The sequence below is a fragment of the Chinchilla lanigera genome, unplaced genomic scaffold (genome assembly GCF_000276665.1).
Source record: "Chinchilla lanigera isolate Chin_1 unplaced genomic scaffold, ChiLan1.0 scaffold00004, whole genome shotgun sequence".
In the NCBI taxonomy this organism is placed as follows: domain Eukaryota; kingdom Metazoa; phylum Chordata; class Mammalia; order Rodentia; family Chinchillidae; genus Chinchilla; species Chinchilla lanigera.
Window position 1 is genome coordinate 9,341,078 of NW_004955405.1, and position 50,903 is coordinate 9,391,980.

General features: G+C 36.2%; 1 protein-coding gene across 1 annotated transcript; it reads right to left on the reverse strand.

Moving 5' to 3' along the window:
• Positions 1-16,180: 16,180 nt before the first annotated feature.
• LOC102021937 (alcohol dehydrogenase 4) lies at positions 16,181-36,247 on the reverse strand. Its single transcript, XM_005374294.1, has 9 exons — positions 36,141-36,247; positions 34,531-34,632; positions 33,282-33,423; positions 32,012-32,099; positions 30,013-30,244; positions 24,215-24,475; positions 19,884-20,019; positions 19,301-19,439; positions 16,181-16,736 (listed from the first exon to the last, which is right to left on the reverse strand). The coding sequence occupies exons 1-9, from the start codon at positions 36,156-36,158 to the stop codon at positions 16,712-16,714; spliced, it is 1,143 nt and encodes a 380-aa protein (XP_005374351.2). The 5' UTR covers positions 36,159-36,247; the 3' UTR covers positions 16,181-16,711.
• Positions 36,248-50,903: the final 14,656 nt, after the last annotated feature.

The following is a 50,903-nucleotide window of genomic DNA, read 5'->3' on the forward strand; positions in this document are numbered from 1 at the left end:
CTCAAATTACTAATGATGTTGAACATTTTTTCATGTATTTATTTGCCATTAGTATTTCTTCATTTGAGAAGTGTATATTCAATCTCAGATACCCATTTTTGGATTGGGTCTTTGAATTTAGGGGGCCTGATTTTTTTTAATTCTTTATATGTCCTCAATAGAAGTCCTTTGTCTGAGGGGCTGTTGGCTAAAACTTTTTCCTAATTCATGGATTTTCTTTTTACTCTATCAGTGATTTCTTTTTGATATGCAAAAACTTTTCAATAAGATGAGATATCAGTTGTTGATTCTTTGAAGTGTTTCCAATGCAGTTTGGTTTTTGTTCATAAACTGTCTGCCTACTTCTGTGTCTTCAAATTTTTTACCTGCTTTCTCTTCTAATAAATTTAGTGTTTCTGCTTTAATATTTAGATCTTTGATCCATTTTGGCTTTAGTGCACAGTGAAAGACATGGGTCTAGTTTTATTCTTTGGCCTGTGGTAAGCCAGTTTTTCCAGCACCATTTATTAAAGAGGCTATCTTTCTTCCAGTGAATATTTTTGGCCCATTTGTCAAAGATAAGGTCACTGAGTGTGTTTGTAGTTGTGTCTACTTTCTAATCTGTCCCGTTGATCTTCAGGTCTATTTTTGTGCCACTACCACGTTGATTTTATCATAATACCTTTGTAATATAATTTCAAGTCAGGAATTGTGATGCCGCCTGCCCTTCCTTTGTTTTCCAGGATTGCTTTTGCTATTCTAGGGCTCTTCTGGTTCCAGATAAACTTTAAGATTGTTTTTGCTGGATCTGTGAGGTATACTGATGGTATTTTAATTGGAATTGCATGGAATCTGTTCAACAATTTGGGGACTATGGCCATTTTCACAATGTTAGTTCTTCTTATCCATCAGCCAGGAATACCTTTCCATTTTCTGATATCCTCTTTGATCTCTTTTTTCAGAGCACTATAATTTTCACTGTATAGATCTTTTACTTCTTTTGTTAGATTGATTCCTAAGTATTTCATCTTTTTATTTTTATTTTTTTATTTTTTATTTTTCTTTTATTTTATTCCTTGTACTGGGAATCAAACTCAGGACCTTGAACTTGCCAGGCAGGCACTTGTGCCACTGAACCATATCCCCGGCCTATTTGGTCTTTTTAGATGCTATTGTGAAAGGTGTGGTTTCCCTAATTTCTTTCTCAGTCTGTTGTTTGTGTAGAGGAATGCTATTGATTTTTGAGTGTTGACTTCATATCCAGCTAACTACTGAATTTGGTTATTAAATGCATAAGCCTTTTGGTGGAGTTTTGAGAGTCTTCTATGTAGAGTATCATGTCATCTGCAAATAATGATAATTTCACTTCTTCCTTTCCTATCCTTATTCCTTTTATTTCTCTCTCTTGTTTAATTGCTTGAACTAATATTTCCAGAACTATGTTGAATAGAAGTGGTGATAGTAGACATCCTTGTCTTGTTCTTGATTTTAAAGTAAAAGCTTTCAATTTTTGACATTTAGTATGATGTTAGCCGTTGGTTTATCATAGATGGCTTTGATTAGCTTGAGGTAAAAGCCATCTCTTCCTATTTTTTGTAGGGTTTTTATCATGAATGAGTGTTGGACTTTATCAAAGGTTTTTTCTGCATCCATAGAGATGATCATGTGATTTTTGTCTTTGGCTCCATTGACATGGTGTATTATGTTAATTGATTTGTGCATATTGAACCATCCCTGCATTCTGGGATGAATCCCACTTCGTCTTAGTGTATAATCTTCCTGATGAATTGTTGTATTCTCCTTCCTAGTATTTTATTGATAATTTTTGCATCTATATTTATTAGGGAGTTTGGCCTGTAGTTCTCTTTTCTAGTTGAGTCTTTCTCTGATTTTGGTATCAGGATAATACTTGCCTCTAGCAATGAGTTGGGGAGAATTCCTTCCAGTTTCATTAAAGAGTTTGAGAAGAATTGGTGTTAAATCTTCTGTAAATTTCTTGTAGAATTCAGCTGTGAATCCATCAGGCCCTGGGGTTTTTCTTCATTGGCAAGTTTTTTTTTTTATTATTACATTCTCAATTTCACTGGCTGATATTGAGTTTTCAGAGTTTTTATTTTCTCCATTCAGCTTTAGTAATTCATATGTATCTAGAAATCTGTCCATTTCTTCTGTGTTTTCCATCCTATGAGAGTAAGATTGTCAAAGTAGGAATTGATGATCTTCTGAATTTCTACAGCATCTGTAGTTATTTCACCCCTTTCATTCCTTATTGTGTGTATTTCAGTTTTTTCTTTTCTTTTTTTGATAAGATTGGCTAGGGGTTTATGTATTTTATTTATTCTTTCAAAGAACCAATTCTTTGATTCATTAATTCTTTGTATTTTTTTTTAGTGTCCATTGTGTTAATTTCTGTCCTGAGCTTTATAATCTCCTGTCTTTGGGCTTTGGGTCTGACTTGTTCTTGTTTTTCTAGGAGTTTGAGGTGCAACATAAGATTGTTTATTTGTGCTCATTCTATTTTCCTGACATGGGAATTCACCGCTATAAATTTCCCTTTGAGGACTCATTGCATCCCATAGGTTCCTGTAAGTTGTATCCACATTTTTGTTTGATTGTAAATAGTGTTTAATTTCTACTTTGATTTCATCTGTGACCCATTGGTTGTTCAGGAGGATGTTATTTAATTTCCAACTGTTTATGGAGTTTTTCTGATTTCTTTTGTCCTTAATTTCCAATTTCATTGCACTGTGGTCCAATAGGATAGATGGATAATTTCAATTCCTTTGCATTTACTTAAACATGTTCTATGTGCTAGCATATGGTCTATTTTAGAGACCATCCCATGTGCAGCTGAGAAGAATGTGTATTCTGATGCTGTTGGATGGAATACTCTGTAAAGGTCTACTAAACCCACATATTCACAAGTTTGGTTAAGTTCTGTTATTGCTTTGCTGATTTTTCTGTCTAATTGAGCTATCTTTGTGACAGTGGTGTGTTAAAGTCCCCTGTTATGATTGCATTGCTGCTTATTTCATTTTTCATGTCTGTTAAAATTTATCTTATATAGTTGGGTGCTCCTGTATTTGGTGCATAGATGTTTATGATTGTTAATCACTTCCTCTTGAAGTTTTCCCTTCACAAGTATGCAATGACCTTCTTTATCTCTTTTGATTGTTCTTGGTTTGAAGTTCAGGTTGTCTGCAAACAGAAGAGCTACCCCCACTTTTTTCTGGATTCCTATCACGTGGAGTATTATTTTCCATCCTTTAATTTCCAGTCTATGAATTTCCTTTTGAGTTAAGTGTGTTTCTTGTATACAGCATGTAGTTTGATTTTGTTTCTTGATTCACACTGTTGGTTGGTGCATTGAGACCATTTACATTGATGGTTATAACTGATATATACTGGCTTATCTTTGTCATGTTATTTTCCTGCTGTGGATCCTCCTTTTTTCCTCTGTTTAATTGCTTGCTGTGCTTGGTGGTTACTTTCTGTTGTTGTTCTTGAGGTTGTGGTTTGTTTTATCTCTGTCTAGAATATCTTTTAGTACTCTTTGTAGGATTGGTTTGGTGCTTATGAAGTTCTTCAGTTGTTTTTTATCATGAAAATACTTTATTTCTCCATTATATTTGAAGGATAGTTTTGCAGGGCACATCAGTCTGGGTTGGAAGTTGTTCTCTTTCAGTACCTGAAATACTTCCCTCCAAGCTCTTCTTGACTTGATGGTTTGTGTTGAGAAATCTGCTTGTGATTTCCTTTATTGGTGATCTGTTTCTTTTCTCTAACAGCTTTTAGTGTTTTTATCTTTTGTTGAGTTTCCGAGATCTTGATCACTATAAGTCTGGGTGTGGATTTATTTTAGTTATGATTAACTGGAGTTCTATGTGCTTTACTTATCTGTATGTCCAGTTCTTTTTCCATTCCTGGGAAATTTCCTTCTACTATTTCTGCAAATAGTCTTTTGTGGTCACTTGTGTTGACAACTGCTGTTTTGTTGATACCTTTTTATCTGACTTTGTTTTTCTTTGCTTCATCTTGCAGTTGTTGAATTGTTATTTCCTGGTTCCTGGTTGTTTTTAAGAGATCCTTCCTTTCACATTTTTTAGTGGCAATGCTGTCTTCAAGGTCTGAACGTCTATCTTCAGCTTTGTTCAGGCCATTTGCCAGCTTTCGATGGAATTTTTAATTTCCTGGATATCTGTTTGAATCTGTTTCATGCATTCTAGTTCTTTTCTATATTGTTCACTCACGGTTTCCATGAGTTGTCTGTGCTCTTCTATTTTCTTATTAATGTTATCTTTGGATATGTTGAACAATGCTTTCAATATTGTTCTCATTTCTTTTTTTACCTGAGACATTATTTCTGGTCTGATGTCTTCTATGGCCTGATGGAGTTGTTTCTTTACTTCAGTTGCTATCATTTCAGAAATTTCAGGTGTATGTCTTCCAGGCTCTTCTGTGTTGATGTCTCCTGGACTTGTTCAGGGTGGATGGAGAGCTGAGTTTGCTCCTTTATTTTGCTCCTTTATTTTGTCATCGTTCAAGATGCAGAGGTTCCCTGGAGTGCAGCCTCACTGTCCTGATTGTGAGTGCCGGACCAGTGTCCGAAGGTCCCCAGTGGTCAGTGCAGCTCCCCTGCTGGTGAGTGGTGGTGAGGTGGTGTCCCAGATGCTCCCAAAACTTTCTTGCATTCACTTGGGTCCCAGGCATGTGGGGGAGCACTGGGGGAGACTCGCTGGCTCTCCTGAGACTGTCTGGAGCTCGGCTCATCTTCCACAACAGTAGGGCTGATGCAGGTTGTCTTTACTGAGGCTTCAGATATTGCCAAGAACAGAGCCTGCTTCCCACACTGGCAAGGGAGGGATGAGGGTGGAGTCCCCGAGGCCACTGATTCTGTCAGGTTTCAGCTGGACTCCCAGGGGGGTGCGGGTTGTTCTGACAGTGAACCCTGAGGCCCCAGAAGTTGTCCAGGGCTCCATGGGCCACACACACTATGGGGGATGTGCAACAGCCGCTCACCTGGGTTCCTGAAGATGTCTGGATTTCAGCCCAGCATGCACAGACACACTGGGGGTGTGGGAAGTAGCCACCAGGGCCTCAGAGGGTACCCAGGGCTCCGCCTGCCTCGCATGTTGGTCAGCGAGGCACAGCAGCACCTCACTGGGATTCCTGAAGATGTTTGGGGTGCAACCCAGCACTCTGAAAAACTGAGCTTTAATTTCTGTCTTTTCTCATTTCTGAGACAAAATACCCAACTCTCATGGTTAAGGGAGGAGAAGTGTATTTTGGCTCACAGTTCATGGCAGTTTCAGTCTATAGTCATCTGGCTCCAAGGCACAGGCACATCACAGGTGAAACAGTCCATGGCAAAGCAGTGCAGGCAAAAGGCAGCAAAGCAGTGAAGTAGTGAAGCAGAAGAAGCAGTGGTCACCTGCCTTTATATTTCATCCAGGTTACCTGCCTCTTAGGCAGTGCCATCCACACCCAGGGTGGGGTACCCTTAAGCCCTATAATTTACCCTAAGCCATCCACCTCCAGAAAGCCCCACCTATGACCATATGAGGCTTTGGGGGGCATCTAGATATAAACCATAATAATTTCCTATTTAACCATAAAAGGTATACTAGTGTATCTGCAGACTGTCAATTTCTGTAGTACCAAGGATCTTTCCCTGCCAATGAAAACATTTTCTCTTGTTTATCTGATGAAAATATCATTTCTTGACTTGAAAAGCATTTGAAGACCTTGCCTGAGTAGCAATCCTATAAGACAAATCCATTTTCCTCATATTCACCACTATCCTTCATTTTCTTCAGGCTTGTTATTACTGTTAGACCAAGCAGTGAGGAGCAGTTACCAGGTTAAATGTGGAAGAAGGATTAAATGCCAGTGTAATTAGTATTATATTTTGAAAATGTATGTTGATAAAAATTTGATAAATTTTTGTGGTAATGAATTCTGTGGATGTAAGGGAAGCAGAGAAGAATGTAATTTTAGATAAGGCTGAATTTATCACTGTGAGTAGCCTTATTGGAAATTTTTTATTTGTTGTACTCTAATAGAAATGAATACCTAAGATTGTTTGTAGCTAGAATCTCAAGCTAAAAAATGATCCATATTAAACAAAGTTCAAATGCCAGATAGTTCCTTAGACAATGCAATGAAAGGAATACAAACAGTGAGATGTTGGAGAATGGCTTCCCTAACACATGTCTGGCATTTTATAAGAGACCTCACAAAGTAAACTTTTTGCTAAATATTGGGAAATCCATTGTGGAAGGGGAGGATTGTAGGTTGGTAGGGAATGCAGTATTCAAGAAGGGCTTTCTGCTTTCAGCCAGAATGCAAGATGCTAGGGTGGTAGAGATCATTGAGGCAAGAAAGGCAGGGTAGGCACAAGCACAATGATAGGCAGTAGGGTCAGTCTGGCAAATAGTGTCTGACCCATCATGATTTTTGGAATCAGCAAAGCAGATACTATATGTATCAGTCTGTTTTGCCTGAAAATAATAAAATATTTGAGTACAAGAGGCTTGAAAATAAAGGTTTATTATCTCACATAACCAAGTCTAGAACAGTTGGAAGTTCTGGTTGGTGATTCCAGCTTCTTTGCCATTTTCTTGTCTTTACTGTCATGGTTGTAACATGGCTCTTGCCATTCCAACCTCTCACATCTTTTCATGATAATATCTAAAAGTAAGAAGAAAAGGGTGTTATCTTCACCCTTCTATCTTTTGATTTTATCAAGAGATAAATTACTCCCAAAAGTGCTGAAGCACACTTCTCCTTATACTTCATTTACCAGAAGTAGATCACATGTTCATCCCAAATCAGGCACTAGCAAAGGAAAATTGGAATTAGAACAACCATGGATTATCTCTGGAAGTGGAGGGAGAGTTTCACCTTCCCTAAGCTTATTGAAGTGAATTGGGGCTCTGTTTTGAAGGGAGAATTGAGGGCTGATTGATAAATAGGCAGCCAGTGTAGTCAACACATATTTGGGAAGTTGTCGCCAATGGTGTGACTTAAAGGACTCTTAGTTTTGAGTATAGTTAACTTTAGAGCAAGAGAAGTCTCTCCGTCAAGTATAGACTGCCATGATAATAACTCTTGTACTTTCCTTTTATGGGCTGAATGGTTTTTAGATATCTGCAGCAGGATATTATAAGGAGACTGTGGCAAGCTTCAATAGTAGAGTGATGGACAATGTAAAAATTTAGAGCGAAGTCATGTTCTCTGCAGCTCTGGTTATGATTAGATGCCTGACTCTAGGTACTGATAAGGTACTCTAGGTAGTTGTGTTTTATGAGCTCACTATGAACTCAGTGCTATCTGCAGAATTATAAGACGACCTGCCCAAGAAGACGTCTTTATCAACTGGAAGTGATACATATGTAGCTGGGATCAGAAGAATCTGAAGGCACAGATTATTGTTTGAGCAATTTTCTCACTCTCCTTTGGAGATATTTCCCAGTTTACAAGTGCTCTGTAAAGTCTTATGGTAGTTGGTATTGGTAGACTTGGGAAATCTTACTAGGATATAGAACTTTCAAGTAGTATATCTCTGCAGGTTCTCTTAAAAGGAATGAAATGGCCTGAAGTGAGGATGTCTATTGATTAATGGGTCTAAATTTGATCAGGTGATCAGGGACTTTGAAGGAACAAGATTGTAAATTAGGTAATAAAGATATGTGGATGAACCTTTCATAATAGGCATATAGTGTGAGGAAATTTATGTCCCATGTGATTCTCACTCAAAGGTCTGCTTTTGTATGGCATTATTGATAGGTGAGCAAGATGATACACCTTGGGGATATTCTAAAGGCCATCCAGGTGCTTGCTTGGTGGACTGTAATGTTATAACAATGAAGATGAACATAGGCCCACAGCATAGACATATCCTAACCAAGGTGCTCTAGCTGCTGAATACCCAGAGTGATAAATACCACTACCAACCGGGCATAGTGGCCCACACCTATAATCCCAGCACTCTGGAGGCTGAGGCAAGAGGATCATTGCGAATTCAAGACCAGCCTGGATTACAAAGTAAGCTCAAGACCAGCCTGAACTGCATAGGAAGACCCTGTCTCAAAAAGACAAAATAAAAAATAAATAAGTAAATACCACTGCTAGTATGGCACAGGGTCCCAGTATGACACAGTACCTCAAGGAGACTGTTGTTCTGTTTCAAGATGATTGTACTGGATCCCTTGTATCACGGAGGAGGCAAAAATTAGCTCTCATTGGAATCAACACTTATTCTAGATACAGAATTGTTTCATGCTCTTTCATGTTTCTGCTTGTATCATTGTAGTGGATTGACAACTGGTGGTCAACTTATAACCCCCATCTGAACTGAGTAAGCATGGTGCTGGGTGTGGGAGGCCCACCTGAAGATTGTTGCCAGCAGCATAAAAGGCAGAACTGGAGAAGAAGTTAGGCTACCGGGAGCTGAAAGAGGCTGTTGGGAGCTGGTAGAAACTGTAAGGAGCTGTTTGTTGTTTGGAGGAGGTCATCATGCTGGCTTTCCTGATGAACTTGGCTGTTTTCATCCTCCAAGGAGCTCGGGCCTTTGTTGGCACTGAGAATAGCTTCAGTTCACTTTGGGGGAGCTCTGGTCCTCACTCTAAGCATTGCTTCCTGGATCCGGAGTGGAAGAGGATGCACAGCTCAGTCTTCTGAAGAAGCTTGCTGCATTGGCTTTCCTGATGAGAACTCAGCTGTCTTCACCATTGGAGGAGTGTGGGACCTCACTGTTGCTGAGGATGGCTGTGATACCTTCCAGGGGAGCTCTGGTTCTTACTTTGAGCATCACTTCCTGGCTCCAGTGTAGATCCCTCAGCCTGCTGGCATGGATCCTTCATCCTACTGGCACAGACTTCCTAGATTCCACCACTTGTCTTTGGGCCTTCACAGTGCAGATCCATGAAACAGGCCTGAATAAGATATTGTTATGGGCTCTGGGCCTCCAGTTGGATTCGTGAGCTCTAGGTCTTCAGCTGGACTCATGCAGGACATTTCCGTGGGATCCAGGTCCTTGGCTAGTTTCTTTGGTCTTAGTATATGGACAGATTTCCTGCACTCTTTTGTATATCATTCTTTGAGTGACTATTATAACTAATCTTATAAAATATGTGTCTTGTATTATATTGTTCTCCCTTGCAGAGTATCCCCCAAACTGACACAATCATCATCATGGATTTTTTTTTCCTGAGATATGGTCTTCCTTTGTAATTCATATTGGCCTTAAAATCACTATGGAGCCAAGACTGGCCCTGAATTTGCAGCAATCCTCCTGCCTCAGCCTCCCAGTCAGGGATTATAGGTGTGTGCCACCATGCCGGGCTGGATTTGTTAGTATAAACCTCAGACTCAGATTTGGAAAAGTAAATATAACAAAGGCATAAACTTTTAATTATTCTTTATGCATGTGGGAGAAAAAATGCTAATGATTTTCTTTTAATTTTGAGAAAAAAATTAAATACTGCTTAGAAATATAGTCAGTGCAACATTTTTTTTTTATTTTCAAGAGAAAAGAACTGAAACAAATTAACAAACACAGATAGAAACAAAAAAAAATAAAAACAATAAAAGCAATACAGAAGTTCAGACAAGGTGGTAAGAAATTAACAGTGGTTGTTGTATTACATATTGTTATCTTCAAATTAGTTACTCAGATAAAGCAGTATAGGCATGTAAAATTGATCAAACAATTAAACATTAACTCTTCCTTTCAATAAAGCAATAAAAATTAGTAGTACAATTATCTTAGCTGTCGTGTGTGTGTGTGTGTGTGTGTATTTTTCCCTTCTTTCTTTCCTCTTTTCCCTCACCCCTGTCATTCCTTCCTTTTGAGCAGTTTCTTTCCATTCACAATATCTATTATACCTTTCAGATTTTATTTACTCTTTCAGGTTCTTACACTAGGGAGACAACATGATGTTTACACATGTGAGTCTGATTTATTTCACTCATGATTATGCTCTCTAGTTGCATCCATTTACCTATAAAAGCCTTGAGTTTATCTTTCTTTAGAGCTGCATAATATTCCATTATATAAAAATACCACAGCTTTTTTATCCTTTCCTCAGTTGACATGCATTTGGGTTGTTTCCAGGATTTAGCTATTACAAATTGTGCTGCTACAAACATAGGTACACATATATCGCTGTAGTATGATGTTTTTAGTTCTGGAAAAATACTGAGAAGGGAAATAGCTATGTTGAATGGGACCTCTAATCCTAGTTTACTGAGGAATGTCCAGACTGATCTCCACAGTGGCTGCACCTGTCTACACTCCCACCAACAATGGAGAAGAGTTCCTGTTTCTCCACAGCCTCACCAGCATTTGTTATTGGTTGATTTCTTCATGATAACCATCTGTCTCCTGTGAAATGGAATGTCAGTGTTGTTTTAATTTGCATTTCGGAAATGAGGAATGATGAACATTTTATCCTGTGTTTATTCGCCATTTGTATTTCTTTATCTGAGAAGTGTGTACTCACTCAGATACCCATTTTTAGATTGGGGCTTTGAATTTTGGGGGGGGGCTGATTTTTAAAAATTGTTTATGTGTTCTAGATAGAAGTCTTTTGTATGAGGGACAGTTGGCTAAATTTTTTTCCTAATTTGTGAGGTTTTTTTTTTACTCTGTTGGGGATTTCTGTAGATGGGCAAAAACTTTTCAATAAGACGAGATCCCAGTTGTTGATTCTTTGAAGTATTTCCCCTGCAGTTTGGTTTTGTTCACAAGCTTTCTGCCTACCCCTATGTCTTCAAGATTTTTACCGACTTTCTCTTCCAGTAGATTTAGTGTTTCTGTTTTAATATTTAGATTTTTATCCATTTTGACTTTAGTTTGGTGCATAGTGAAAGGCATGGGTCTGGTTTCAGTCTTTGGAGTGTGGTGAGCCAGTTTTCCCAGCACCATTTATTCAAGAGGCTGTCTTTCTTCCAGTGAACTTGTTTGGCCCCTTTGTCAAAGATAAGCTGGCTGAGTGTGTTTGTGGTTGTGACTACATCTTCCAGTCTGTTCCACTGATTCTCAGGTGTGTTTTTTTGCCAGTACCATGCTGATTTTATCACAGTAGCTTTGTAGTGTAATTTCAAGTCAGGGATTGTGATCCCACCTGACTTGTCTTTGTTGCACAGGATTGCTTTTCCTATTCTGGTCTCTTCTAGTTCCAGATGAATTTTAGGAATGTTTTCTCTAGATCTGTGAGGCATATTAATTGTATTTTAACTGGGATTGCATTGAATTTGTATAACAATTTTGGGAGTATGACCATTTTCACAATGTTGGTTGTTTCTATCCATGAGCAAGGAATATCTTTCCAAATCTGAAGTCCTCTTCTATCTCTTTTTTCAGAGTATAATAGTTTTCACTGCATAGATCTTTTACTGCTTTTGTTAGATTGATTCTATGCATTTCAGTTTTTTGGATGCTGTTGTGAAAGATATAGTTTCCTTAATTTCTCTCTCAGTGTGTTTGTTTTTTGTGTATAGGAATGCTATTGATTTTTGAGTGTTCACTTTGTATTCAGTATCTGTGATACTGAATTTGTTAATTAATTTCAATTCTTTTCCATTTACTTAAACATGTTCTGTGGGCTAGTATGTGATCTATTTAAGGGAATGTCCCATGTGCAGCTGAGAAGAATGTGTATTCTGATGTTGTGGGGTGGAGCACTGTAAACGTCTACTAAGTCTATTTGTTCACAGGTTTTGTTCAGTTCTGTTATTTCTTTGCTGATTTTTTTGTCCAGTTGACCTATCTCTTTGTGTCAATAGGTGTTAAGTTCCCCTGTTAAAACAGTGTTATTAGTTATTTGGTTTTTTATGTCTCTTAAGGTTTGTCTTACATAGTTGGGTGCTCCCATATTGGGTGCATACATATTTATAATTGTTATCTATTCCTCTTGAAGTTCTCCCCTAACAAGTATGTAGTGACCTTCTTTATCTCCTTGTATCATTCTTGTTTTGAAGTTCACATTGTCTGCAATCAGAATAGCTGCCCCTGCTTTTATCTGGGTTCCTGTCACATGGAGAATTATTTTCTGATCTTTGACTTTCAATCTATGAATTTCCTTTTGAGTTAAATGTGTTTCTTGTATACAGCATATTGTTTGATTTTGTTTCTTGTTCCACTCTGCCAGAGTCTGCTTCTTTTGATTGGTGAATTGAGGTTATTTACATTAATGGTTACAAAACTGAAATATGTTGGCTTGTCTTTGTCATGTTATTCACCTGGTGTTGGTTTCCTGCTTTTGTTTTCTGTTTAATTGCTTGCTCTGCTTGATGGTTCCTTTGTATTGTTATTCTTGAAATTGTGGTCATTTTTATCTGTGTGTAGAATTTTTTTTGTACTCTTTGTAGGGTTGGTTTGGTACTCTTGAAGTTCTTCAGTTGTTCTTTGTTGTGGAAATATTTTGTTTCTCTGTTAAATTTGAAGAATAGTTTTGCAGGATACATCAATCTAGGTTTGAAGCTGTTTTGTTTTAGGACCTGGAATACTTCACTCCAAGTTCTTCTTGACTTGGTTGTGTTGAAAGATCTGCCATGCTTCTGATGGGCTTTCCTTTATAGGTGATCTATTTCCTTTCTGTAACAGCTTTTAATATTCTGTTCTTTTGCTGGATTTCTGGGATCTTGATTATTATATGTCTGGGTGTAGTTTTATTTTAGTTATGGCTAGTTGCAGTTCTATATGCCTCATTACCAGTATGTCAGATTCTTTTTCCATGCTTTGGGAAATTTTCTGCTTTTAATTCTGCAAATATTCTTTTTATGTCATTTGTATTGCCTCCTGGCATTTCATTGACACCTATAAGTCTTACATTGTTTTTGTGTGCATCATCTTACAGCTGTGAATTGATATTTCCTGGTGCCTTGGCATTTTTAAGAGATCTTTCCCCTCACAATCATTAGCTGCAATGCTATCTTAAAGGTGTGAAATTGTATTTTGGCCTCATTCAAGTGGTTTTGCCAGCTTTTGATGGAAGTTTTGATTTCCTGAATATCTCTTTGAACCTGTTTCATGCATTTTAGTTCATTCCTATATCGTTCATTTAGTGTTTCCATCGTATTTCTATGCTCATCCACTTTTTTATATGTCTTCTTTAGATGTGCTGAGAAATTCATTATTGTTGTCATTTCATTTTTTATCTGAGAGATTTTTTCTGATCTGATTTCTTCTATGGCCTGATGGAGTTGTTTCTTTACTTCGGTTGTGATCATGTCAGAGATTTCAGATGTATGACTTCCCCGTTCTTCTATGTTGATGCCTCCTGGACCTATTCTGGGTGGGGTGGAGTTCTGAGATTGCATTTTCCTCCTTTGTCTTGTCCTTTTGGATGCTGGAGGTGAAGTCCCAAGCCTCACCCTACCTGGGTAGCTCATTGAAGGTCTCTTGGGTCCCTAGTTTTCTTGGATGTCAGACTTGCTCCCCGATGGCAGTGGAAGGTGGGCCACCAGGTCTGATGTCTGCAGGCAGTGGGTTAAGGTGCACACCCCTAAGCCATGAACCACAATGGCTGTGCAATGCAGACTGCCAGGTTCAGGGTCCCCAGGCAGCTGATGGAGCCCACAGGGCTCAGATGCAAACTGCAGAGGTGGTGGAATGCAGACTGCCATGTCCAGTGTCCCCAGGCAGCTGATGGAGTGTGCAGGGCTGAGACTTGAACTACAATGGTGATGGAATGCAGGCCACTGAGTCCCAGGTTCCCAGGTGTAGTATAATTCTTAAATAGAATCTTTCTACATATTGGGGATTACATTACTGTTATATGATTTATGTTCTCTCTAGAGTATCATCATTATTCAATTCTCATTTTGAGAGAGATATATATTGGGCAACTTAGGCAATAGGTGTACATTTTGAAGAATTAAACTATAACTACATTTCCTAGGTTTTTCAACTAGGTACATGGGTGATAAAAAAGTCTCCCTGCCGCTAAAAGTTTATCAAAGTTAAGCCTTAAAACTTTGTACCTCTTTCTGGGTTTTCATTGATTATATAAATAATTCTAACAATTTTGTTGGAATTTTTTATCTCCCCTCTTTCTTTCCTGTTTGTTTTTTTAACCCAGGTCTTTCCATATGCTAGACAAGTACTCCACAGGTGAAGTAGACTTCAAGTTCTTTTTAAGTTTTATTTTGAGACAGGGTCTCACTAAGTTGTCCAGAAGGATCAAACTTGCAGTTCTCCTGCCTCAGCCTCCCAAGAATGTGAGGATTTCAAGGGTGTGCCATCACCTTCAGCTAGATTTACTTAGAAATCACAGAACTAGACATGAAAATTTGAAGGCTGATAGGAGTAATGGGGGGTTACTTGTTCACAATTTAGCATAAACTTAATGATTGCTATTAGTACCAGGAATTGTTAAGGTTAGGTTTGGGATTTTCTGTGTAGGAACAAGGAAAGTAAAGTAAATGTTTTGGAGAATTTTCACTGAAAAGAGACAATGTAAACTGTTCAGAATTTATGAGGATAAACTTTTGTTATCAAGCAACATATATTTAAAAGACTTTGACAGAGAGATAGATTGTTCTGACTTCAAGAAATTTGCAGACAGCTACTTGAAAAAACAATGGAACCAGTATGCGTTACAATTAAGATTCCGGTAAAAACAGCATGGTGGTACTTCAGTAATCCCAGCACTGTGGAGGGTTGGGGTAGCAGGGGGATTCCAAGTGGTAGCCCAGCCTGTGCAATTTAGCAACTTATGTCTCAAAAATGCATACATACATATAGAGAGAGAAAGAAAGAAAAAGAAAGATAGAAAGAGAAAAAGGCTAGGATGCAGTTCAGTGCAAAGACCCTGGATTCAATTCTCAGTATGGGGCTGGGAAAGGTGGGTGATTTCAGTAAAGATGCTCAGAGCCAAAGGAGAGGAGTTGAAGAGAGAGAAACTGTCTGACATGGAGAACAGCATGAAAAAGGCTAACAACCTGTTGGGTACATCTTAGTCCCTGGGATGCCAACAAAAGAAACATTTATAAATACAGGCTGGCCTGTATTTCTCATGAAAGAGAATCTTAAAAGAGAATGTGTTTTTGCTGTGAAATATTACTACCCTCACCAGCAAAAGCTTCAGAGATGTTTTTCTGTCCGAGTTCAATATAACTTTCTCAGAGTAAATGGCTTTTAAAAACTGGTACATTTCAGAAATTATTCCATGTTGAAAGCTAGTCTTTATTACTTCCACATGAATAATCTGTCTTATCTTTCATAACCTTTGTATTCTTTGTTCATTGTGAATCTTTAAGTATAATAATTTGGAAACTCTCATTTTACTACTTTTTAATATAAATCATAATATCTGTTAAATCTTATAAATATAACTATTTTACATACTATATGTTATGGCTTGTATCAAGATGTCCTCCCAAAGCCTCATATCATAGGTGGAGCTTTATGGAGCCAGCTGGATCTAGGGTGTGTGATTATTAAATAAGTCCCTTGATTGGTTTGACATAGTCTGGATGTGGAGAATGAGGAGGCCCACCTGGTTGTGGTGATACTACCCAAAACATTGGTAGCCTGGAAGGGACAAAAAGGAGAGTCTTCTGTGGCTTGCTGCTGCCTTCCTGCCCTGCCATGGACTGTTTCTCTGCTGTGATGCCTCTCTGCCATGTCACCCTGCCTTGGAGTCAGCCAATTATGGACTGAAATCTCTATAAACTGAGCTACAATAAACCTTTCCTCCTTTAACTTTGGGTGTCGGGTATTTTGAGAAAAGTACTTAAGATACTATATTACTTTATTATAAGTAATAATACTTGGTTTGTACCAATTACACAGCATTATACTGTAAAGCACTAAAACACCATCTAGTAATTACTAAAGATAAAAGGCCAGTTACTTTATAGAGATAGAAATTTGAGAGATGTTTTTCTTTTTAAAATATTTATCTATATAGATGCTGATATATCATTACTTGTTACTACAGTAAATAATGATAAAGTGGGACCAAGAGAAAAGACATTAAAAACTAATAAAGAGAAAATTATTTAGCAGTTTATTTATTAATTGTCTTTTTTGAGACAGGGTCTCACTATGCAGTTCAGGGTCTTGAGCTCACTTTGTAGGCCAGGCTGATCTCAAACTCACAACAATCCTCTTGCTTCAGCCTCCCAAGTGCTGGGATTATAAGTATGTACAACCACATCTGACCTAAAGCAATCAGAATTTCCTCTTCAATTTTTTTTTTTGATATGAGGAATTGAACTCAGGACCATGCACTTTCTTTGAAAGGAGTAGCTTCTAGCTTATTAGAACACAGAAATTATGTAATAGCATTTTATGTATGTATACAGTATATATGTTTTTTCATGAAAAATCTTATTATTATGGAAAAATTTCAACAGACAAGCAGAGGCAACATTATAAGTAAATTTCATATATCCATCACCCAATTTACAAAATTATAAACATTTGACTGATCTACTTTTACTTATTATTCTTATATTTTCCACTTCTACCTCTCCAGAACTAGTTTTAAACAGTTCCTAAACATCTTAAGATTCCATTAAGAAACACTGCAGTTATTGTAGTTATTTAATACATGAAATAGTATATTTTATGGCCACAGATTTATGTTGATTTTATTTGAGATATTAACTGTAAATATTGGTTTAAAACATAGATTGCTTTGTTTCATCAGATAAGGTGATAGATTAACCAGATAGGTTCAGAATCAATGAGATAATACTCCGGTGGCTCCTGGCATCTTCAAAAGGTCAGGACTGTTCGGATGCTATTAATAATGAGAAAATAATCAGTACACCATACATAAAAGTTTAAGCAGAGCTCACAAATAAGTTTTACTTTTTCATTACAGTTTGGTCTAATCTTTCTTTATAGATACTTACTGTAAGGTGCATTTATTCTATTTTGTCATCTCATTCATAGCATGAATGTTTTATAGATAGTACCAGCAATCTGAGGGAACGTTGGGGACCCTCACTTGACTTGGTGATACCTTTGTTCTCAGTGATCTTGTTGAAAAGTAGAGCATCCCAAAGGGTTTTTAGCTTCCAAATAGTCACTGCTCTTGGTTCTCGTACTGCCAAGGGCAAAGTTAGGTATCAAAGGAGAGGGAGGCTGGGTGTGGTGGGTTACATGCCTATAATCTCAGCACTCAGGAGGCTGAGGCAGGAGGATTGCAAGGCCAGCCTGGGTTACATAGTTCAAGGCCAGCCTGGACTACACAGTGAAACCCTGCTCAAAAAAAAACACACAAAGGAGAGGGAGGTCTGTGTCTTGGGATGCTACTCCCTAAGAACCCAAATATTTTCAATCCTGGTTAACTTTAACATGTGGAAACAAACAGGAGGTAAGCCTAAAGGACAGATAAATTCCTTATTGTAGCTATGGAATCCAATCCGTGTGTCAGCAGAGTACTATGCCTAAATATTCTCTTCATCTAGGAACATCTACCTATGGAGGGAGAACTGCGGTGTCTTTCCCTCACCTTGGGGGCAGGGTCACTGTGCCTCAGCAGGCTGTCAGTCATTGTGTCACCTTCTTATACCCACTTCCTTACTTCTGTGCAGCTAGTATGGTGAGAGAGCTTGCCCTCATATGTACTTTCTGTGTGCATATGATGAATATCCTGGGGAAGGCCCGTTCTCTGCCTTTTCTGTTGCCACCTTTCTGTCTGTGTGGGCAGTCAGGTGGTTTCTTCAGAGGACCAGCAAGGGAATAAAAAGCACCACTCAGGCATCTACCCCTACCACTTATTACCAGGGAAGCCTCCTTGTAGCACATTTGGGATTTGCCTCCTTACTTATAAAGCAATGCAGCATTTTCCATTTGGCTGCCACTTGGCATTGCTCATGAGTATAGTCGTGCCTCGCTATATCGCAGTTCACTTATTGCCACTTCACTGTATTGCGGGTTTTAAAAAATATCTAATTCTGTATCGCGGAGTTTTTGCTATATTGTGGGATTTTATGGTAAAGTACTTCACTGGTGAGTACCCATATAGATTTTGCATGTTGTTAAAATTACATAGGTTTAAGAGTGTAGAAAATGTTCAAGAGCATATGAAGTATTTATAAGAATGTGGGAAAGGTTAATAAGAGAGTGGGAAAGGTTTATAGGAGTGTGGGAAGGGTTTATAAGGCTTTAAAATATATATAAATAATAAAATAAATACAATGCCTCTACTTAGTGGATTTTCACCCATTGTGGGGGTCTCTGGAACGTAAGTCCCGTGATAGGTGAGAGATCATTGACTATTCCCTGACTGACAGTAGGGAAAAGGACTGTGATAGAGAAGCTTGAGCACCAGGTAGCAAGGCCCCAAACTCCAACCCAACCCCTAACATGAAGAACACTCCTTATGGACATACTGATATTGTGCAAGATATTGTGTAAGCTTACATGTGTAGCTTTAAAAATAATCTCTTTTTTTTTAAACTTTTTTGATAATGTTGTGGCTAACATGTTTGCAAATTGGAGAGTTATGTCAGTGGGAGTATTTTCTTGGGTTTCTTCCTCATGAAATAGCTAGGTCCTCACACCACAGGCCTGTTTTCTTTTTCTGCAACATTTATTTTCTGCTTCAAACTTCTGCCATTTTTACTTAATTTACTCCCCATGTTTTCTCTTTTAATTTATTCTTTGCCTTGTGTCTCCTCTATGAAATATTCTTCCTGGTGTTTTTGCTCTTTGCTTCTACTGACCAAGGCTATGCTTAAACATTTTAACTAAAATAATTGATCCTAATCTTATCCATTCCCAAGCCCTAGAGGCCCCTCAGTTGGGACATTGCTGTAAATCAATTCCTAGGCTCCAAGATAAGGGAGCACAATGTAGCTAAAATTGTGGGTCAGAAGGTGTCTTGTAAGAGCCCTGTGACAAAGTTGGCACCCTTTTCACATCTGGTGCCTGCCACTCTGCTCACATCTGAATGGGTTCATAAGGCTCTGATCATGAAGGGCCCAAACTGGGTGTCATTCTAATCAAATTGTAGATCATAATGATTCCAAACTTAAGGGCAAATTATTCTGAGGGAGCTGATATTATACTAACAGAAACCCCTTGTCCTAGGTAGCAACCCCAGCTGAGTTGTTTGTGAAAAGAAAAAAAAATGTCAATTTATATTACCACTTATGTTGTAACAGTATATAGAGAGTGCATGTTATGGAAACTGAAGCGCTTCTTTTTCCCCAAAAGGCCACTATTTAATCTTTTAAAAGCATTTAATGACTCTGAGATAGAAAGTCAGAAAAGACAAACAGTTCTTAAATCAAATAAAAATAGACTGACAATAAAGATTTTCTAAACCGCTCAATCATATATTTGGTAATTTACCTTTTTCCTTGGTTCATTAGGTCAAATGCCTCATTGATTCTGTCAAAAGGCAGGGTGTGGGTCACCAAAATGTCCAGATCAAATTTCTTATTTTTATAGTCAGCAACCAGCTTTGGGACTGAATCTACACTTTTCCAACCTGTAATTTGGCCAAATGCCAAATAAAGAAAGACATGGCATATGCCATGAAGAAGTAGTTTAGTCAGTGTGTTCATTGAATGAGTGAAATTATTAGGTCAGATTTGGATACTTCAAATACATTAAACTTCTCTCTTCCATCTTTAATTTTCTGTGCTGATATCTATTTAAAATTTTTGCTTCGTAAGAAAAACTGAAGATTACTTTTCACTTTAGATGAAGTTGGGTCAGAATTTATTTTTTCCTCTATATTGGTTCATTTAAATGTAACATGGATTGAATTTCAATTTGCCAATTGTTTTCTTTCTCTATAAACTATATTTTCAAATAAATAGAATAGTTTTTGTTGTCTTTCGATGTTTTACGCAGTCAATATTTAAATAAATTCCTTTCCTTTCAATAATCTACACTCCAGAAAAATTAAAATTATGAAAAGAAAACTCACCACCAAAGAATGTTCCATTTATGCGGCGGCCCATTATTAGTTTCACTGGGGAAACATTCGGTCCTTCGTCGCCAGCCTTTACTCCGACCACGGTGCAAGACCCCCAGCCCACTGTCGTGCAGTCCAGCGCCGCGCTCTGGAAGGCCAAGCGCAGAGATTACCGCGGGGAATTGGGCGAAGCCGTGGCGCGGAGAGGGGCGGACGGTCACTGCGTGGTCACAGAGGACCACGGCCCTGCACGGCTGAAACGCCACCCTGGGCCACGCCGGTCCTCCGCAGGTGCCGCCGCCCTGGTCGGGCCGCGTCCCGGGAGAGCTCCTCGCCGCAAGGCCCGCGCTCCCTCCAGGCGGCGCTCCGCACAGCCGCGCGTCCGAGGACTGGTGGAGAGCGGGGCGGGAAGCGCTCGTGGCGGAAATCTGAGGGTCTCCGCGCCGCCCGGACCTTCGCTGCCTCTCAGTCTGCGTGGCAGCTGCACAGCGGGGCTCCGGAAAAGGTCCGGAAACAAACTGAGTCCGCAAAGCTGCGCACCCTGTGTCCTGGGTCTGACAGACGTCTCGGCAGAGAAAGTGCCAGGCAGTGGCGTGTGCCTCGCTTCTGCGGAGTCTGTGGTGGCACACCACTGCCCCATCTTCCCCTTCACGTCGCTCATGAGCACAATAAAAAAGTAAAATTAAGAAAACATCCATAGCCACATCAAAGACGGTATCATAAATAAATAGGACGTATTATTGTACCATGAAGAGTAACACAATTAAATTGAATCTGGAATGTGCGTCATTTTATATAAAAATACATGGAAACAGGAAAGATATACAAAAGATTACAACTTTAATCAGCAAGTTTTGGACAATCTGTCATGGGCTTTGCTAAAATATTTGTATTTCCAGGGACCTAGAATCGAAATCTTTTATGGTGTAAATCATATCTTTCTATCTATCATCTGTTTATCTATCTATCTATCTATCTATCTATCTATCTATCTATCTGTCTATCTATTTGTGGTTTGAGACAGGGTCTTGCTGCATAGTTCAGGCTGGTCTCAAACTCACGAGGAGCCTCCCAAGTGCTGGGATTACAGGTATGAGCAACTACACCTGGCTAAAATAAAAATCCTTAAAAGTCATAAAGGATACTTTCATAAAGAAAGTATTCACTAGAGCTTAAGAAATGAGGCATACACTATGTACTTAGTAGATTTCAAAGTAGGTTAAATATAAAACTTTAAAACAGGGCAAAATTCTCATAGAAAACAGTGCTGGCTGCTGTTCATCAAATATTTGATCTGCTTCCCTACATTTCTAGCCTTTTTGTATTTAGGTTGCGCTGGGTCCACCATCTTTTCTCTTGCTCTAACAACCAACATGGTCTCAAGTTGAGATTGTGAAGTCTTAAGATTGAACTTCTTTGATTACTGAGTCATCACATGGAAGACATTAATCTGGGAAAGTTGCCTGTATGTACACTGATCTTTGAATGAGACAGAGAACACTTATGTGAACCTACTGAAAATTTGGGGTTAATATAAATTGCAAAGGATGAGCTAGGTACAATAATGCATGCTCGTAATCCTAGCTACTTCAAAAGCTGAGTTGAGAGGATTGTGAACTGGAGACCAACCTGGGCAACATAGTGAAACCTCATCTTAAAAAAAAGTCAAGGATTGAAAATGCAAATAAATTTCAAGGTATGAACTTGTGGATGCCAATCCATTTACAAACCCTAATCTGAATATACATTTTAATCCTTTGAGAATGATATTACAGAAAAACAGTGTAAACTTTGGGCCCATTCTATGTAGGCAACTTGATTCTAATGTTTTATGGTAAATTTTATGTTTACAAAAGATCTCAGCCAGGCATAGTGGCACACACCTGTAATCCTAGCACTTGGGGGGCTGAGGCAATGCTGTGAGCTTGAGATCAACCTTGAGATAGTGACTTAAAACCAGCCTGAACTCACATAGTAAGACCCTGTCTCAAAAAACCAAAGCCAACCAAACAAAAACTCAGTAGACTGCTTCACATGACTTTTCACCATACGAAAGAAGCAATTAATGTATCTGTCTCCTCCACTTTTACTAAGATAGAATGTGCAATGACTTAAAACTTTTAGAATGTTTTTTGAAGGATTTATTTGAATGTGTTATTATTTTGAGAACTCATAAATACCCTTCTAAATATCTTCTACTTTTTGCATTTTTCTTACGATAGAAACATGTTTCTTATATGACAGCAACATTTATAGACTGTACAGAGAGATTCTGAGACAGGAAAAGACCACAGGCATGAGTTATCACTTTAATGTAGCTGCTTACATCGATTTTTTTAAAAAGTCATCTCCTATTGCTTTTTCTACATTTCTGAGCTTTGCTTTAAGCAAGGAATTAACCTTCCTAATAATGGCTTGGTTGAAATGAGTACTGTATGAAAACACAAGGTTTTATTTAGTAGATTCGGATAACTTTTGGTAAGAGCTATTTTTGGTAACATTGGCAAAATCCTACAGAATGGTTAATATAATTTTATAATTGTTTTGGTGGGTTCTTTTGGCTGCTTTAGAGCGTTAGAGATCATTATGATCAAATTCATAGCTTTTTTCCTAGTTGTGGAAATTTTGGGTAGGGTATGTGACTTATCTTTTTGTGATTAGAATAAGTTACCTGTTTTCATTTTAATTCTTTGGTATAATTCTTTTCCATAACTTAAAATATCTTTGTTGGTATAATAAATCAGCCAATAATAGAATATGCTATGTTTTGTATCACTGGTTCTCAATTTGAGAAATTTGTAAAAATATATTGGTACCACAGTCTTAATGCGACTGTCCTAGAGTATGGCCCATTCTTCAGTATTGAGAGGAAAAAAGAATTTCTTGAGTAAGTCTAATGTATAGCCATTACACTAGAAAAATATGATAAGTAGGCTGAATTTCAGTGTTTCTAAAAAAATTTGAGCCATGGGAAGTGGAGGAATGGATGTGGCATATTGCTGGCTTCAGATTCCAAAGTAAATTTGAAAATTAGGACCTGAAGCTATGAACAGAAGGGTGTAGTACAGGATAAAAAGCCCTTAGTGCATGCATTTTCAGTAACAGCTAATGATTTTTGAGTGCCAGATACAGTTTTAATGTTGCTGTCATCATAGCTCTTCTGGCTCTCTGTTCTCTTCCAGATATGAAGACCCAAGAAAATGAAGCAGCACAATATATTCTTGTGGAAGCTTGTGGTATAGAATTGTATTCTTTATATCTTTCCCAAGAGCATGTTTACAAACCAGGCTAAGCAAAGGTATAAATAAAAAGAAGTAATAATAAAACAACTTTGAAACTTTCACTAATAAAACAAGAAAAATCAGTAGGCAGAAAATTCAGTTGATAAATTATTTAATCATTTCATTAGAAAACAAACCCCAAAAATTCTTCTTAGTATCTTTGAGCAAATATGTATTACATAATTATTCACTAAAGAATAAAGCTGGGTGCTTCAACAAGTTAACTTTTCCATATATTGGCTATGAACTACAGTTGACTCTTCACCTCATTTTCTTGACTTAATAGTCAAAAGGGCATCCTTTTAGCTAATGAAAACAAAGGAACACCCAAATTATCTTTGAGAGATAAGAAATTGAAATGATCATAGAAAATAAAATTAGAAAATATTATTTCTGGTATAACAAGAGGGATCCACTTAAAAGGGATCTCAAAAGAAAAACCAACATATACAACTAATTTATAAGCAATGCTAGTAAAGTTGTTTATCTTATCACAAGAGTGAATTCACAGATATAGCATTTCCATTTGGGAAATACTGATTTGAATATGCTATAAATGTATCTCCTAAGGGTTCATGTGTTGGGAGCTTTGATTTCTGTGTTGTGATGTTCAGGGTTAGTGGAATCATTAATAGGCAGAGCCTATTGAGTAACTGTTACTGGTCCCTGTTCTTACTCTGGATTCCTGTCTTGCAATGTAATTTCTCTCTGATTTCACTTGCCACAAGGTAATGTAGATGGGAAATCCTTGCCAGAACTTGCCCTATGCTGTTTCAACTTTCAGCCTCCAAAGCTGGGTTAAATAAATACCTTTTCTTTATGAGTTCTGAGTCTTACATATTTTGTTATAGTAACAGCAAACAGACTAATACAGGAAGTATGAGTGGGCATTGAAAGAAATATGGCATAGTTGAGGGAGTAAATGACTTATAGCTGACAGTTCAACTTCTTAGCACTTTTCAAAATATTAAGGAATGATTATAAATATAGATACTGTAATAAATATGACCACCTTCCCCGATTAGTTGATGATTAAAGAATAAATTGAAAATATATACATACCATGGTATCAGATCCTCCTGCACAGTCAAAGGCAAAATCCACACCTCCATTGGTCAGTTCAATGATGATCTCCTGGATGGGTTTATCTAGGTCTCTAGGATTGAGGCAGTCAGTCGCTCCTAGGACTTTGGCTTTTGTAAATTTCTCACTATTGATATCAATAGCTATGATTTTAGAAGCTCCTGCTATTTTGCAACCAATTATGGCAGAAAGACCTACACCTCCTAGGCCAAAGACAGCACAAGTAGAACCAGGGGTGACCTGCAGGCAGAGAAATTATAAAGTAACTTTGCAAGCAGCTGGTTCAACTTTTTTTTAAGAGGAAGGTTAGGATGGGGGACATATAATAAAAGGCTGCCTCTTATAAAACTATATAAATACTGACAATGGAGAAAATCTACCAGTGTGAAAATGATACATTACTACCTAAATTTTGAGAATCATTGAAGGACAATTGAGATTATAAATTCATAGGGAACAAACACGTGAGAACTACTCCCTTGTTTTACTTTTCCTTTTGGTGTTGCAGAACAAAATTCAAAAGTCCACATATTCCAAAGGTTGTTTTTCTCTTTTTAAGTTCAATTACAAATGATTTGACATCCACATTTCTATAGACCTTATTTGGTTGTATTAATATTATAATTGGTTTTCAAATTGCACGTGAAACACTTGAAAGAATCAACAACTGGGATCTCATCCTACTGAAAAGTTTCTGCACATCTAAAGAAATCACCAGCAGAGTCAAAAGAAAACCAACAAACTTGGAAAAAATTTTAGCTGATTGTCCCTCAGACAAAGGGCTTCTATCTAGAACATATAAAGAATTAAAAAATTTCAGCCCCTCCAAATTCAAAGACCCAATCCAAAAATGGGCAGCTGAGATGAACACACATTTCTCAGACAAGGAGATACAAATGGCAAATAAATATATGAGAAAATGTTCAACATCATTAGTCATTCGAGAAATGCAAATTAAAACAACACTAAGATTCCACCTTACCCCAGTAAGAATGGCTAGCATTAAGAAATCAACCAATAACAAATGCTGGCGAGGCTGTGGAGAAATAGGAACCCTTCTGCACTGCTGGTGGGAATGCAGACTGGTGAAACCACTGTGGAAATCAGTTTGGAGATTCCTCTGAAAACTAGGTTTAGAGGTCCCATTCAACCCAGCTATCCCCCTGCTGGGTATTTTCCCAGAAGATCTAAAAACATCATATCACAGTGATATATGTGCACCTATGTTCATAGCAGCACAATTTGTAATTGCTAAAATGTGGAAGCAACCCAAATGTCCATCCACCGAGGATTGGATAAGAAAATTATGGTACTTTTATATAATGGAATATTACTCAGCTGTAAAGAAAGATAAACTCGAGGCCTTTATATTTAAATGGTCACAACTAGAGACCATACTCATAAGTGAAATAAATCAAACATACATGTGCAAGCACCGCATTGTGTCACTAGTGTAAAACTTGAAAGAGTTAAGTTAAACTCGGAGGTATGATAGACACTGTGAAATGATAGGAAACCACCGAAGAGTAAAGGGCTTCTGGGATGTGGGAAAAGAGAAGGGAAAGAAGGAGAAATTTTGTATGTATGTATATACAGGATAGATAACATGGTTGTTCTTCTATCTGCTGTTTCTATGCTGAAAGAAACTGTCAATGAGTCTTTGGTTGACCAGTATTGCATGTCTATATCTGTTTTCATGAGAAGCCACTTTGAAGATATCAATATGTAATACAACCACCATTGTTAATTCCCTACCACTTTGTTTGTAACTCTGTATTGTCTGTATTGTGCTTGTGATATGTTGTAAAATGTTGTATGTCTGTTAATGTTTCCCTCCTTTTATCCTTAAAATAAAAAAAAATAAAAAATAAAAATATTATAATTGGTTTTGAATGACTACTAATATTTTTCTTTTTTATTTTAAAGAGAGAACAGAAACAAATTAACAAACACAAACACATAAAACAACACAAAAACAAAAAAAAATACAGAATTTCAAACAAGGTGATAGGAATTAACAGTGGTTGTTGTACTACATATTGTTATCTTCAAATTGGTTACTCAGATAACCAGATATAGGCATGCAAGATTGATCAAACAATTACACATTAACTGTTCCTTTCAATAAAGCAATAGAAATTAGTAGTACAATTAGCTATTGTGTATGTGTGTGTGTGTGTGTATAGAAGGGGATATATATATATATATATATATATATATATATATATATATATATATCTCCTTTTCTTTCTTTTCTCTTTTCCCTCATCCCAGCTGTTCTTTCCTTTTGAGCAGTTTCTCTCCATTCACAATACCTATTGTACCTTTCAGATTTTATTTACTCTTTCAGGTTCTTACACTAGGGAGACAATATGATGTTTACACATGTGAGTCTGATTTATTTCACTTATGAGTATGCTCTCTAGTTGCATCTATTTACCTATAAAAGCCTTGAGTTTGTCTTTCTTTATAGCTGAGTAATACTCCATTATATGAATATACCACAACTTTTTTATCCATTCCTCAGTTGATGGGCATTTGGGCTGCTTCCACAATTTAACTATTACAAATTGCGCTGCTGTAAACATGAGTGCACGTATATCGTTGACCACTAATATTTTTTTAACTGTGAACTGACTCATGGTCAGTTTAACTTGATCTGGACCAACTTGATTGGTCCAGATTACTGATTCATTTAAATGGAATGAAATCTAAATGTCTTTGCATGACATAAAAAGAGTTTTGCTATTTGACTTCTGTTTACCTTCCAGCTTCATCTCCAGGACATTCCCAGTACAGCGAGCCACAATAAATGGTTCCATTTCCCTCTCATACATTAATTCCTGATGTTCTTTCAGCTTGATGTACTTTTCATCTTATTTTAATTAAAATATAACCTATAACTTCTAGGCCTGACATTAAAGGACATTTTCTCCATGAAACTTTTCTTGATTCTTCAATCAGAAATCAATGCCTAACTTTTTGTTTTTCTGTGTCATATAATTTATGATATTCTATGATTTATTATGTGTACGTCGTTTCAAGACTTTTAAAATTTTTATCTTTCATACATTATCAGAGTCTTCTGTACAGTATGTTGATTCATTAATAAATGTTTGCTACATTGAATTAAATAGAAACAAGATGGGAAGGAAAATGCTATAACTGTGATATATTATTCTTTAGAGTGGTATAGCGGTAGAAAAACACTATACAGAAGGTGCTTAATTAGTATTTTCTAATGAGGATAGGAAAATATTAGGATTCAAAGATAAGCAAAAAGAAAAGACCAAGTCTGTCCAAAAGAAATGTTGATACCTTCTAAATTGAGAACAATATGCCATATAACAACCATTGTTGAATTCCTGCTATCCTGTTTAATGAAACTCTGTATCACTTCTAATGTTTTTTAAATTATATTTGTTATTGTCTTTAATTGTTTGATTAATCTTGCATTCTTACATCTGGTAATGTGAGCAACCTTGTTGAAGATAACAATGTGTAATATAACAACCACTGTTAATTCCTATCATTTTGTTTTGAAATCCTGTATCATTTTTATTGTTTTTATATTGTTTTGTTTTTGTCTTCATTGTTGTTATTTTATTTTTTTCTCTTTAAAATAAAAAAAATTAGGAACAAATTGATAAAGAAAAGAGTGAACACACATCTTCAATTTATGCTGTGGAGAAAGGACAAACTAATAAGTGGAAGACCTGATATCTACATGTAAAAGAATGAAATTAAACCCATATTTCACACTATACAAAAATCAACTCAAGATGGACTAAATAAATAAATGTAAACCTGAAACTTGTAAAACTACTAGAAGAAAACATGGCAGTGTTGGGGGGATCTCCATGACAACAGCCTGGATAATTTGTTTTCAATATGACTATAAAGCATGGGAAACAAAAGCAAAATAGACTAATGGGATTACATTAATTTTTTTTGGTACAGCCAAGAAGACAGTCAGTAGTGTGAAGAGACAGTATATGGAATGGGAAAATATGTTTACAAACCATACTTCAGAGAAGAGGCTAATACTAAAAATAAATGAGGAAGTCAAACAGTTCAATAGTAAAAAGACAATAAGCCAACTGCAAAATGGGCAACAGACCTGAGTAAGCATTTTTCAAAAGGAGACTTACAGGTAGGTGAAAAGAAATGTTCAACATTTCTAATTATCAGAGAAATACAAATTAAAGCCACAGTGAGAGATTACCTGTTGGAATAGTTATTAACAAAAGATAACAAATGTTGCATGAATGTGGAGAAAAGATACACTCTTGCTGGGTATGCAAAATAATGCATTCATTATTACAATAAGCAGTATTGCAGTTCCTTAGAAAATTAAAAATATAAGATCCTGAAAACCTACTACTGGGACTATATCTAAAGGAAATGAAATCAGTATATCAAATAGTTACCTGCATTCCCATCTGTTGCATCATTATTCATAATGGGGAGGTTATGAAATCTACCTGTCTATAAATACATGAATGCTTAAAGAAAATGTGGTCTGTATGCAAAAAGGGATGCTATTCAGCCATTAAAGGATATGGAGTCATTGGTGACAACAGGGAAAACCTGGAAGACATAGTGCTAGGGTAAAGTAAGTCAGGCCCAGAAAGACAAGTACTATACTGTGTGCTCTCACAGATATGTGGATTCTAAGCAGTTCAGCTAGAAGCTGAGAGTAGAATGGTGATCACTGAGGCTGGGAGGGGAGCATTAAGGAATGGGAAGGTGTGGGTCAAAGGACAAGGTTCAGTTAGGAGGAATAGATTCTGCTAAGCTAATTTGAAAAAGCTAGCAAAAGCTGTAGCTGAATCACTCGTATTAACATTCTTAAGGAAGAACTGGTATCAAAGTGAAGTCAGCATGACAGCAATTGGTAGTCTTCCCTGCAGTGCTGGTAGAAGCCAAGTGCAAAAGTCCAAGAGGCCATTGGTAACCTGGCTTGGCAACTCTGGGCAGGTGCGGAGGGAATGTGAGCAGAGCTAAGGGACAAATGCCTGTTGAGGCATTTGACCTCACCTTGAGGGATGAAGGAAACAGTGCAAGGAGACTGACAGCAGATGTGTTCTTTAGCAAAAACTCTTTCGTTGTATTTTGCAGTTTTGAATCAAGGGATAGGACTGACATGAAGGAAGAAAATAATGAGGTTGTTTGAGGTATCCGACTGGGAGAGCCTTTTTTGAAATCTCTCTAGTCTACAGTTTAAACAGCCCTCTAAGACTTTTAAAATTCTAGCATGGGGTTCCTGGAACAAATCTTGCTACTGTAAGTTTCCACCAGAGACACTCCCTTGAAATCACTCAGGATATGAACAGAAGCAGAGGTACAAAGCAGAGATAAATTGGATGAGAAGAATCTTGGCATCAGGAAAAAAGTAGGGGTGCCTGAATGGAGATGGGTAAGGGTTTCTGTAACCTTTTGAGCAGTTTCAAGATGAACATTCTTTTTTAGGGAGCATATTTAGCAGGCTGTATTTAAGTCATGGATGATCTATAATCTAACATGTTGGTACGGTAAATAACATGCTAGGTGCCAACCATAATATAGCTACTAGGCTACATATTTTACATATGTAATATTTAATTATTGCCACAAGTATTTATAGTAGATAGTATTCTGCAGAAATTAATTGATTTACTTAAAATCACAGATGTGATAAATGACCTACCTAGAATTTGAACATAATTCATTTTAGTTCCTTTACATAACATTGTCTCCCAGTAACCTATGTTTTAAGTAACCTGGTGTTTATTTACCTTGGCAGTGTTGATTGCAGCCCCATAACCAGATGAAAAGCCACATCCAATCAGACAGACTCTCTCTAAATTTGCTTCATCATCTATTTTGGCAAGATTAACATCTGACACCACAGTGTATTGAGAGAATGAACTCACTCCCATGAAATGGTAAATGGGTTTTCCTTTGCAGGTAAACCTGCTGGTTTTATCTTCCATTAGTTCTTGATCAATGGTAGGAGTATCAAATTTCCTAGAAAATAGAGAAAGAGAGAGAGAAAGAGAAAGAGAGAGAGGGAGAGAGAGAGAGAGAGAGAGGGAGAGAGAGAGAGAAAGAGAGAGAATGGAATACTGAATACTGAATATACTCCTGAAAAATGTATATGTTGGGCATTATATATTTGTAATGACTTTTATGGAATTAAAATGAAAAAAAATGAGAAAATAATGTGAGAGTTTTCACACTAATATATAGTTTATTAGAAATATTTTACAGATAATACCAACAAACTTTTATTGAGTACCTTTTGTGTGCCAGAAACTCTTTTAAGGGCTTTATGTGTATTAACTCTTAAAATTTATTCACAAAACACAGATACAAAGATACAGCATAATGAACCTTGATGTACCCATCCCCCACCTTCAGTAGCTATTAACTCATGAATAACCTAGTTTCATCTATTACCCCTCCATAATACATACTCTTCCCCTGCACTGGACTATTCTGAAGCAAATTCCAGACAGCATTATTTCCTTTATATTGAAATATCACAATATGTATCTCTGAAAGATTCTTTTAGGTCCACACATTGCATTTAGTTGATATTTCTCTTAAGTCTCTTTCATTTGTAGGTTCTCCCCCTCCCTTTTTCCTTGTTTGCAATTTATTTGTTGAAGAAACTGAGTTTTTTTGTCCTAGAGTTTCCTCTTAGTGAATTTTGCTGATTACATTCTTGAAATCTGGTCTAATGTATTACTCTGTCCCCATATTTTCTCCTAACTTTGTATTTTTTATTTAAACACTTGATCTGTATCTAGTTTTATATTTTTGTGAGAATACTTCAAAAGTGGTTGATATGTTTTATCTGGAGGGACATGGTATCTGATTATCTCTTTTTGTGATATTAGAATTTATGGTTATTCTCTATATTTTTTGTTTCACTAAAGTTTTGCCAAGGAGTGTAGTTTAAATTCTTTGAAAATCTACAACAACCCTACTAAGCAGACATTATAATCACTATTTCATAAATGAAGAAACTGAGGCACAATAATAAGACATAAAAGTAATATACTTTAAACACTTTAAGTAACTAATTTCAGTCATGTTAAGGACAAATGAGTCTTTCTCTAGTCTCAGTAAAATAAAAATTAGGTGATTAAGATTTAGACTATTGAGCCATCTGCCTAGGTTGCACACTTGATTCCGGGAATTACATTTATGTGACCCTAGAGTAAATTACTTCTCTGTGTCTGATTGTATCCTTCTCTCACCCCTGTAGAAATAGATACCATTCCAAATTTGGCATTTACCATTGCAGTAATGTACTTATATTTTTATTTTATATACAATATGTGTGTGTGTGTATATATATATATATATATATATATAAACAAGTATGGTATTGTGTTTGTACATAACATCTTATTAAATATATCCTTCTGCAGCTTCCTTCTTCCTCTTCACATTATATATGTGAGATTATTCTATGTTAACTATATGTATTTCAAGCTTAGCAATTTTCATTGTATTCTATTTTGTTACCATACAGCAATTTATTAATCCACACTCTAATTGATGAATATTTGTGCTGCATTTAATTGTTCACTATTCCAAATAATGTTGCAATGAATATTCTACTATGTATCTATGATGCATTTGGAACAGTATTCTGTACACACACAGAAGTAGAATTAGTGGGTGGAAGGCTTGCACCCCTTCAACCTTATTTAGGTATGGCCAAAGTGCTGTCCAAAATATTTGTGCCAATTTATACTCTAATTAATAATATGGAGAGCTTACCTGATTTTTCCACAAATATTTGTGAGTGGACTTAGACAGAACTTGCATTTTTTACATTGAGGTGTAAAGAATGGAATTACTTTGTCACCTAGAAAGAAAAAACATGTGTTGGATGGTTTCTTGTGAACAGGTTCTTACAGATGTATCAGTGGAAAGTATTTTTTATGAAATACCACTCCCTACAGCATGACTGTGGTTTACTACATTTCCAAATACTTTGTATGAGATATACAGTCTTTGTAGTGTATAATAGAGGAGATGAACCATAGTGGATTTGATACATAGCATATATCATTTCATGTTTTGACATTTAAATTTATTTTTAAATTCCACATCTTTTTGCTTTTTGTGCAATTCCAATTTAATGATTTCTTCTGTCTTTTGTTGGCCAAGGTCTAATGGTTATGGTTCACATTTGTTCAACATTTAGTATGTGCCAGGCCCCACTCAAACTGCTTACATTGTTATCTCACCTTAGGGCAGCCATCTGAGAAGGATACTATCTTTATTCCTACTTTAGGAAGCAGAAATCTGAGTGAAGTTATGAAAAATGATGTGCTCGGCTAGAAAGTAAATGGCAGAGCTGGGACTAAAAGGACTATATTGGTCAGTTCCTTCACTGTATAAAACTTCAAGGAACACTTTGTTTCTAGGATCTTATTTGGAATTGAAAATACCAATATATGTCGAAGTTTGGAACAGTATCATGAAAGGATGAAAGAATGATACGGTTTGTCCTTTCTGTCCAGTGAGTATTACACACATAGCCTGTAGTCCAGTATGTGGTAAGCCTGTTACAAAATGTGAAGTAATTTCAACCATTGGTGTTTTTCATTTAGGTATTATTTTTAGCTTACAAACTTCCAAAAAGACACTTAAGCTAACAGTGACTGATGCATAATGTTTTTATCTTCAACCTTATATAAATTATCATTCTTTGTGTTAAAATAGTTTTCCATTTTTGAGAGGAAGTTATTATTATTATCATTTGTGCACCAGGGAAGCTTCAGTTTAAAATAACCTTCTACCTTGTGTTATAGGGCAGTTTCTCAGCACTATATGTAAGTAAAGTGGCCATATATACCAAACTTTTTAGACAGTTCTGACTTAAAATATTCTGTATCTTTGTTAGAGTGATATGTTATATGTCTCAGTTTTGCTTTGGGAAAGGTAGTCCTCTGATGTAGAGACCAGTTAGAGCATGCAAAGTCAGGACAGTATCAGGAAAAGCCTGATAGTTCTATTTAACTGGAACCAGAACATAAAATACCTGGTTTGAAGTTGGTCACTCCTGGACCAATACTTTCCACAATTCCCGCGCTCTCATGGCCGAGGATCACAGGAAAAAGAGCCTCTTTAAAATTTGGATCTATAGTATTAGCATCAGTATGGCATATGGAAGTGGCGATTATCTACAAATCAATCACAGACTTGACTCATCTTTCTGCAATTATATTATTGGGCTGGATGTTCGTAATTTTAGGCCTAATGGCAACCTGAAGCACTGCAACACCCCTTATACTCGAAAAAATATATATTTAAAAAAAGCACAAAGATATACTAGATTCTTTTCCTCCCACAATATATTTTTTCTAACTTTCATTTTTGTTGGGAAGTCATAAAATGAGGTAAGATTGGCAATTCTGTCCCCAAGAGAGGAAAAATCAAAGGAAGTTATTGAGAGAGGGAATGGAAGGAATGCAGGTTTTCAATGGCTTGTTCAAATTTTGCTGAGACTGCAGGAAATGAAGTTGTGGTAATAAACCTCCTATAGTTAAAAGAAAATCTTGCCTAAATTAATTATTGTTGTATCCCTGTATAATTCTTCTTCAGAATCTGTGAGTCTGTTCTATTCATTCTGATGTACAATCCGTATTGTGTTGGTCCTGAGAAAAAATGGAGGACTTGTCCAAACTGGCTGTGTGTGCTCTGCTCAATACAGCTTCTCCCTGCTGATGGGCTCCTGTTTTATCCCTGGGCACTCAGGATCTTTCTGTTGCCCAGGGCGGCTCTTCAGGTTTTCCCTCTGCCTTTTTTTGGTCCTAATTCTCTATCTTCTTGTGTGTGTGTGTGTGTGTGTGTGTGTGTGTGTGTGTGTGTGTGTTGGGGGGGTTTCCGGTACCAGGAATCGAACTCACGACCTTGCACTTGCCAGGCAGGCATTGTGCCGCTGAGCTAAATCCCCAGCCCTCTTATCTTCTTTTTAACAATGCTTTCAAAGAATTGATAACTGAGAAACAAAGAGAAAACCTAACTAATTCTAATCCAAACTGAATTCCTTTGCCTGATTCTTAGAGTTGATTATCAATATTAAGATAGTTCAATTAATTTTAGCCCATTATAAGAATTAATAAAATAACACATAATCATAGGGTTAATTCTTGTTTTCATCTAGACCTAAAATATGACTCTCTACTAGTGGAAACGTTAAGGTCTCTCAGTCATATCTCAGAGGATTAACTGAAGAAATCAAGTCTGCCCTTCAGCCTGTCTGTCCCTGCCCAGGGGTCCTAACGCACCTGAATTCGGACTTCATGAGCCTTAGGGGGAGCTACTTCAACCTCTTCAATGCAGAGTGGCTTGTCTGCTTCCCAGGCAATGGCTGCTTTGCATTTAATAACCTGGAAGAGAAAGGGAGGAAGGAAGGAGATAGACAGGGAGAGGAGAGAAGATACCGTGGGGAAAAAATTTGTACCATAATTTCATGAAAATAATTAAGGAATTTATGGCTGGATGTTATATGTAATTATATTATTTTCAAGGCAAAAATCTTAATTAAACATAAGTTAAATTCTACATTATAGTCATTACATATTTTATGTTTTCTTTTTTTAAACGCTAATATTAGCATCCAAGCTGAGGTAGCTCACTTTTCTGCTACACTAAGTATTCTCAGGAATGCTGGCTCTCAACCAGACGCTCAGCAAGCCCAGGTTAACACTACTGAGTTAAGCTCATGTCACAAGACAGTCTTCAACACAATTTGAGCCGAACACTTGGAATTTTCTTGTTTTACAAGAAAATTTTCCTTAATAACAAAAAACAAATACTGACATTTAAAATCATTTAACAGATGGTTTTAGTGGTGAGTCAGCAAGAATCTGACCACCAAGAGAACCTGTAGCTTATGAAGTACTATAGGATCCTCCAACTCTGGCAATAGGCACCAGCCAGGTACATGCAGGCCAAAAAAAAGTTGTATTAAAGTTTATCCTACTCTAACACCTTGGCTCTTTTTTCCTTTATAGCAGAGAACATGTATTTATAGGGTTTAAAGGCATTGCTGGGTGGCCAGTAACCATCTACTGAATAATTTGTAATCAGCTCTAAATTACCTGAGTCCTCACTGTTGGAGCAGAGATGTGTTTTGTGGGTTTGCTGCTTTGAAGTGTGGTCTTCACACCAATAGTTAGTCACATCACCTGGGAACTCCTTAGGGCAGAAAGCTGTGCCCCCAAATCCATTAAATTGAAATCTACCATTGAGCAAGATCCCTAGGTGATTCAGCAAGCCTGAGAAGTGAGGCTCACATCATTAATATATTTATTAGTGGAATATAAATTAAAGAAAAATTTGGTCTTTGCAAGAACTTGGGTACAAATGCATAAAAAGAAATGAAGCATTTAGGATTCTCTAATCTCTAGATGAAAACATTTTTCTAGCCTCAAGTTACATTTTAAATTTCAAGTATGAGTAAAATTACAATCTTAGAAAGAAACAAACCTAAAATCTTCCCTTCTAACTACTATTTTTACTTTTGGTATGGTTTTCCCAGTCTTTGGCAAGGTAAATACTTACTTTTCAACAGTTTTTATTATATTTTAAAAAGTAATTTTATTACAAGTCACACACACACACATATATATATATATACACATTAATTACAGAAAATTTTAAAATGCAAGTAAGGAAAAAATTCATCTGACTTTTTATTCTTTCTAGTAAACATTTAAGTAACTCCACAGTTATTTTCTAAGAATAAATTGCTAGCATAGAGACCTATCATATGCTTTTAATCAATTTAAATTGCTGTGCTTTGAGAGTCACCCCTGGAGGAAGCCTCTTTATCAAGGGTATAAGGACACACAAAAAAGCACAAATTCAACAAAGATACAGTTTACTGACTCACTTTTCCCTTGGTACTCATTTTTCTTTAGGAATCTCGCCTTGGGAGTTTCTTTCTGACTTAAGAAGTCTTTTACCTCTACCCAGAGTGCTCTGTGATCTGTACTGAAGTCTCTGAATAAATACTACTCTTGCTTAGCTTTCTCCAATCACTTTCTTTGTTGCTCTGCAGCTCTGCCCAATCTTATTACATCATTTGTGCTATCATATTTCAGCTCCAAACCCCCTGCTCCTAGCCAGGTCCAAGACTTTTTTAAAATTGCAAAATATACAATAATAGAGAAGAGTATATTACACATACAGTATAAGGATGAGTTACAAATAATTAAGGAAAGGGTATTTCCATTGCCCTAGAAACTCTCTTTGCCCTTTCACAATCCTGATAATCACTTCCCTGTGTATTTTATGGTTTTACTACATATTTATGCCTCCCTATATAATAGTTTTATTAAAACTTTATATGAATGTGTTTATATGTAGTGCATTCTTTCATGTTTTTGTCTTAACTCTGTAAGATTCATTCATAATCCTGTAGTTTTAATTTTTTCATTAGTGTAGAATATTCCACTCTAAGAATCGACAGTCATTTGTTCATCTACTTTCCTTTCTGCTACTTTTTTTCTTTTTACTTGTGTTGAATCAGTGGCTGAGTAAAAATTCTTTTTTATGTATTGTGTTGCATATGTGCTTGAGTTTTCTTAGGACTGGTATCCAGCCAGCACACACTAGTAAGGTGATGCCAACTGTTGCAGTATTGAAATACTTTTATTCAGGTTGCTGAAAAACCACTTCCCCAAATCCCCAACATCTCCTTTAGCTCTGTTGCAGTACCAGAGAGCAGTGTTTAGTCATGGCTGAGCAGCTACTCTCATTGTTTGTCTTGACTTGGGAGCCCATCAAACATTTCCTGATGACTCTGGGTCTTTGTCCACTGGAACACAGTAGTTCCTGGAACCCTGGCAGACCAATACCCAGTGCAGACCTGACCTTTGGGGGCTGTGACCTTTGGTGATATAAGCCAAAGTTCCTCTGGAGTCATTCTTGTGTTGGTGTTTGTAAGAAATGGAGTATTTTGTACAGATTGATAAATATTTTAACTAGGAATACAACTGTATCTTCAATTTTGATAGTCAAAGCCAAAGAGATTTAAAAAGTTGTACTATCTACCAGCAATAGTCTATGAGAATTCTGATTGTTCAACATCATCACCTATGCTTAGAATTGGCAAACTTCTAAAACAATTTTTGATATTCTGGTGGTGTGTAGGAGTATAGAATAGTGTTTTTGATTTTTATTTCCCTGATTATTAAGGTATTTGTTCTACTTAACTACCGAGATGTTTAAAAATTATTGTTATGTATTGTCCATTTCTTATAGTACTGATAGAACTTTGTACTTTGCATACTTTGAAACTTTTTTGTTAAATTTTAGAAGTAAAAGAATGAAAACATATTAAGAAACAGACAACCTATACTTTGAAACTTCATATTAGGTGCATGGAAATACTGTATACTGTATTCTATGTGTTTTTAAAAGTTTAATAACATTTTTTAAACCACCTTTCCTTGTCAGTGTATTTTCTTTATCAAACATTTTTATTGGTCCTGTAGTACTCTAGTATCTCCTCCAGACTATAACTAGTGCTTTGCTATTGAATAAAGTTGTTCTATTAAACTTTTTGAACATGTAACTTATACTCTTTGCTTCTACTTTCTCATGACCAACATTTCACTTCTTAACTCAATGGGCTTCAGCCTTTTTTTTCCCCCAGAAGTGGGATTGAATCTATGGACTTTTGCATGTGAGACAAGTACTCATCTACTGAGCTATGTAACCAGCTTTGGTACTTTTTATTGAAACTTTCATTTGGAAATTGTTAGAAATCTTATGGTAGGATAAAAAAATAATGATAGGTATAAAGGAGACAAGAAAATTATAATTTAAGAAATTGTACTTTTAAGAAAACTACAGTTTCAAGACAAAGTTATCCAAGATTACAGCACCCTATTTTTAAGGGGGCAGGGGAGTTGCATCCATGCTGCTTGAGGAAGTTCAATGTATTCAATTTCCTCAAAACTCAAGAGTTTAGTAAGGATTGGCTGCAAGTAACTTTAGTAGGGAGTAGATTTCATCCCATATGCCCTGGGAAAAATTCAATTATTGTCCAAAATCATCTTAGTTCATTGTCTTTTCTTTTTCCTTTTTCCTCTCTCCCACCCTTCCTCCCTTATTCTCTCTCTCTCTCTCTCTCTCTCTCTCTCTCTCTCTCTCTCTCTCTGTCTGTCTTTCTTTCTTTATTTCAGTTTTTTGAGACAGGGTCTTGCTTTGTAATTCAGGATGTCCTTAAACTCACTTTGTAGCCCAGGCTGGCCTTGAACTCAGCCTCCCAACACAGTTGGGATTACAGGTGTGTGCTACCACACCTGGCTCTTTATTCTCATCACTATGGCTGGTCACCCAATTCTATCTCAGGCCCTTCTGGTACTAAGTTCTGGGGTGCTAGAGTCCTCTTCTGGAGGTGGTTTCTAGGTTCTTTCTGTCCTGAGCCAAGAATTGACACTTTGCTATCACCTATTTCTCAGATCCCATTCAAAATTTTTGTTAACTGTATCAGTAATATCCTTGGAGCAAAAAGGTTCAATTTAGAATCATAAGTTGCAAAAAATTATCATGCCTCTTTAACATTTTTTATCTGGAATAGCTCTTCATTCTTCTTTGACTTTCATGGTCTTGGTACTTTTATAACTTGTCTGTAATTTTAACGTATTTTTCAAAATAAAATGTTTAAAAATAGATCATGGCATTGTTGGAAATTTTGTGATGCCACTCAAATTTTCAGAGAGTGTGGATACAGTTAAAGTAGTTATATATAATCATAATGTTTTCTGCAACCATTGACAGCTCAGTAAAAATGTATGAAAAGTACATTAGGTGGTTACAAATCTACCAAATTCTTGTTTTCTCTCATAGCAGCAATATATTTACACTGATCATTAACTTCTTTTCATACAATCTTCTGTAGGTCCTTACTTATTAACCACTAATTCAACAAACACTAGAGCTAGCCCTATCCCTGGAAATCTAGTTTCATCATAATCGAATCATAAGCTAATTTGAACCGGTGGTTTTGGCCAACAATGTCTTAAATAAGTTGAGCCCCCACCTTAGTCTAAAGAAAACAGCGCAAATTTTTTGATAACCAACTGAATTGTCTGACATCTAAATTCTAATTTGAATTTCATAAGTGAACCTACTGATCAGATGATAGTAAAGTATCAACTTTAATTTTCTGATTTTAATGTTTCTATTGTGAGAATATCTTTGATGTAATATACACTAAGTATTTGGAGGTGATGGAACATTACTTTGCAACTCATTCTCAAATCATTCTCTTTGTTCTGTAACAGCTAGGTTTTATAAATTAAAATTGTTTCAAAATGTAATTTTTTAAATATGTGAAGCTTCAGTCTACATTCCAGTGTTGAAAATTTTTCACTAATATTTTTTCCTTGGATACAAGATCCAGTTCAGGATCATGTATTGCATTTATTTGTCATTATCTCATTTGTCTCCTTCAATTGACTAAGAATAAGTGTGAATAAATCCTTAGGCTTTCTTTCTCTCTCACAACATTGACTTTTTAAAACATCATTTTAAAAGTCATAATAGTTAAGACTTATTAATTGTACACATTAATGGGTTTCACTTTAACATTTTTACACATGCTCTTACCCTTCACTACCTTCCCCATTCCATCCTCACCTTCCCTCAGGGTCCATCTTTTACTTTCAGGTCATTTATTTATTTGTTTCCGTGTGTAAAAGAAAACATGTGACACTTGTCTTTCTGTGCCTAGTTTATTTTGCTTACGATGGTGTCCTCCACTTCTATCCACTGTCCTGCAAAATGATGTGATTCATCTTTCTTTCTGGCAAGATTGAATGTAGTTTTGATTTGCATTTCTCCGAAGACTACAGAATCAAGCATTTTTGCCATATATTTATTGACCATTTGTACTACTCCTTTTGAGAAATGTCTGTTCAAATCATTAGCCTGTTTTTTATTGGATTACTTTTCTTTTAATGTTAAGCTTTTTGAGTTCTTTAAATATTCTGAATTTAATCCTCTGTCAGATGAATGACTGACATATTTTCTCCCATTTTGTTAGTTGTCTTTTTACTTTGTTTCCTTTGTTTTTGAAGTGAACATGCTACTAAATGTCTTAATTTCTCTTTAAATTTGAACTTAAATCCAACAACTTTATAATCGCTCATGTTTTTTAAGAACCAAGGATATGATGGTGACTTGCTGAAAAAACACAGGTAATTTTTCTTGGAATGACTTCATTTTCCAATAATCCTTGGTTGCATGTATCTGGATAACACTGGTAAAATCATATAACCCCCAACCTTTTGATTGATTAAATCTTGTCCTGCTTTTAAGCAATATCAACCCATGAGTTCTGTAATCTGCTAGGGATCTGTTATTTGTTGATATTACTTCATTTTTTAAGAAAATATTTTCAGAGAGGTTCAGAAAATATGAAGAAATGAAACATATTTTGAAGAGTCAAAAGGAAAACCCTTAATGAATGTTTTTTCACAGAGGTTCTTTAGTTCCTGAACTCTTTTCCTGGAATCCAACATCTGCATCTGACTTCTCCTCCTCTCGAATGGTCTCTCCAGCAATGTGCTAGTATCCTTGAGAAACACAACTCCAGAAATCTCACTACTTGACCTACTATACTTTGTATTAAAAATCATTCCTCAAATCTCTATCACTTGGTTTGCAGTTTTGGTGATATTCCCAAAGTTTCAGCTGAAATAATACTAGAATTTGAGGACTAGGGCAACAGAGTCTAATATTAAATTCTATCTTCCTATCATTCATCTTTCTATAACTATCTATCTATCTATCTATCTATTTATCTATCTATCTACCTATATCATCTGTCATCTATCTCCAACAGAACAATTTGTGGAGTAGTCACTTTAGGGTCACAGAGCAAAAGCAGGCCAGAATCCTTTATTTTGGTTCTTCTAGGTAATACTTCTCCTACTTTGAAGAGTAATCTTTCTTCCCAATTGTAGACTGATGTTATCATGCATAGACAATATACACATACCTATGCCTCAAGGATAAACATTAATTCTAGAGAATGTGTGACATAAAAGCATATTGAGAAAAGAGAGAACAACTTCTTCATTGCTATACGATTGACATGAGGCCACCATCTGGGTTCCACAATTATATTTTTTACTCAATTTAGTTTGAATTAAGTTCCCCCTTGGGCCAGCCAGAGCATCAGTAATGGAGGGGCTGACTTTGCAATGATAGTTCTCTGATTTGCAGAAAGGAAAATTTGGAGTGTTTATTCTGGTAAGTATTCAGTTAAATTCCTAGCAAAGCACCTTTACTTTTTCAGTCTCTAACTTGGGGAAGAGAAAGGAAAAGTCTTGTCTCTGTGGTAGATTCATTTTTATAGTATGGGTGGTTATAACAGGGGCTGGCCTCAAAGCATTCTTGCTCTTTAGATTATTAACAGAGGAAATTATTGTTTGGTTTTATACTTGATCTTAGCCAAAAGGTTGAGAAGCGATTGTTGTTTGATTTTATTTAGTGGAAACTATCCTTCATTAAGTGCCTTAGTGAATATTTTGAGTTCCTTAGTGAAACTTTGCACACATTATCAATTTAATCTTTAACCACAACCCTGTGAGGGAGATATGTTCCCTGTAGACTCTGTTTGATATTCAGTTGTTTGGGGGAGTAGGTTAGATTTGAAGTCTGTTTGATTACAAAGTTCATGTGTGTTATCAAGCTCTGCTTTGCAAAGGTTTTGGTTGTTAAATTTGAACTCTGTAATTTCCCTTCACTTGCTACCTTTCATTAAAATTTTGAGCTATGAGGTAATTGTTCAGCTTACTTTTTCATTGTAGGTTACTAATTGTCTGATGGTATTGGTACTGTAGTTAGAGTGCAGAAACAAGATAATTCACAATAATTGAATTATTTTAAAAGTGGGTTAATTATTTTAATACTGGGTTAAATATAAATTTTCCTTATATTCAGAGTTCACTTCTCAAAGGTAGCCCTCCTCATGTCTCTTGGGCTGGGCCAAAGTCCCTTGTGTTACAAGCCCCATGTATTTTTCCTTCATAGTGCTCCTAATGCTTACTTTCAAATTTGATATACTCAGTCATGTCCCTCCTTCATGAAGTGATTTCTCTTGACTCTCTTGACTGAATATAGTGTGCAAGATTCAGATAGATTGACAAGAATTCTTTAACATTGCCTAACATTGCAAACTTTAGATGCAGTAGTGTATAACAGGGAAACATCTGCAGAATGGATTTGAGTTGCTTAGAAGCAGGATCAATATCAGGTTTTTTTTTTTTTTTTTACTGTGGATTAATCAGTTTATTATCAGGACTTACAGGCATAGAAAGAATAATGAAAAAAGATTAAAATGAAATCACTAGGAATTTTGCACCACTTAGAAAATATCAAATATATAAATAATTGTTACTGTATGCTACTTAATCAAATTTTATTTGGCAAATTTATATAGCAAATTTTATTTCCTTTTTCCTGTCATATCATTTCTTTTTTTATTTTAAAAGGAAAAGAACAAAAACAAGTTTACAAATACAATGACATAAACAAAACAACACAAAACAATGAAAACAATACAGAATTTCAACAAGGTGGTAGAAAGTTAGCAATGGTTGTTATATTACGTATTCTTATCTTCAGATTGATTACTTGGATAATGAGATATAGGCATATAAGATTGATCAAACAATTACACATTAACTGTTCCTTTCAATAAACCAATAGAAATTAGTAGTACAATTATCTTACCTATCTTGTATATGTATGTATATATATATATATATCATTCATATACATAATTTTTCCCTTCTTTCTTTTCTTTTTTCCCTCATCCCAGCTGTTCTTTCCTTTTGAGCAGTTTCTTTCTCTTTCACAATATCTATTGTACCTTTCAAATTTTACTATTTTGCGTTCTTACAATAGGAAAACAGTATATGATGTTTACACATGTGAGTCTGATTTATTACACTTACGAGTATGGTTTATAGTTGCACCCATTTACCTATAAAAGTCTCTAGTTTATCTTTCTTTATACCTGAGTAATACTCCACTGTATAAAAATACCACAGCTTTTTTATCCATTCTTCAGTTGATGGGCATTTGAGTTGTTTCCAGGATTTAGCTATGACAAATTGTGCTGCTATAAACATGGGTCCACATATATCGCTGTGGGATGATGTCTTTAGTTCTTCTGGAAAAATACCCAGAAGGGGAATGGCTGGGTTAAATGGGACTTCTAATCCTAGTTTTTTAAAGAATCTCCAGACTGATTTCCGCAGTGGTTGCACCATCTATGCTCCCACCAACAGTGGAGAAGTGTTCCTTTTTCCCTACCGCCCCTCCAGCATTTATTCTTGGTTGATTTCTTGATGATAGCCATTCTGTATGGTGTGAGATGAAATCTCAGTGTTGTTTTAATTTGCATCTCTCGAATGAGCAATGATGTTGAACATTTTTTTGTGTACTTATTTACCATTTGTATTTCTTCATCTGAGAAGTGTATATTCATCTCAGATCCCATTTTTGGATTGGCTCTTTGAATTTGAGGATCTGAGTTTTTTCAATTCTTTAGTCTAAATAGAAGTCCTTTGTCTGAGGGGCAGTTGACTAAAATGTTTTCCCACTCTGTGGGTTGTTGTTCCACTCGATTAGTAACTTCTTTTAAAGTACAAAAACTGTTTAATAGGATGTGATCCCAGTTGTTGATTCTTTGAAGTTTTTCCCTTGCAGGTTAGGTTTTGTTCATGAAGACTGTGCCTACTCCTATGTCTTCAAGATTTCTACCTACTTTCTCTTCCAGTAGATTTAATATTTCTCCTTTAGTATTTAAATCTTTGATCCATTTTGACTTTAGTTTGATGCATGGTGACAGTCATGGGTCTAGTTTTAGTCTTTGCATGTAGAGAGCCAATTTTTCCAATACCATTTATTAACAAGGCTATCTTTCTTCCAGTGAACATGTTTGCCCCCTTTGTCAAACATAAGGTGGCTGAGTGTTTGTAGTTGTGTCCACATCTTCTAATGTGTTCCACTGGTCTTCAGGTCTCTTTTTTTGCCAATACCATGTGGATTTTATCACAGAAGCTTTGCAGTATAATTTCAAGTCAGGGATTGTGGTGCCTCCTGACTTGAATTTGTTGCCCAGGATTGCTTTTGCTATTCTGTGTCTCTTCTGGTTCCAGATGAATTTTAGGAGTATTTTTCTACTTCTGTGAGGTCAGCTAACGGTATTTTGATCAAGATTGCATTAAATCTGTGTAACAATTTTGGAAGTATGGCCATTTTCACACTTTTGGTTCTTCCTATTCTTGAACAAGAGAAAGCTTTCCATTTTCTGATATCCTCTTCAATCTCCTTTTTGAGAGTACTATAATTTTCAGTATATAAATCTTTTATTTCCTTTGTTAGATTGATTCCTAAGTATTTCATTTTTTTGGATGTTATTGTGAAGGTTTTGGATTCACTAATTTCTCTCTCAATAAGGTTATTGCTTGTGTACAAGAATGCTGTTGATTTTTGAGTATTGACTTTGTATCCAGCCATACAACTGAATTTGGTTATTAACTCTAAGAGTCTTCTGGTGGAGTTTTCGGGGTCTTCTATGTGGTTTATCATGTCATCTGCCAATAATGATAATTTCACTTCTTTCTTCCCTATTCTTATTCTTTTTATTTCTTGCTCATATCTAATTGCTCTGGCTAATATTTCCAGAACTATGTTGAAAAGAAGTTGTGGTAGTGGTCCACTGATTTTACAGTGAGAGCTTTCAGTTTTTGTCCACTTAGTATGATGTTAGCCTTTGCTTTGTCATAGATGGCTTTTACCAGATTGAAATAAAGTCCATCTACTTTAATTTTCTATAGGGTTTTTATCATGAACTTTATCAAAAGCTTTTTTGGCATCCATTGAGATGATCATGTGATTCTTATCTTTGGCTCTGTTGATATGATATATTACATCAATTGATTTGCATATGTTGAACCATCCCTGCATTCCTGGGATAAATCCCACCTGGTCATGGTGTATAGTTTTCTTGATGATTTGTTGATTTCTGTTTGCTTGTATCTTATTGAGGATTTTTGCATCTTCGTTCATTAGGGAGATTGGACTATAGTCTCTTTTTTGGTTGGATCTTTCTCTGGTTTTGGTATCAGGGTAATGCTTGCCTCCAGGAATGAGTTGGGGGGAATTGCTTCCCTTTCTATTTCATTAAATAGTTTGAGAAGAATTGACTAGATCTTCTCTAACTGTCTTGTAGTATTCAGCAATGAATTCATCAGGTCATGGGCTTTTGTTTTTTGGTAAGTTCTTTTTATTACATTTTCAATTTCATTCTGTGATATTGGGTTATTCAGGAATTTTATATCTTCTTGATTCAGTTTTGACAATTCATATGTATCTAGGAATCTGACCATTTCTTCTGTGTTTTCCATCCTATGAGAGTAAAGATTTTCAAAGTACGTATTTACGATCCTGAATTTCTACAGGATCTGTAGTGATTTCACCCTTTTCATTCCTTATTGCATGGATTAGAGTTCTTTCTTTCCTTTTTTTGATAAGGTTGACTAAGGGTTTATCAATTCTATTTTTTCAAAGAACCAGCTTTTTGATTTGTTAATTCTTTGTATTGTTTTCTTAGTCTCAATTGCATTTATTTCTACTCTCATCTTTATAATTTCTTCCCTTCTTTGGGCCATGGGCTTGATTTGCTCTTCTTTTTCTAGAAGTTTGAGGTGTAGCATAAGGTTGTTTATTTGTGCTCATTCTGTTGTCCTGATGTGGGATTCCACTGCTATAAATTTCCTTCTGAGCACTGCTTTCATTGCATCCCACAGGTTGCAGTAGTTGGTATCTGCATTTTCATTTGATTGTAAATATTGTTTAATTTCTTCTTTAATATCTTCTGTGACCCTTTGGGGGGGTCACAGATGTTATTTAGTTTCCATGTGTTTATGGAGTTTTTGTGATTTCTTTTGTCATTAATTTCCAATTTCTTTGCACTATGATCTGATAATATGCATGGGATAATTTCAATCTTTTGCATCTACTTAAGCATGTTCTATGTGCTAGTATACGGTCTATTTTAGAGAATGTCCCATGTGCACCTGAGAAGAATGTGTATTCTAATGATTTTGGGTTTAATACTCTGTAGAGGTCTACTAAATCCATTTGTTCACATATTTGGTTTAGTTCTGTTTTTTCTTTGCAGATTTTTTGTATAATTGCTCTATCTCTTTGTGATAATGGGGTGTTAAAATCCCCTGGTAAAATTGTGTTATTACTTATTTGATTTTTCAGCTCTGTTAAAATTTGCCTTATATAATTGGGTGCTCCTACATTTGGTGCATAGATATTTATGATTTATCTCTTCCTCTTGCAGTTTTCCCCTGACAAGAATGTGGTGACTTTCTTTATCCCTTTTGATCATTCTTGGTTTGACAGTTCATACTGTCTTCAATCAGAATAGCTACCCCAGCTTTTTTCTGGGTTCCTGTTTCCTGGAGTATTATTTTCCATCCTTTGACTTCCAGTTTATGATTTTGCTTTTGAGTTAAATGCATTTATTGTATACAACATATTTTGGATTTTGTTGATTGATCCACTCTGCCAGTCTGTTTCTTTTGATTGGTGAATTAAGGCCATTTATATTAATAAATGACATCTTTTTCATACTATTTTCCCTCTGTTCATTTGTGTTTTCCCTTTTGTTTAATTCTTATCTTTCTTGATGGTTCTTTTCCTTGTTGGTTTTGAAATTGTGGTCATTTTTGTCCCTTTATAAAATATCTTTCAGAATGCTTTGTAGGGTTACTTTGATGGTCATGAATTTCTTCAGTTGATCTTTCTCATGGAAGTATCTTATTTCTCCATAAACTTTGAATAACAGTTTTGCAAGGTGCAGCAATCTGAGTTGGAAGTTGTTTTCTTTTATGACATGAAACTCTTCAATCCAAGCTCTTCTTGACTTGATGGTTTTGTTGAGAGCTCTTCCATGATTCTGATGGGCTTTCCTTCATAGGTGATCTGTTTGTTTTCCCTAACAGCTTTTAATATTCTGTTCTTTTGCTGAATTTCTGGAATCTTGATTACTATGTGGCTGGGTATAGATTTATTTTAGTTATGGCTAATTGGAGTTCTGTATGCCTCACTTATGTATATGTCAGGTTCTTCTCCCATGCTTGGGAAATTTTATGCTGTTACTTCTGCAAATAGTCTTTTTATGTCATTAATGTTGCCTCCTGCTCTTTCATTGACAAAAATCAATCTTACATTGTTCTATTTTCTCTCATCTTGCAGATGTTGAATTATTTGCTGATTCCTTGTTTTTCTTACAAGATCTTTCCTTTCATGATCACTAGATGCATTGCTGTCTTCAAGGTTTGAATATCTATCTTCCATTTCATTCGAGCAGCTTTGCAAACTTTCAATGGAATTTTTAATTTCCTGGGTATCTTTTTGAATCAGTTTCATGCATTCTAATTCTTTCCTATACTATTCAATCAAGGCTTCCAGCATTTTTTTGTGTGTTCCTCTATTTTTTATCTATGTCTTCTTTTGATATATTGAGCAATTCTTTCATTATGGTTGTCTTTTCATTTTCTGCTTGAATGATTATTTCTGATCTGACTTCCTCTATAGCCTGATGAAGTTGTTTCTTTATTTCAGTTGCTATCATTTCAGAAATTTCCATTTTGAAGTTCCTGGACCTGTTCTGGGTGGGGTGGGAAGCTGAGATTGCATTTTGCTCCTTTTTGTCATTTTCAAATCTTGCTAGGTTTTCTGGGATTCAGGATTGTTCCTGAGGTTTCTTGAGCTGGGGTGACCTTCTTGCTATGGCAGCAGGGGTTGTGGGGTGAGGGATGGAGCCAGAGGTCCTGCTTACCTTGGCCTCCAGATATGGGAGGACTTCCCATGGGACAACATAGTTGGAGCCAGCAGTCCTGTGGTCCAGTCAGCTCACCACAGCTCTCTGGGGTCCCAGTCCAGAATTTTGGATCTTGAAAACAGCATTGCAGCTAACAGTCATGAAAGGAAGGATCTCTTAAAATTAACAGGGAACCAGAAATATCAATTCAACAGCTGCAAGATGATGTGCAGAGAAATAATGTAAGACTAATAGGCGTCAACGAAAGAGCAGGAGGCAACACAAATGACATAAAAAGAATATTTGCCACAGTAAGAGCAGAGAATTTACCAACAGAGAAAAGCCCAGGTCCTGATGGATTCATAGCTGAATTCTACAAGAAATTCAGAGAGGATTTAATGCTAATACTCCTCAAACTCTTCAATGACATTGAAAAGGAAGTAATTCTCCTTTACTCAATTCTAGAGGCAAGTATTATACTGATAACAAAACCAGAGAAAGAACCAACCAAGAAAGAGAACTACAGGCCAGTCTCCATAATGAACACTGATGCAAAGATACTCAATAAGATATTAGCAAACAATGCAGCAAGTCATCAAGAGATTATACACCATGACCAAGTGGGATTCATCCTGGGGATGCAGGAATCATTCAATATACACAACTCAATTAATGTAATACACTATATCAACAGAGCCAAAGACAAAAACCACACGATCATCTCAATAGATGCCAAAAAAGCTTTTGACAAAGTCCAGCACTCATTCATGGTAAAAATCCCACAGAAAATAGGAATAGAGGGTCCACCTCAATCTGATCAAAGCCATCTATGACAAATCAATAACCAACATCATACTAAATGTATAAAAACTGAAAGGTTTCATGTTAAAATCAGGAACAAGACAAGGATGTCCACTGTCACCACTCCTATTCAACATAGTTCTGGAAGCACTAGCCAGAGCAATTAGATAAGACAGAGAAGTAAATGGAACAAAGATAGGAAAGGAAAGGGGCTGCGAATTTAGCTCAGTGGCAAAAGCGCCTGCCTGGCAAGCACAAGGTCGTGAGTTCGGTTCCCGGTACTGGGGAAAAACCAAAAAAAAAAAAAAAAAAAAAAAGATAGGAAAGGAAGAAGTGAAATTATTATTATTCACAGATGACATGATACTCTACATTTGAGACCCCCAAAATTCCACCAAAACTCTCCTAGAATTAATAAATTCAGTAGTGTAGCTGAATACAAAATCAGCACTCAAAAATCAATAGCATTACTATATACAAACAATAAACCCAATGAAACAGAAATTAAGAAAACCATACCTTTCACCATAGCATCCAAGAAATTGAAGTATTTAGGTATCAATCTAACAAAGGAAGTAAAAGATCTATATGGTGAAAATAACAGTACTCTTAAAAAAGAGATCCAAGAGGATTTCAGAAAATGGAAAACATTCCTTGCTCATGGATATGAAGAACCAACATTGTGAAAATGACCATACTCCCAAAATTGTTGTATAGATTCAATGCAATTCCCAATTAAATTACCATTAGTATACCTCACAGATCTAGAGAAAACATTTCTAAAATTCATCTGGAACCAGAAGAGACCCAGAATAGCAAAAGCAATTCTGAGTAACAAATGCAAGGAAGGTGGAATCACAATTCTAGACTTGAAATTATACTGTAAAGCTGCTGTTATAAAATCAGCATGGTATTGACAATAAAAAACACATCTGAGAATCAATGGAACAGACTGGAAGATGTAGTCACAACCACCAACACACTCAGCCAGTTTATCTTTGACAAAGGGGCCAAACTAGTTCACTGGAAGAATGATAGTCTCTTTAATAAATGGTGCTGGAAAATGGTGCTGGCTCACCACATACTGAAGACTGAAACTAGACCCATGTCTATCACCATGCACCAAACTAAAGTCACAGTAGCTGAAAGATCAAAATATTAAAACAGAAACATTAAATCTTTTGGAAGAGAAAGTAGGTAGAAATCTTGAAGACATGGAGGCAGAGAGTTCATGAACAAAAACAAAGCTGCACAGGAAATGCTTCAAAGAATCAACATCTGGGATCTCATCTTATTGAAAAGTTTTTGCACATCTAAAGAAATCATCAGAGTAAACAGAAAACTCACCAATTGGGAAAAAATTTTAGCCAACCACCCCTGAGACATAGGATTTCTATCTAGAACATATAAAGAATTAAAAAAAATCAGGCCCCCCCAATTCAAAAACCCAATCAAAAAATGGGCATCGGAGATGATTACACACTTCTCAGATAAAGAAATACAAATGGTAGATAAATACATGAAAAAGTGTTCAACATCATTAGTCATTTGAGAAATGCAAATTAAAACAACATTGAGATTCCATCTTACTCCAGAAAGAATGGTTATCATCAAGAAATCAACCAAGAACAAATGCTGGAGGGCCTGTGGGGAAAAATGAGTCCTTCTCTACTGTTGGTGGGAGTGTACACTGGTGCAACCACTGTGGAAGTCAGTCTGGTGATTCCTTAGTAAACTAGGATTACAGGGCCCACTCAATCCAGCTGTTCCTCTTCTGAGTATTTTCCCAGAAGAACTAAAAACATCATACCACAGCGATATATGTGCACCTATGTTCATAGCAACACAACTTTTAATAGCTAAACCGTGGACACAAACCAAATGCCCATCAACTGAGGAATGGATAAAAAGATGTGGTATTTTTATACAGTGGAGTATTACTCAGCTATAAAGAAAGATAAACTAGAGGCTTTTATAGGTAAATGG

Coding starts and splice junctions, on each gene's coding strand:
- LOC102021937 (XM_005374294.1), bottom strand. Junction 33,424..34,530: donor CTCATGAAGTCCGAATTCAG/GTGCGTTAGGAC, acceptor ATTGATTTGTAG/ATAATCGCCACTTCCATATG. Junction 32,100..33,281: donor AGTGACCAACTTCAAACCAG/GTATTTTATGTT, acceptor TTTTCTTTCTAG/GTGACAAAGTAATTCCATTC.